At 41.7% G+C, this 70,521-nt stretch overlaps 4 protein-coding genes across 8 annotated transcripts; all 4 read left to right on the top strand.

Annotated features, from left to right (window-relative positions):
* Positions 1–3,814: 3,814 nt before the first annotated feature.
* Positions 3,815–44,777, top strand: LOC122746892 (zinc finger protein 420-like). Of its 5 annotated transcripts, XM_043992972.1 has the most exons (7): positions 3,815–3,895; positions 14,656–14,714; positions 23,604–23,730; positions 36,608–36,699; positions 38,947–39,073; positions 39,699–39,794; positions 42,630–44,777. In XM_043992972.1, exons 1-7 carry the CDS (start codon positions 3,883–3,885, stop codon positions 44,687–44,689), a joined length of 2,574 nt encoding a protein of 857 aa, XP_043848907.1. In that variant the 5' UTR covers positions 3,815–3,882; the 3' UTR covers positions 44,690–44,777. The 5 variants fall into 5 exon arrangements, with proteins under 5 accessions (XP_043848907.1, XP_043848908.1, XP_043848909.1 ...); XM_043992973.1 differs by lacking the exons at positions 36,608–36,699; positions 38,947–39,073; positions 39,699–39,794; positions 42,630–44,777 and adding exons at positions 24,494–24,589; positions 27,551–30,081; XM_043992975.1 differs by lacking the exons at positions 3,815–3,895; positions 14,656–14,714; positions 23,604–23,730 and adding an exon at positions 35,962–36,138.
* LOC122746894 (DNA (cytosine-5)-methyltransferase 3A-like) lies at positions 7,944–8,946 on the top strand. Its single transcript, XM_043992977.1, has 2 exons — positions 7,944–8,025; positions 8,120–8,946. The coding sequence occupies exon 2, from the start codon at positions 8,145–8,147 to the stop codon at positions 8,883–8,885; it is 741 nt and encodes a 246-aa protein (XP_043848912.1). The 5' UTR covers positions 7,944–8,025; positions 8,120–8,144; the 3' UTR covers positions 8,886–8,946.
* A 6,176-nt stretch (positions 44,778–50,953) lies between the features above and the next one.
* On the top strand, positions 50,954–60,923 carry LOC122748324 (zinc finger protein 90-like). The gene is made up of 5 exons (XM_043993984.1): positions 50,954–51,047; positions 54,314–54,372; positions 56,466–56,592; positions 57,875–57,970; positions 58,601–60,923. Exons 1-5 carry the CDS (start codon positions 50,954–50,956, stop codon positions 58,633–58,635), a joined length of 411 nt encoding a protein of 136 aa, XP_043849919.1. The 3' UTR covers positions 58,636–60,923.
* Positions 58,735–59,756, top strand: LOC122748325 (gastrula zinc finger protein XlCGF7.1-like). Its single transcript, XM_043993985.1, has 2 exons — positions 58,735–58,739; positions 59,054–59,756. Exons 1-2 carry the CDS (start codon positions 58,735–58,737, stop codon positions 59,754–59,756), a joined length of 708 nt encoding a protein of 235 aa, XP_043849920.1.
* Positions 60,924–70,521: the final 9,598 nt, after the last annotated feature.

A 70,521-nucleotide genomic window follows, 5' to 3' on the forward strand; every position in this document is an offset into this window, starting at 1 on the left:
TGCTGTAAGGAACTTTAACTTGTAATCTGATAAGTTTTAAGGGTAGGATGAGAGATATGAATGATAATATTTTTCTTTTACAAATGCAGAGTATCAGGCCATAGAAATTAAAATGTTACCATTAGTTATTGTAAATCCACAGTTGATTTGATTTAAACCAAAATATGCCCTAAAAGAAATAATGTAGTCTGAATAAGTGCTCTTCTATCAGGATTATTATGGTAAATTAGGAAGATTTGACATTAAGAAATCTACTAATTGTGTGACCCTAAGACAGTTCTATCTGTTTCAGTTTACCTTTTCTGTAATAAAGCTTACCTCCCAGGGTTGTGAGGATCACATCATTGTAAAGCGCTTAGCGTAGGGTGAGTATTATATAAATGATTTTCTGGGGGGGGGGTTGGCATAGGGGTTCTTAGTGTGGTGAGTAAAACTATATGTAGTCACCTTATTTCTGGGTTTTTTTGTGTTGTTGTTTTTTTTTTTTCCCAGTGAGGCAATTGGGGTTAAGTGACTTACCCAGGGTCACACAGCTAGTAAATGTTAAGTGTCTGAGGCTGGATTTGAACTCAGGTCCTCCTGAATCCAGGTCCAGGGTCACCTTATTTGTGTCCCAAGTTTGGGAAAAATTAGCTGGGATTTCTAATATATTTGTTGCTTATAAATTAGAAGCTTCAGCACCAGTTTTGTGCATTAAGCATTTATTAAAGCATACAAAGTATTAGTAAAGAGAGAACATGTGGAGTTCAGACAGTTCAGAAGCCCTACATACCTAGGATAGAAGAGTCAGAACAAGGCACCCTCACCACCTTGGAGTCTCGGGCCAAAAAGAGGAAGTTCCCCTGCCTGTGAGAGAGAAAGCTACCCCTGGGTTTCAGAAAAGAGGCAGCCCCTACATGCCGTTCTAAACTAATTGTCCAGCATCACCCAAATCCACTTGTTCACTGAATTTGAGGGTGGTCCAGAAAACACACCCCCTGAGGGCCAGGCTTTCAGGTAGGTGTGGTTTCAATCACATCAACTTTAAGTGAGTTAATCAGCAAAGTCAATCCAATCAATCCCAATATTATCCTCTGGAGTGGGGGTCTCTGGGCATCCCAAAATTCATTATTTTCTAACATTAGGAATTCCTCTTTGTAGAATGTCACCTTCTTGCATACAAATCCAATTGGCATGAAATAATGGTTTATTGGGGGAGGGGAGTGCTAGGAAAGAGGTCCCTGAACTTCTCATGGAGAGAGAACATTGTGCTGAGGTGTGGTTCTCTGGGATGCCTTTCTCCCTGAGTGGGAGATGAGAAGATATTTTTGTGGGGCTCTGATGGTGGTGGTCCAGTGGGATCATCATCTGACTGTGAAGGGTTCCCTTGTTGGGGGAGGAACATCCCCCACTGGTGGTGGCTAAGGGAGTTTGGATGAAGGACGTCTCCAGTTCTCTCAGGCCATCTCTCTCCCCCTGGTGCCACAGGGAAGCAGTCACACTTGGTCTTGTCTCCCTGAGGGGTGGATTGACAATTGATGGGTTTTGTTTCAAGTTTAAAAATGTCCTAATGCTTTAAGGTATTATGTTTCTAGATTTTCTTATAGTATATAAACTGATAAACAATGGTATCAACTGTTATGTGAAACTTATATGTGTGTGTCTTTTGGTAAAAATATTTATTTCTTTTTGCAACTAGAAGATATGAGCAGAATGCAAGTATGTAAGATTTTGCTGTTTTCAGTCTCATTGTGTGATTATGTTTTAGGAAAAAGAAGAGAGAGAGATTTAGCTTTTTAAAAGCATTTTATCTAATGAAGGTTTGGTAAATATTCCTTTTTAACATTAGGACAAATTTTAAGCTGTTTCTTAGAAAAAGAAATATATATATATATATATTTTTTTTTTCCAGGATATACTGTGTACATATTCAATGAACACTTGTGTGATTTAGAAGGCCTGCTCTTTTATTTGCAAGCTAAATTGTTGCAAAGACAATTTGATATTGATAATAATTATGTCCAAAGCTGCTGTAATTTGTGAGATTTTATTAATTAATGGAAAAAGCTTTTCTGGGACCCCGAACATTTGAGTTTTATTCTTAGATTTGGTGTGTCCTTGTAACTCTCATGGCATATTTCTATTATAAGAGTAGACAAAATAGAAGTTTGCAATATTGAATCAATTGGCTATTAAATTAATACCAGAGCATCTAAATTACTGCACTAAGCTGTGAGAAAGATCTTGCTGTTTTAATCTGAATTTATTGGTATTAAGCAATAGTTTAATTAGTGTCCTATGAACTATCTTATATCACCTTAATAGGAAATAGGAGTCTTCCTACCTATGAGTATTATTTGGAATTAGACATTGTTCATGGTACAAGACTGGGCATTTTCATCACCTGTTCCATAAGTCTGGAGAGCATTACCCTACAATTCCACTTATACTGACCTCCCTGTCTTCCTCATAATTAAATACCATCTTTTACACTAAAACTTTCCCAATCCCTCTTAATTCTAGTATTTTCCCTCCATTAATTATTTCCTAATTATCCTGCATATATCTTGCTTTGGACATATATTTCTGGATATTGTCTCCCTTATTAGATTGCTCCTAGCTGGGCAGGAACTGTCTCTTGCCTCTTTTTGTAACCCCAAAGCTTCCAACAATGACTAGCACAAAGTAGATTCTTAATAAATGTTTATACATTGATTGGTAAAGGCTGAGGGGACAAGGGACCAGTACTTGATCTGAGCTTTGAAGGAAGTTAGCAGGTTCTAAGAAACAGAGATGTGAAGGGAGGGCCAAGTGCAGGGATCCAGCCTATGTAACAGCACAGCCGCTTGTCTGATTATTACTGTGAGAGACAGCAAGATGTCCAGTATACCTGGGCTGAAGAGTATGGGAAGGCAAGTAATATATGATTCATAAGATTCATAAGAAAAAAAAACACAACAACTTGGAGTGTTCTAATGAATTTGGAACTCAGGATCGGTAGAATCTGCGGTAGCTGGTATTCATATGATGCTTTAAGGTTTGTCCAGCCCTGTACAAACAAGACCTCATTCAATCCTCCACCAGCCTGGGAGGTGGGCGCTATTAGAAATTGACCGTGTGACACGGCCCTGGCACCCAGAAAGGGGAAAGTTTCTAACCCCGCACGGACTGGCCGCTGGGCGTCCGGACAGCGAGCGCATCAGACCTTAGCTGGCCCGCTGGGTGCATGTCTGGGTACCCCGCTCTAGGGAGGATGCTGGAGGAAGGACGGGGCTGGGGAGACCGTGGGAATGGACCGCAAGGTGTTTCCTGGACGCTGGAGGGTTTGGAAAGAACGTGGTGACTGTCTACACGTGCCTCCCCAGCTGTGGTCCCAGAGGGCACAGGGGGCGGGCCGGAGGAGCCCAGTCCGTGGAGAGCCTGCTGTCGGGGGTAGACCCTGTGCAAAGCGCGTCCCGTCTCTCTCCCTGTGTCCGTCGCCTTCCACCTGTTTCTGGCTGCCAGTCAAACTCATTCTCATTTGCAGCCTACACCTGAGACCTCCAGCGACAGTCTCACCCCCCACTCCCCAACCCCCTCCCCCTTCCCCTCCCCGCTAAGATTCAGCCCCAGAGGGCACCGCTAAACCCTCTGGGCGATAACGTCCTGGGAACTCAGTGCCTCCCGCGCCTTGGCGGGCGCAGCGGCAGAAAAGACTCCATTTCCCAGAAGGCATCGGGATCTCAGATCGCGCCTGCGTCTTCTTGTCTGACAACCACCCCCTTACAACCCCCGCCCCCACACACCCCTGCCAGGTGCCAATGGGCTCCAGGGAAGTTTCGGAGCTCGGCATGCGCATGCGTATTTCAAATGGAAGCCGGAAGTTCTCCCCGTTCCTAATCGTGGCTCAGCTCTGCTGCTCAGATGACAGGCGGAGGTTGGTGTGTGGGTTTTTGCGGGGCGTCCGCGGGTGTCCGGGCTTCGCTGCGAACTCCTCTTCGTGGGTGCGTGCTTTGCGAGAGTGCGTCCTCCCCGTGGGGTGTCGCTGACTGGGTGAGTGTAACCTCGGTGGGGCGGAGAATGCGTGTGAGTGGGTGAGAAGCTGGCAGGAGCGCGTGTGCGCATGCTCTGTGACTCGGAGCACTGTGGGTCTCCCGTGGCCCCGTCCCGAGTGTGGTCCGAAGTTTGCATCGCGGGTCTCGGGGAGCAGCCTCCCTGTGCCCCTGGCCTGACCCGGGTGTAAGTCGTGGGGTTCGGATGAGATCCGGGCCCCTCCTTTTCTGGGGAAGAACAGCAGCCCCCCCTCCGGCAGCGCGTGAAGGTTTGCAGGTCTTCCCTGGGGGTGTCATCGCATCGCTTCGCTTCATTCCCCCTGGGTCAGTCCTGGCCGGAGGGGCCAATAGCCACTGTCACTGGCCTGGATCTCCGTACGAGTGTCCGTAAACATCTAACAGTCTACGTAGATATGTGCAGGAGGACCTGGGGGGACGATCCAGGGGCGTCTGGAGTGAGGGAGCCCTGGCTTTTCTCAACCGGGTGACCCTGATCAAGTCACTTAACCGGCGTCTGCTTCCGCGTCCTCATCTTTCCAATGGGACGAATAATAGGAGGTGTGTGAGGCCCCAAGGAAATCTGTACAACCCTTTCTCCCCAAAACTTTCAGGGCTCAATGAGGGTTAAATGTTGTTATACAGGGGCAGCTAGATGGTGCAGTGGATAAAGCACTGACTCTGGATTCAGGAAGTCCTGAGTTCAGATCTGGTCTCAGACACTTGACACTTACTAGCTGTGTGACCCTGGGCAAGTCACTTAACCCCCATTGCCCCTCAAAAACAAAACAAAACAGACAAAAATATTGTTATACAAGCCTAGAAGTATGCAGGCACATATAACATAAAAAAAATTTTAAATGTAATATATAAAGTAAAAACTTAATGATATAAGAAGGTAAGAGCTCCATAGAACACATTATCAAATGAGTGGTAATATAAGGTGGAAGCTGATAGTAGGTATGCTCATTGATTGTTGATGTTTGTCCTTCATTCTAGAAGAGGATGATGACATCAGGGGTGATGTCATCACGTAAAGTAAATTGGATTTAAGTGAGGCAGGACTATGCTGAGTCACCAGCCTCACCCTTCTCCTCCCAAGCTATTTGAGTTCACTGGCAAGATCTACACTAGGAAGACTGGAGATGGCCCCAGGTGCAGTAGGGCATCTTGACCTTTTAAGCTAAGGCCTTTCACAAGTCTTTGAAGCAATGCCTACTCAGTGATTAAGTTTAGGTAAGAAATGAAGCAAAGAATGGGTTCTTTTCATCTCCCAAAAGAGAAAAATACCAATTTGTAAAAAATATTCATAGCAGCTCTTTTTGTGGTAGCTAAGAATTAGATATCAGGGGAACTACCTATCAACTGGGGAGTGGCTAAACAAGCTGTGCTATATGATGGTGATGTAATATTATTGTGCTATAAGAAATGACAAACAGGACGGCTTTAGAAAGACCTGGAAAGACATGTAAACTGATGTACGGTGAAATGAGCAAGAACCAGGATAACATTGTGCAGTGACAGCAATATTATTTGATGAAGAACTGTGAGTGATTTAACTATTCTCAGCAATACAAGACAATCCCAAAAGACAAATGGTGAAGCATACTCTCCACCTCCAAAGAAAGAACTAACTTTGATTGAATACGGACTGAAGTATGCTATTTTTCATTTTCTTTCATTTTTTTCTTTTATTCGAATTTTCTTGTACAAAATGACTAATAGGGTTGTGTCTGGGTTGCGTTTTCAACCATGGAAGTTGAGGATCAGAGATGATAAATCACTGACACAGCACCACCACCTTGTGCAATTTATTATTCAGGATAGCTCAGTATTTAAAGCAAAAAACCACAAAGAAATCAAATAAAGTCTCTGCAAGAATAATTCTAAGAGAATAAGAGTAATTTTTCAACCTTCCAGCCTTGACATGTCATAACTTGTTCCAGGCCTTAACAGGGCAAGGTTAGCACAGCTGAGTCCTTGGACCCTGGGAGACCGGCCAAGCATTGTCTCTGGAAACTCTTGCTGCTTCAGTGACCACGGCCCAAGTATGGGGAGGGGGAACTCAGTCAGAGGGGCGACAGAGAGCCCTCTGGATTCGCCACATCTCCCCCTTTTTGTTTTTGCGCCAGCTTGATGTTATAAATTATCAGCTTAGCCATGGCCATCCCCCTGCGTATTAAGCAGGGTATCACTATGCAAACAAGACACCCAAGAACAATCAATAGGGCAATATCAGAAGCTGTTTTGGAAGGTGAAAAATCATCCCTTAGACTCTTATCTATTTCATTAACAAAACTTTGTAACTCATCAATATTCATAGTAATATTAGAACATCCCCATAAACCACATAAATGATTTTGAATCTTAGTAAAATTATACTTGGTACCATTATAAGGTACAGGAAGCAAACAAAATGCAGAAAACCTATAATCAAAACGTAATTTTGTAAACATAGCCAACACTTCTACTTCTTCATTAATTTCTATATTATCTCTTAATTAAGATATAGCCTTACAAAAATCTCTATTAATCCTGTTTTCCCTCCTACATCATTCCCCCCTTTTCATACACCCTGGGAAAAAGGACAAAGATCAATTCTTCTATATCTACTTCCTGCTGAGTGGGGGCAAAGTAGAGTCCCACAGGGGGTTTATGAATTGAAGGAGATGTAGGAACTAGTGTTAGAAATGCAGGAACCACAACACAAAACATAAATGATTTACAAACAGACCAAGGGGCAACAGGGACCCTAATACAGAATAAATCTAAGAGTTCCATGAAAAACTGGACGAAGCAAGCAGTTATGAACTGTTTCCGCCATCCAGGTAATCTCTGTAAGGCAGCTCAACCTTCAGGGAGGTGTTCATACAGACTCCACCTCAGTCCAGGACCACATTTGCCAGAGAGTTCAAGCACTCTTCCAATTCTTGTAACCCTAATGCAGTAAAACTAGAAATTTATTCCATTACCAAGGTTAAATTTGTAAGCATAGCTTCATGTTCAGGTTACCCCACAAAAGGAATAGTGAGGGCAGCAGTTTTCCGGACCCACCAAAGAAAATGATCCCAGGTTCCTCTTCTGACTTTAATATGAGAAGAGGCAGTAGCATTTTTACTCTAGAATTCAAATAGCCCAAGATAAAATATGGGCTTAAGTAGTTGGTAGTTAACACTAAAGATTTATAATCTCCTCCTTGTTATAGGAAGGGGAAATACCTTTGGGGCACAGTAGGGTGCAAGGGGACCAGGGCTAGGGTGGACCAGTGAATGGACCTGGCAACTAATCTAGCAGCAAGGTCTGCTCTGTGATTCCCTTGTACTACGGAGTTGGTAGCTTGGTGCCCTTGGCAGTACAGAACAGAGATCTGACTGGGCAGATTTATGATAAAACCTGAAATGCATAACTATGTTTCCTAGTTACCACCCTCCCTCTCATCTGAATGGGGAAGAATTTTGCTTTCTTCTAAACCAGAAAAATACCCAGTTAGTTTAACCTTATCATAATACCATGTAAGCATTAGCAGGCATAAGGCAAACCTGACTAAAATACTTTGTTGTTTGACATAAAAAGGGAACACACATTTAATCTGAAAACAATAAGATCTTACATACTTGCATTGTGCTCGTTTCTTCTACTGATGACTTGCTCTGATTACAGAAATCTGCTATAAAAGAAAAAGCACCTGAGTTCGAGTCCGGGCTCAGGCACAGCACTTGCTGGCTGTGTGACCCTGGGCGGGTCGCTTGACCCCAATTGCCCTGCAAAAAAACCCCAAAAAAACCAATTAGAGCCTTACAAAAATGGGGTGGGCTGCCTTGAGAAGGGGTGGACTGTCCTTCCTTGGAGGTCTTTAGGCAGTGGCTGGATTCTTGTTCGGGTATGGGGTAAACAAGACAGCCTCTAAGATCCTTTCCAACAAGGAGATTTGGTGGAGCCGCTTGGATCCCAATCCTACAGACGGACCGCATCTTACCAGGGGCTTGACGCTGGAATTTGTGGATTTGCCAATTTGCATGTGTGTGCTTTTGGTTTTTTCTCTTGAAGTTTAAAATTTTCTTTAAAAAAAAAAAATTACCCAAAGCCAACAAATTCAGCTTGCCCCTCCCCAGCCGGCCTCCTACCTCTCAGCCCACGATGCCCTCCAGTGGTGCCACCACCGTGGACAGCAGCAGCTCCAGCCTGGAGAGGGACGAGGACCACAAGGAGGAAGAAGAGCTGGAGGAGCCGAGGGGCAAGGAGGAGCGACAAGATTCCAGTGCTCCCATGAGGAAGGTGGGACGGCCCGGCCGGAAGCGGAAGCACCCCCTGGTAGAAAACAGCGACACCTCTAAGGATGTTGCCCCAACTTCAAAGTCCCCCTCCATGGCTCAGGATACCAGTCCTGCAGAACTGCTGCCCAATGGAGACGTGGAGAAGCTCAGTGAGCCCCAGCCAGAGGAAGGGAGCCCTGCTGGGCGAAAGGGCGGGACGAGAGCCGAGGGAGAGGCTGAGGCAGAAAGCACCCCGGAGGCTGCCCGAACCCTGGAGAATGGCTGCTGTACCCCCAAGGATGGGCAGGAGGCCCCTGTTGTGGGTGGCAAAGAAGAAAAGGAGGAGACCCACTTTGATTCTGTGAAAATGGAGGGAGCTCGGGGATGGTTACGGGGAGGTCTGGGCTGGGAATCCAGTCTTCGACAGCGGCCCATGCAGAGGCTCACCTTCCAGGCTGGGGATCCCTACTACATCAGTAAACGCAAGAGAGATGAGTGGCTGGCACGATGGAAAAGGGAGTGTAGGAAACTTGCTGTGAGGAAATTCCCTGAAACCAGAGCAGATCAACTCAAGCTTCTCAATTTAGCTTCCTGGGTAGTGCCTCCAGGCACTCAGGGAGTCTAGTGACTTGCTCTATGTGGGGCAGCCCTTGAAAACTCACATCTTCCCGATTCTCTGGAGTCTAACACAGAGTCTTGCTCATAATTGGAGCTTGACAAATTGTTATAATAAATCATTTTTTTGGTTAAAAAAAAAGAAAAGAAAAAGCAGGGACATGATTATAAGGCCAGGATAAAACATCCTTAGCTGTGTTTGATTTCAGGTAAAAGTTACAAGTGACCACCAGTCATACAATAACAGCCAAATTCAGGGATAGCCAGGTGGGGAAACATTTCCTGTTCAGTAGGTACACAATGAGCCAGAAGGAGTTACCTCGGATTGAGTCCGAAATTGTCCTCTCAGCTTTTTCCCAGATACCTCCACCTGTAAGCAGCACATTCCCTCTTGTGGCATTGATTTGTGGCGTTCTCTCCAGTACTTGGATTGCTGGCTTAACCATCCAGACAATTATACCTGAATTCAAAACTCAAAACAACATAAATTACAGTCCCCAAAATATCTTAAATAGCAAACCTCTACTATCATGAAATTGCAATGAGCAAAAAAGATTTACCAGGACACACACACATGTTGCTTGGTTTTTCCTTCCTTCTTCTCAGGTTTAAACTTTATCCTAGTGTAAAGATCAATCATTAGAAATTACTTCTATACAATAAGCAACCTTATAAATCCTCAGCAAAACATTCCTTGTAACCAGCTCTTTTCTGGCAAGTTTGCAAATTAAAAAAAAAAAGTCTAGAAGGTCTTTTTCTATGCAGTCATTTACCAGCTTCCAATGGTTTCCTCTGTGTCTTAAAGGAAACAACTAATGTACCTGTTTTTGTTAAAACCATCAATTGCTTTTCCAATTTTAACACAATTACAAATTTAACACAATTTTAACACATATACATCAATTTAAAAGTAACTTAAAAACTTAGCAGTATTCCAACAATATTTTACTTTTCCAATCAAACTCAATTACTCTTTGGTTTCTTCCAGAATTCACAAACCTTGAAATGACAGGTGAACACTTAAAGTGGCAGTGCACCTTAAATATACTCCCCCTCCTTTTTTTTTTCCTCCAAGATTCTTTGATCAGTCAGTACACAATGGCACAGTTTTCTTTCTATTTGCTTTTGCCAATTATTTAAAATACTCTGAACAGTTTCTTAAGATTTTCTAAACATTCTCTCTCTCACTCACCACTCCCTTGCTGTACAGCCAGCACCTGGTGGGGCGGGGAGGGGTGAGAGAAAGAAAGCAGCGAAAGTCACCCTTGACTTATTTCTTTAAAACTCTTACACATTACAAATAGTTCCTGATTTTTAACCATTCCACTACAAAAGAGTTCAGAGTAGCAGCATTTTCAAACCAGCTTTTACAATGTCCATCTAAGACTATGAATGCCTAGCAAAGAAGTTACATCCCGATTCCAAATTAAAATTCTTAAGTACACACACCAACCTGTAAAGATTTCCAGAAGTCAGAGACTTCCCTTCCCCCTACTTTCAGAGCCTGGCCATCACTCCGAAAGGCTACAGGAGTTCAACCAAAAATTTCCAAGAGATTGTACGACAAAGTTACAACATTTGACAGACATAAATGCACAAGACAACAAGCAGACTAGGAGCTGCATACAGACAAACAAACAGCCACAAGATATTTTCTCCTTTTCCAAATTTGTAAGGATACAACTGAAGGGGCATGCAGAATGTTTTCTCTCTCTGTCCCTTTAAGGTGGGTTGGGCTAAGACCACACCTGAGAAAAATCCTACCTCAGACTTTGGGGTCCCACCCAATGTGACTGAGGCTTCTGAGGCAACAGAGGGGAAAAACACAATGAATACTCCATCATGGGGAACCCAAGAGCTGAATGAGGGGGTTGCTGTGGCCAGACAGTATTGCAATAAAACACTACCTGTTTTCTTTTCCAGGTCAGTGCTATTGGAATTCTCCTTTATCTTAAAGTCATTTGTTTCTTTTTGGCTACATCCAATTTTCTCCTTACTCTCTTTTCCCAATTTGTCAAAATTTCCTGACCCATCCATAACCTCCCCCATCTCCTTGTTCCTCATTCTCATCTTATGACTCTGAACTGCTCCCTTTTTCAGTGGCTTCTTCTAACTGCACGAGGAATTGGGAATCCTCAAGACACAATTTTAGATCATTATATATAGTGGCACAGGAAGGCGGGAGCTCCTGTTTCGATCTTACAATAGCTTCCCCAACCTCTTCCCAGGATTGCATTATAATGTTAGGTCCTTCTGGGAACCATGGTGCCTGTTCATATACTAACTTAATAAATTGCTTTAAGGTCTTTCCATTTACCTTAACCCCTTTTCCTGCAGTTACTAACTGCAGAGTATATGCATCTTTATTGAGGTCTTTTAAACCTCGAGTTACATTTTGTCCTGTTTTGGATCTGAGCCAATATCTTTCAACCGGGCGAAAATTAAATTAACCCAAGCTAGGCGGTGCTCAGAGTTCTTTTGGGTGCTATCCCCCACTCCTGGTTTCTCACCAGATCCTGTAGCACGCACTTTCCTTTTCCCGGGGGTCTCCTAGATGATCCTCTACAACACAGAGCCTCCTACTCTGGGCACAGCTTCAACTGCCCCTCCAGGGTCCAAGTCCCGGTCCCTGTTCAGGCGCCAGTTGTTAGGGTCGAAGGTTCCACGATGGGAGTTGAGGATCAGAGACAATGAGTCATTGACACAGCAGCACCACCTTGTGTGAATAACTGTGTGAGATTTGTTATTCAGGATAGCTCAGTATTTAAAGCAAAAAACCACAAAAAAATCAAATAAAGTCTCTGCAAGAATAATTCTAAGAGAAATTTTTCAACCTTCCAGCCTTGATATGTCATAACTTGTTCCAGGCCTTAACAGGGCAAGGTTAGCACAGCTGAGTCCTCGGACCCTAGGAGACGGACCAAGCATTGTCTCTGGAAACTTTTGCTGCTTCAGTGACCACAGCCCAAGTATGGAGAGGGGGAACTCAGTCAGAGGGGCAACAGAGAGCCTTCTGGGTTTGCCACAGGGTTGTGTTTTACATAATTGCACATGTATAAACTATATCTGATGGCTTACTGCCTCAGGGAGGGAAGGAAGGATAGAATTTGGAACTCAAAACTTTAAATAAAAATTATTATTATTATTAGTGAGGCAATTGGGGTTAAGTGACTTGCCCAGGGTCACACAGCTAGTAAGTGTTAAGTGTCTGAGGCTGGATTTGAACTCAGGTACTCCTGACTCCAGGGCTGGTGCTCTATCCACTGCGCCACCTAGCTGCCCCTATTATTTTTTTAAAAGTCTCTATCTAGTCAAAAAGAAGGCAAATAAATAAAGAGGTGGGGGTGGGGAAGACCCTCAGGGTTTCTGGGCAAAATAGAAACAATTTGCAATTTCAGCCCACTCTGAACCATCCAGAAGTCAAAGAAAGTTATTTGGGTTTAAGCAGTGGTTCTTAGCAGAAATCTAGCATATAACCCCCCAAGACATCATGTGGGGTTTTGGCAAATAAGCATATTCCTTTGTGCAGAGTGCCTGTGGGAAAAGAGATGATTCCCTACATGGAGAAAGGGAGAGAGGAGACAGAGGAGGAGAAAGGAGCTGTGTTGCTCAATTGGAGCTGCCCAGTTGGGTACCCAGCAGGACAGCTGTTACAAAATGTTGTTTGTTGTTTGTCCTTTGTTCTCAAAGAGGACCATGTGACATCCAGGGGTGATGTCATGACTTGCAGTGAATTGGATTTAATTGAGGCAGGACTGTGCAAAGTCACCAACCTCACTCTTGAGCCATCTGGGTCTAGTGAGATGGACTTGCTTGTTCATTAATGGATTGTGAACCCACCAATTAAATCCTGCCAGTTCATCTACTCTCAACACTAGTTCAGGGATTTTGAACCTCTAGTCTGAAAGGGGCTAAAATTCTAGCTATACTGTCTAAAATCTAATGAGTGGTCGCCAATAAATTATAAGCTTTAGCAAGAGTGTTTAAGTGTTTAAATATTTATTAAAGACCATTAGGATCAGAGAGAAAGGTAAAAATCTAACTATTTCTAAGAGACCCCAGCATCCAACCAGCCATGCCGAGGTCAGGAACCAAAAGAGGAAGACCCTCTCCGCCAGTGCCCACTTCCTACTTCGTGTCCTCCTCCCAGAAATGGGAGGCTCCTCAAGTTGATTGGCTGGTAGCTTTGATAGACAGTACCCACGAGCAAACATCACTTCCACATGGCTTGCCCTCAGATGCCTTCTCCTCATGACAGAGCTTTCCTACAGTAGTTCTCCAGCAGGTGGCGACATTCCAATCGTTACAAGTCAATAAACTTTGGGTTTAAAATTTTTTGATGACAATATTTCAATAAAATGGTTTCCATTGTAATTCTAGGTGTTCTGCTTTATGCATTTAAAAACAGGATTCTGAGAAGAATTTTCCCTACAGTCACCAAAGGAGTTCTTGTCACACAGAAGTCATCGTGGAGGGCAGCTCCAGGGGACACTGTGAGAGGCCCCACCTGCCCTTTCCTTCTTTTGGGCCTATATCATCCCCCTATCCTTTTTTTTGTGACCTTTCATAGCCAGGTGAAGCTTTTGTATCCTTTCTCTGAATATTATTCAGAAATGCATAATTGGAAAAAATAAGAAATTTCATTTAGAGTTGGGGCAATCCCTGAACTCTAGGTTAAGAACCCTAGGACTAGAGCAGGGCTTCTTCAACTTTTTCTACTCATGACCCCATTTTGCCTGAGAAATTTTTCTGCTACCCCGGGTATATAAAATAGGTAAACATAACCTTTTAGTGTTGCCAGACTTTCTGCTACTCCCACATTCAATTAGAGAAAGGTCTCCTCAGCTTCAGGGTGACTTGCTCAGTTATTTTTCATTCTTGCCACACTCCTTGTGACCCCATTTAGGATTTTCTTGGCAAAGATACTGGAATGATTTACCATTTTCTTCTCAGTTCATATTACAAGTGGGGAGAATGATGCAAACAGGGGTAAGTGACTTGCCCAGGCTCACACAGGTAGTAAGTGTCCGGGGCCTCATTTGAATGAAGGCCCTCCTGACTCCAGGGCCAGTGTGCCACCTCTGCCCCAATACTGTTGTTTGTGAGAAGCTTGTGTTCTCACAGTCAGGTGATTATTAATTAATGAGGAAGCTAACTTACACAGTGACTAGAGCTCTGGGCTTGAAGTAAACATGACCTGAATGCATTTCCAGCCTCAGTCCTTTGCTAGCTTTGTGACCCTGGGAAAATCACTTCCTTTATGATTGCCTCAGTTTCTTTATCTGTAACATGGGCATGGATAATTGCATCTCCCTCTCAGGGTGGTTGTCAGGTAGAAACAAAATCACATTGTTAAGTGCTTTCCCAACTTTAATGCTGTGTATAAATGCTCATTAGAAGTATGTTCATGGTGATATGACTATTACTCCTTAGATCAGGAGGGTCACATCATGTAACACATAGAGGACACATCTGTGAATCCCCTTCCCTTTGGCCCCAGTTCAGGTCTCAGTACTACCCTTGGGGCCTCCTGTGACCACAGAGATGGGGACAGGGTTTTGGGCCCTAGGGGCCATCTCTTTCATCTTTCCCAGCAGGGCCTTGATCCCTCTGGGGAGCCCTTTGGCCTCTCTTTGTGTAGGCATCCTGGTGGTCACCCCTCTTGGTTGTCTGGCGATTTCCATGCTGCTGAGTCTGCAAGCTACACATCAGGATTGGTCTCCCTCAGGGAACCTTTTCTGCCCTCAGCTCTACTTTCTCAAGACTCTTCCCTTTTTCAGAAAGGAGCCCAGAGCAGGAGGAAGGAATGACCTCTGATCTCCTGTCAGACAGAGACCAGGTGAGTTGGATTTTTTTTCTCTCTCCCAAATACTGGTTCATTTCTTTGAGCAGGTGGGTCACCTTCCCTTCCTTTGGTCTCTGCCCAGCCATGTCCTATTGGGGCACCAGACCCCCAGTTTTTCTCACCCAGAAGAAGGGCCTTTTGTGACAGAAGATGTCAGGTTGGTAGATGGTGAGAATGGGAGTGGACAGTAGATCACCCAGCCCAACCCCCTCTTTTGGTGCAAGAAGAAACTGAGCCCAAGAGATCAAATGCCTTGCCCGGTCTCAGAAGGGGAAGAGCTGGAGTTAGACCCAATATCTCTTCTTTTAAAAGAAATGATTGATAGCCTTTGTTTTTACATCATCTTGATTTCATAATATACACAAGGAGGACCTGATGAGTATGAATTATGAATCCCTTGAAGTGGTCATAACTATTTGAATTTGCACAGTTATCATGAACAATATGTGGAGAGAGAAATCTTTTCCCTTCTTCCCTCTTCCTTCTTTGTCCTATGCCTTAATTATTAAATAATGTTTCATTTCTTTTTTGCCTTGGTTCATCCTTAACTGCCTTTTTTTTTTTTTTTTGGTGAGGCAGTTGGGGTTAAGTGACTTGCCCAGGGTCACACAGCTAGTAAGTGTCAAGGGTCTAAGGCCGGATTTGAACTCAGGTCCTCCTGAATCCAGGGCCAGTGCCTTATCCACTGTGCCACATAGCTGCCCCCCTTAACTACTTTTTAAAGCAACTTGAGCTATTTGTACGTCACTTAATAAAACTTTAAAACTCTTAAGACACCAAAAAAGATAATTATTAGTTGTTTGGTTCTTATTCCAGCTAGCATATTAATCTTAGTAAAATGAGTATAAAAGTATATATTGACACCTTTGATGAATATGCAAAAAGGCAGGAATATTAAACACATTATTTACTGATGACAACACAATAGAAAATATAATCAGTAAAGTGGATTTGGAGAGATTAAACTTAAATGGAGATGAAATAATCTTAAAGAATTGATGGGTCAGGGGGCAGCTAGGTGGTGCAGTGAATAAAGCACTGGCCCTGGATTCAGGAGGACCTGAGTTCAAATGTGGCCTCAGACACTTGACACTTACTAGCTGTGTGACCCTGGGCAAGTCACTTAACCCTCATTGCTCCATCCCCAACCCCCAAAATGAGAATAAGAAGAATTGATGGGTCAGAAAATGAATTATCTAACAGCAGATGATTTTGTCAAAGTAATTAACAAGATGAATACTGTGGGACATAAGAACAACCTGTTAAAGTAGTAGACTCTTCTCAGGGAAAAGCATGCCCAAAAGGAGCAGCAAGGCAATATTATCTTGTGAATTATGTCAGCTCAAGAATGTGAGAAAAATATATGATTCTTTAATTTCCAAAACTGTTCACTAAGCAATCAAGGCCTTCCTAGGGAACGCTTGGATTTTGTAATAGATTAATGAAGAGCCCTGGGTCTAACTTTGGAAAAATAAGGTTTTAGTAAAATATTGACTTAACTGTCATTGTGCTAGTTTCAGATGATTTAAGTAAATAGAGGTGCAAGAAGTGCCAGAGCAGAATAAGAAAGAAACAAGAGTGTTGCAGATTTAAAAGAGATTTCTATTGAAGAGAGAAAGCAAAAATGTTTATGGAGGACTGAGTGAGGAGTGAAGGGCAGAAAAGAAAGTTGTATCTGTTTGCACTTACATTGTGAACAGGCGATTTAAAAGCAAACAGTTTGGAGATTTTGAGGGGAAAACATGATGAGCTTACTGTCACTTTAGAAAGCGGTTTGCAGTTGTACATTTGTCCAGAGGTTTGGGAACCACGCCAGTGCCAAATCTCAAGGTGAAGGGGGAAAAAAATTCCACTTTTGAACAAAAACAACTACTTAACCCTGTCTTGGCTCACAAAGTGAGAAAAGGTCTGTGAGAGTCTAAAAAAAATAATAATTCAAGAAGAAAAATAAAGACATGTGAAGTCTCATGTGATTTTTTTTTTTTTGAGATAAATCTCAGACATAAATAAAGGAGGTAGGGGATTGAGGATTTATCCAGCTCTTTAAGGAAGTAAAAAACAAAGTTATAGAAAGCTTGGAATTGTCACCACCTGATATTTAGAAAAAGAAAAGAAAAGGAAATCTATTAATTTACAAATAATAATATTTTTAAGTGCTGAGTATTAAGCCTTAGACATTAAATTTATTACCATTAATGATTATAAATCTAGATTTGATTTAAGCTAAAATCTGCCCTGAAGGAAATGAGAGTTCTCTCCTTATCAAGATTATTACAGTAAATTAGGACCTAACATGGAAAGATATTTGTTATTTGGCTTTAAGAAATTTATTAGGTGTAAGAAAGTTCTATTTGCCTTAGTTTACTCTTCTATAATAATGGAACCTACCTTCCAATGTTGTGGGGATTATATGGTTGTAAAATGCTTGGTACAGTGTTTAATATAGGAAAAATACTATATGAAAGTCAAGTTTTTAAAATTATTTTTTAAATTAGATGTAATTGCTTCATGCTTGATAACTTTATATGGATTGTTAGATGTGAATGTTGGTAATAGGAATGATTTTCTGTGCAAGGTAATTTGGAAATGTATTCAAGTAAATTAAGGTCACTTGATTAGCAATAGGTTTTATTTCAAGTTTTACATACATAATATTGTTTAGGGAAGTATTTCTAAATTTTCTGATTTGGTAAACAGTTGTATCAGCTATATTGTTACAAAAGCAATTTCTTTTATAATCTAGATGTTATTAGATTAAGAATTATACTGTTACAAAAAAGAAAGAAAAATGCTTTTAGGAAGAAACATTTTGCAAAAAAAGAAACCCTTTGTGTGTATGTTTAAGTAAAAGATATTTTGTGTGATTTTTAGAAGGCCTACTAAATTTTATTTGTAGGCTAATGCATTATAATAATTTGATATTGATAACAGTTATACCCAAATTTACTGTGATTTGTGAGGCCTTATTAATTGAGGGGAACCCTACATATTCTCTTTGAGTTTCATTCTAAGGTTTGGTGTGTCCTGCTTATAACTCCTAATATATTTCTAGACAAAATGGAAGGTTGTTATTGTAATATTGAATTAATTGGTAATTAAATTAATACTAAAGCATCTAAATCACTGTATGTAATAAGCTATAATTGGGTAAGGTCTTACTACTTTGATTTAGACAGTTTTGTTAGTAAGGAGTAGTAGCTTATTAATTATCTTGTGGCAATGGGAAATATAATTTTACCTATGATTGTTATTTAATCTGGAATTAGAATGTGTGTAGAAACACATGCACACTAGTGGAGTCATCTCTAAGGTTTTCTCATTCTTTAAAGGAATGCTGAGGGCACTATCCTATGTTTATGCCGATATGGTTAATAACTGAACCTGTTTTACTAATACCGTTATGTGAAACATTTTCTAGTCTGTTCTCTGTATGTAATTTGGGATTATTTGCACTTATTCCAACTCTTTTATTGTTTGTTATTAAAAATCTTAAAGCCAATCCATTTGTTTAGTGTTAACTTAGGGATGAAAAGCATCTATTTAATATAAGGACAAGTATGGTTAATGCTTGCTATCCAGGATATATGACCATTGAGAAGTGAATTCACTTGAAGTACTGATTGTTGGAATTTGCTGTTATTATTCTGAGTCTGACTCCATGTATGATCATTGAGGCATGGTGCCAGCAATCCTATGAGGTTTTTACAGGCGCGCAATGCAGGTGGAGTTCTTAGGGGAAAGACTGGGAGAACAACTTTTGGCAAAGGCTGAGGTAGGATTCTCCTGACTCAATTTCCCCAATATAACACATGGAATGAAAACTATGCCACCTGGCTGATTTTCAGCCTGGTCCACTTCAGTTGGCTAGCTATACAACTCCTGCCTGGAGTGGACATGAAGTTTGGGGAAGTATTATTCCCTGAGAGCTTTGTCTCTCTTCTTTTATGGCAAATTTCAGTAATCATGTCATGTGATCAGCATGAACACAATATTGGATCTTCATCCATTAGGTTAATACTGTAATATCTGGGTGAGATGCAAGTATAAGATTCAAACTATTTAATCTAGAAATTCTAGTTCTTTTTATATTCTAAACAACTAGAATGTTTGACCCCCCCCCTTTTTTTTTGGTGAGGCAATTGGGGTTAAGTGACTTGCCCAGGGTCACACAGCTAGTAAATTGTCAAGTGTCTAAGGCCGGATTTGAACTCAGGTCCTCTTGACTCCAGGGCCGGTGCTCTATCCATTGCATCACCTAGCTGCCCAACTAGAATGTTTGAAGAAAAGAATTTTAATGTAACCAGTTTTCTCAGAGGGGGTAACTTATAGAATGTTTTATTACACCTATGGAAAGTTTATTATGTAATGTGAAAATAACAGCTGTCTGTGAGCATGTCCTGTGATACAAATATGTTTTATCATAGACAACTTATTTGACATGCACTGTTTTGAAACTAATTTACTTAAGTACCATCCTAAGTCCTTTACTACAATTGAAGTTAACTTGGTAGCTTTTATGTAAGGTCATTTATAGTCATTCTCTTACAAAAGTATTCTGTAACCTAAGTTTTATGTGAAGATTAGATCTTAAACAATTGAGTGAAATTTTTTTTTGGAGAAATAAAGTCAAATGGATATATATGTAATTTGGAAAAATTTAAGAGTTCTGCTTTCTGTGGTATTTTGAAACATTTAGGTTATATGGCTTGAAGGTCGTGGTAACCCTTTGGCTGGTTGGTCATAATGTTTATTAGATACAGAGTTAGATAAAGCAGTAAACAATATAGGATACTCATTCTTTAATGTTCGGATAAACTCTGAGACCTTGATTTTGATACTCCTCTTAGAGCCTTCTTGTTAATAAGATCAAAACCATAAGGTTCGAGGTAGTTTTTACCACATGGACTACTTATTGAAGAAATAGAATTTGAGAGACTGTACAATTTGTATTGAGATCTGTTTTGCAAGAGATTTTAACAAGAACATCTGAGGAATCTAGTAAATCTCCTGAAGAGGAGAGGTACCCTGGAGACCAGACATCTTCCAGACTGCCTCAAGAAAAGGAATTCCAGGGGCCAGACAATTACATGGGACATCTGAGATCCAAGATGAAATTGCTAATTAAATGGACAGTGGGAGTACATTACTGAACTTACAAAGAGGCTTGATATTAGCTAATGCTGTTAACCATGCTTGCTGTTATATTCTTGGTAGATATTGACACTTGTTCCTTGTGCTATAAGAGTGAGATGGCTTGGGAAAATAGAATGGCATTAGATGTGGTACTAGGAGAAAAGGGAGGAGTTTGTGTAATGTTAGGAGGACAATGCTGTACATTTATACCAAATAGTATAGTGCTGAATGGGTCAATTACAAGGGCACTGAGAGGACTTTCTACATTAGCAGAAGAATTGGCAGAAAATTCTGGAGTAGACACATCTTGGACTGAATGGTTAAATACTTGATTTGGAAAATGCAAAGGGGTTATAGTATCTATTTTTACCACTTTTATAACTATATTTGGAATACTTATGGCTATAGGATGTTGCGTTATACTCTTTCTCCAAGGGATGATAAAGAGACTAATTGAAAGTGCCATGACAAAAACCACCCCAGTAGGGCCACCAGGTTATACAATAATAATGAAAGAGAATTAAAATATTGATAAGGATTTAGAACATGAGACAGAAACACTTTTGGAAAAATGGAATGAGAAGAGTTCCATTACTCCCAAATAGAAGAGGAGGGAGTGTGAGATACAAGAATAACCTCTTAAAGTAGTGTACTCTTCTCAGTTAGGGAAAAGCATGCCCATCCATATAAGAAACAGCAAGGGAATACTATCTAATGAATTATGTCAACTCAAGAATGTGAGAAAAGTAAGTTTTTCAGAGTTAGAGGGAGAACTAGTAAAAAAACAGTTTGAACTGACTCTCACCAGTGCTCTAGTAAAACGAGGTAAAAGTTCAACCCTAGTCACTACTGTGCTTGCTTAATAGACTTACTAATATTAACTTCTCCACCCTGCCTAAAATCTCCACCCCATTTTCGATTATGGGTTGCACGAAGACTTATGTGGATCAGAGGGGTAACATATCAAGGAGAATTTAGTTAGAAATCTGCTGGGAAGATTGTGAACCCGATTGTGAACTGACCTACAGTGACTTGGGGGGAGGGATTTAGTGTGTTAAGACTTGGGACTGCACACTCTTTTTTTTTTTTTTTTTAGCGAGGCAATTGGGGTTAAGTGACTTGCCCAGGGTCACACAGCTAGTAAGTGTTAAGTGTCTAAGGCCGGATTTGAACTCAGGTACTCCTGACTCCAGGGCCGGTGCTCTATCCACTGTGCCACCTAGCTGCCCCGGGACTGCAAACTCTTAGCACTTGCATTCATTGATTGTTTTTACTGTGGGTGTCCATTTTCTTGAGAATGCAATAAAAAGCTTTTGTCATATCAAAGTTGCCTCTGAAAGAACTTATTTTGAGAAGGTGGTCTGTACCTGTTTAAGACACCAAAAAAAGATAATTATTAATTAAATGTTTGGTTCTTATTCCAGCTAGTGTGTTGTTCTTAGTAAAGTGAGTACAAAACTCTTTATTGACACATTTAATGAACATGCAAAAAATGCAGGAATATTAAACATGTCATTTACTGATGACAACACAATAGAAAATATTATCAGTAAAGTGGATATGGAGAAAAGATTAAAATTAAATGGAGACGAAATAACAATCTTAAAGAATTGGTAGGTCAGAATATGAATTATCTAAACAGCAGATAGTTTTGTCAAAGTAATTAACAAGATGTTTACTAAAATATGTAGAATGCTGGCAAAGTGTCCCTGGGGAAAATGTATATGCTAAGAAATCTTCATTAAACACAGAAAGAATAGCTTAATAAATTAGTCAGTGTAGTTTTTTAAAATGCAAAAAAAAAAAAAGACAAACTAGAAAGGCAACAAGTAAAAAAAAAACCCAAATGAAAACTGTCACAGAGAAATATTGAAAAACTATTTCAGATGGCAGTTTATTCAGCAAGGCTTGTGACTACCAGAACAAATTGGGTCCAAGACTCTTGGTCAGCGCAGGATCTTGATTTCTACAGTTATCATATAGTTGAAAGATGTCAAAAACAATTCAATCGCCTTTCTTATTGGTGAAGAGCATCAGGACTTTTCTCAAAATCAGACAATAGTAGGTGGTTTGGGGAGAAGGGTGGAAGTAGTCTTGTGATTTCCCTGAATTTGAATAACTTACAAGAAGTTAATACTTAGCAAAATGGTGGATGAGGGCAAAATGGAATTACTAATTTTACTTTCTTGTAATACAACCAATCAAAAGATAGCAGTTTTGAAAATTAAAGCTCTAAAAAAATGGGAGAATCAAGCCACTCAAAATATAAATGTAGAATCATATACATACACACACAAAAACCAGTCTGATAAAAAGAAAATCGAATTGTCAAAATGGGAAAAAAAAAATCCTTACAAAAGAAATTAGAAAATTTGGCCAATTATATGCCAGGACCAAATATGCTACCCTAGTGAAATGGCTAAATATTTATAAAATATTTATCTCCCAGTTTTAGAGCCCTATTTTTAAGAATCCAATATAATAAAGAGAAATTAAACTCAAGATATTCCCCAGAAACAGATAAATTTGCAAGTGAATTTTAGCCAACCTTCAGAAAACATTCAAGTAACCATACAGTCTACGCTTATATAAGTGATTCTGGCCGATGTGTTGATTTGTTTTGCTTTATTATAGTTATTTGTTACAAGGGAGAACTTTTGTTTGGGTAGAAGAAAGTTAGGGATTTTGAGAGGAGGGTTGGGATGGCGATACTAAAAAAATTTTTTTCCCTGTGATAGTACTAGTAATAGGGGCAGCTAGTTGGCACACTGGATAAAGTGCTGGCCCTGGATTCAGGAGGATCTGAGTTCAAATCTGGCCTCAGACACTTGACACTTACTAGCTGTGTGACCCTGGGCAAGTCACTTAACCTTTATTGCCCCACCAAAAAAATTAGTACTAGCAATAATAGTAATAGGCAACACTTCTCCAGCAATTTTGGGTTCACAAGCACTTTATATACATTGTCTTGTTGCTCTCTGAGATAAGTGTCTCTGGGACTTTGAGTGAGCCTTGAACTCTCTTAAACTGATTCTCCACCTGCTGGATGAATTGTCTCCTTCTGGATGAGATACACCTCTGATGCTAGATACCATTAGTGAAGGGTTGTTTACTTAGGGTCAAGAGTTCCCTGAGGAGGCCATGGATAGAGTTCAAAGAATCCATGAACTTGGATCAGAAAAACCCATATCTTTATGTTTCCTGATCACAACATAAAAGTCAGCATTTCCTTCATTTGTTTAAATATGATTCTCAGCTTAAGGCATCCCCAGGATCCTGCAGCAGCCAGCCAGAAGGGTCCATGACAAGAAAAGGTTGAGAAAACCGCTATTAGAAGTGACTTAAGTAATAACATAAAAGTGTCTGTGTATGGGGCAGCTAGGTGGCACAGTGAATAGAGCACCGGCCCTGTAGTCCAGAGGACCTGAGTTCAAATCCGGCCTCAGACACTTGACACTTACTAGCTGTGTGGCCTTGGGCAAGTCACTTAACCCCAGTTGCCTCACCAAACAACACAAAACAAACAAACAAACAACCCCCCCCACCCAAAAAAAGTATCTGTGTGTTCTCCCTTCTAGTCCAAAGTCAGGCATATCCTGTAGTAAATGGCTCCTCCACAAATATGTGATAAAACACAATGAAACCCTCAATGCTGTGAGAACCAGTTCTTCTACATTCTGCTACCTTCATTTCTCTCTTCTTGGTGTGTATAAAGAAAAGGAAGAGCAAGGATCTGTTTTACCATTTCAGGAATCAATAACATTCAAGGATGTGGCTGTGGACTTTACTGAAGAAGAATGGAGGGAGCTGGACCCAGCACAGAGGGACCTGTACAGGGATGTGATGCTGGAGAACTATAAGAACCTGGTTTCCTTGGGTAAGGACAGCTTTCCTCTGTAACTAAAAAGCTATCTGTTGTGGTGTCTGTGTATTAGCATGTGTTTGGGATTCTGGAATGTCTGTAATGCTTAACCCTGTGCTTAACTGCTGGGTTTGGTGTTCAGGAATATTGAGAAAGAGATGTCATATGGGGAGATGCTCAGTCATGCAAAACTAAAGATTTTCTTTTTCCTATTTTTATGGGATACGCTTTTCTTTTTACAATACTTTTGTGTATCCATGATAGTACACCTTCCCATCCTCTTCCCTCACATCAAAGATTCTACCCTAAATTCTCAGAGGAGACAAGTTGAAGACATGAAAGGTTCCCATAATATTGACAAAAAGTTTTTCAAATGAACTAATTTTTCTTCTCAGTCAAATCACCTCTGTGAATCTTCCTGCCAAGCTGTGAAGAACAAAAACACAAAGTGCTTTGTGCTCCACTTTGGAGTTTCTAGCACTCTCCATGGAAGAAATAAGGATGAGGACTGAATTGAAAGAAGTGTTATCTGTGCTAGGTTGGCTTAGCTGTTAGGGCTAGCTTTTCCTAAAGAAGGGAGCTTAATCCTGTCATCAAACCAAAAAGAAATCCCGGTAATGAGTACTAACTGATTTAAAGGTTCCCCCTTTTCAGTGGGCGTGTTGTAGATGGGATCAAGTGTGCTGTGGATTAGGTGGTCTCTGGGGTCCTTTCCAAGTCTGAGAATCAGTGATGGGTCTGTGTTCCTAATGATTTCTGTGTCTTTTCACATGGTCAGGATTGTCAGTTTTTAAACCCCATGTGATATCCCAGCTGGAGCAAGGGGAAGAACTCTGGATATCAGAGACAGAAGTCCCTCAAGTGGTTTGTCCAGGTGCGTAAGTGAAGACCAGGCTGATGAGATTCATTCCAAACAGGAATGGAGCTACTCAGTTGAACACCTTTGAAATGTAAAGAACTCTTCTCAAAGCACCCTGGGTTGCTTGAGAAGAAAAGTGTTTATGTTTTTATGTGCCTTTTTCTTTTGAAAATCTCTTCAAAAGCAAGCTTATTCCCTAGAAGTTTCATATAAGACAAAACTGGTAGCATTGGTGCCTTTTGTGGGAACCTTAGAATCCCTCCCTGAATAATTTTGAGATCTTGTAGTTTGGGGCCTGTTGGGAAGAAATTGACCATCTTCAGTCAGGGAAATGGATAATATGATAGAGTTACTGTCTTAGGAAAGTACATGCCTGTAGTGTGATCTGGAAGAAAGGCTAGACATGGGCAAGATTACTCATGAGGACCCTGGTTTAGTAATTTAGGTGTCAGATGATGAAGTCCTTGATTCTCTTGGGTTTTTTTTGTGGGGCAATGAGGGTTAAGTGACTTGCTCAGTGTCACACAGCTAGTAAGTGCCAAGTGTCTGAGGCCAGATTTGAACTTGGGTCCTCCTGAATCCAGGGCTATTGCTCTATCCACTGCACCACCTAGCTGCCTCGAAGTCCTTGATTCTGACCCCATATTGAGTTCATTTATCTCTGTTCATCCTGTGATATTTTTCCTTCTCTGTGCCACCAAACCTTCCCTTCACACATATCCTGGTTTCCCATTTCTTCTTTAACAAACACCAGTGTGTTAATAACTTCAGGTTATTATTTTTACCTTTTTTCCCCCTGTATTTTAAGTTTTATGAGCCTGGGTTATTTTTTGGGTTTTTTCTCTTTTTGGTAAATAGTATTTTATTTTTTTCCAATTACATACAAAGATAGCTTTCAACATTAATTTTTTATGCAATTTTGTGTTTCAAATTTTTTCCATATCCAGTATAACAAGCAGTTTGATGCAGGTTATACATGTGCAGTCATGTGAAATACATTTCCACATTAGTCATGTTGTGACAGGAGAAACAGAGCAAAAGTGAAAAGCCATGGGAAAAAAAAGGACAAAATGAAAATTGTATGCTTCGATCTGCATTCAGACTCCATAGTTCTTTCTCTGCTTGTTTTGAATAAGCAGAGATATCCAACTCATTCTGTCTAGACTTGTCCATCTGCAGTTGACATTTTCAATTATTATAGTTATTCTATTTTGCCATCTTCTATTTTTGTCTTCTTTTGTATTGTGATGTTAGAAAATGTTGAGGGGCAGCTAGGTGGCACAGTGGATAGAGCACCGGCCCTGGAGTCAGGAGGACCTGAGTTCAAATCCGGCCTCAGACACTTAACACTTACTAGCTGTGTGACCCTGGGCAAGTCACTTAACCCCAATTGCCTCACTAAAAAATTAATTAATTAATTAATTAATTAATTTTTTAAAAAAAGAAAATGTTGACTCAGTCATCTGTTGTACCACCTGTCACCCATACTTGTGAGCCATCAGCCACATTAATGAAAAAATGGAAGGCACCCTCATCAAAAGTGTTGAATAAGAAGGTAAACAAGAAAGGCAAAAATATGGAACATTGAGGCACAACACCAGTACATTTCCTAACAAATTGAGGTCAGTCCATTAACTGAAACAGTGCATGAAGTCACACAGACATCTATGATATCTTTCTGTAAATTCTAAACCATGAGCCTTTATCTTCTCCCCAGTGATAATATGAGACTGTCCATTTCCTTTTGGAAATCAAGGTAAATGCAATGCATGGTGGTTAGACTTTTGGTCTTGGAGTAGGGAAATCAGCTCAAATCTGTAATGATTGGAATGATGCCACCTAATGGAGACTTGCTGTGGGAAAGCTCCACCATGAGGAAAATGCCTCAGAAGCATTGTGGCTTTTCCTTGGTGTCAGAAAATGACGTTTGCTCATGGGTGCTGTCTATCAAGGCTACCAGCCAATCAACTTGAGGAGCCTCCTATTTTCTGGGAGGAGAGAGGAAGGAGGAAAGGGAGCCTGCGGGGAGAGCTCTGAGGCATTTTCCTCATGGTGGAGCTTTCCCACAGCAAGTCTCCAGTAGGTGGCATCATTCCAATCATTACAAATCCCTCTTCCGACATCTAGGAGATGTGTTGTTATGGCCAAGTCTCTACAAACTTCAATTTTCTCATCTTCACGTCGTTAATAATTCCTATAGCACCCACCTTATATGGGAGCTGTTGGGGTCAAATGAAAGAATTTAAGTAAGGTACTTTATAAACTAAGCAATGAAAGAGTACAATTGCATTTACTTTTTTTATACCCTCTAAAAGCCACAGCCGCTAAGTATGCTTATTCCTCACCCAGTCTAGAAATCTTATAAAGAAATTAATTAATCTGTTCTCTCTGTGTGCCTTTCAGATATACTGGCTGTGTGACATTGGGCAAGTCTGTTAACCTCACAGTGCTCTGGGTTCTCCAAGACTCAGTGATTTGTAGAAAAGGGGATGACACACATTAGTAACCATTCCTTTACACATCAGGTCCTGCTGCCAATCAAATCAGAGGTTACATCCTTGTCCAATTGATATCCTAAGAAATTTGCTCATATTTAACCCTTATTGTGTCTTAGGACCCAAGCATTTTTTCTTTCCTTGGATCTCCCAAAATATTTAGTAATAGATTCCAGGATTTTAGCCAAGATTGACATCAGGCTTAATAGTTTATACTTTCCAGAATCTGTTTGTTTCTCTCTTTCAACATTTAAGCATTTTCCCCCACAATTACTGTCTGTTTTTCTCTGCATCTGCAAATGATATGAGTTGCGGAATCTTTTCATATCTCCTCACATGTCTTATGGTAGGTCCCTCTCAACAGTGTTTATTCTTTGACCATCATTGTTGCTCATGAAGAGTTAGAATTAGGAACTTAATAGAAGCAGTTTACTTTGTTACAACACAGAACAGTGAATTGTGATATCTTTTTTTTCCCCAGATTCCATTGCTCTGAAGACAAAGTGTCAAAACTTAGAGTGGCCTCCAAATCAGGTGGTTTTTCTGGGAGAGCTTTCTACGGAGATAGTCACCAAGAACGTTCCCTGTGCTTCAAAATTGGCAGGAGCATGGGAGTGTGATATTAGGACAGAGAACCAGAAAGGTAACTGTAATAGAGAGTCTGAGGAAGTAACAAGAATTCAGAGAAAAACAAATGATGAGTTAAAGGCTCATGAATATAATACATTTGGGAAGAGGTTTAGTCTAGTGTCCCTCATTGTTCCACCACAGAGACTTCCAACAGGAAAAATACTCCAGAAATATGATATACTTGATAAGAGTTTCAATGAGTTTTCAGACCTAAATAAAAACAATAGAATTCCATCTTCTTTTTGTAAGGATCATAAATCCAGGAAGCCTTTCACTTACCACTCAGATCTTATTCAGATTCATAGAATACCTACTGGACAGAGACTATATGAATGTCATGAATGTGGGAAATCCTTCACCAACAACTCAGTCCTTAGAAACTACCTCAGAATCCACACCAGAGAGAAACCTTACAAATGTAATGCACATGGTAAAGCATTTAAGCTGAAACACTCTGCTCATGAACATCAGAAAACTCTTTTCAAGACAAGAGAGAAACCCTACAGATGTAATGAATGTGGAAAAACCTTTAAGCACAGGTGCATACTTACTGAACATCAGAGAATTCATACTGGAGAGAAGCCTTATCATTGTACTGACTGTGGGAAAACATTTACCCACAGGGCATCACTATTTGTGCATCAAAGAATTCATGCTGGAGAAAAACCATATAAATGTACTGACTGTGGGAAAGCCTTTGCCCACCGGGCAACACTTATTGACCATCAGAGAATTCATACCGGAGAGAAGCCCTTTAAATGTACTGAATGTGGGAAAACATTCAACCGTAGGTCATCATTTAGTACTCATCAGAAAATTCATACTGGAGAAAAACCATATAAATGTACTGAATGTGGGAAAGCCTTTGCCCACAAGGCAACATTTAATGAACATCAGATTGTTCATAGTACAGAGAAACCTTACAAATGTAATGAATGTGGGAAAACTTTTAGCCGAAAGAGCTATCTTACTGACCATCAGAGAATTCATAGTGGAGAGAAGATTTTTACATGTACTGAATGTGGGAAATCTTTCAGCCTGAGGCCATCCCTTATTATGCATAGGAAGATTCATACTGGAGAAAAACCATACAAATGTCCTGACTGTGGGAAAGCCTTTATATACAAGGGAGCATTCAATGAACATCAGAAAATTCATAGTGGAGAGAAGCCTTTTAAATGTACTGAATGTGGGAAAGCCTTTACCAGCAGGGTAATACTTAGGCAACACCAGAGGATTCATATTAGAGAGAAACCTTTTATCTGTAATGAATGTGGTAAAAGCTTTACCAGGAAGTCCAGTCTTAATAAACATAAGAGAACTCATATGGGGAAAAGGGTTTATGAACATCCTAAATGTGGGGAAACATTCCGCTATAAGAAATTGCTTACTCTACATGAGAGAAATGATACTGATGAAAAAGATTTAGAATGTAAGGAGTGTGGCAAAATCTTCAAACAGAGGAGCTATCTTACTGTTCATCAAATGATTCATACTGGAGAGAAACCTTTTGAATGTACTCAATGTAAGAAAACTTTCAGCCATAGGGGATCTTTTAGTCGGCATAAAAAAAGTCATGCTGAAGACAAATCTTTTAAATGTACACAATGTGAGAAAGCTTTCAGTCTAAATTCATCTCTTACTCGACATCAGAAAATTCATACTGGAGAGAAGCCTTTTGAATGTACTCAATGTAGGAAAGCCTTTGCCCTCAAGAGATATCTTGTTGTACATCAGAGAATTCATACTGGAGAGAAACCATATAAATGTACTCAGTGTGGAAAAGCTTTCTGCCACCATTCAAATCTTGTTATACATGAGAGAATTCATACTGGAGAGAAACCTTTTAAATGTAGTGATTGTGGGAAAACATTCCGCCAAAGTAGGTCTCTTACTATACATCAGAGAATTCATACTGGAGAGAGGCCTTTTGAATGTGCTCAGTGTGGGAAAGCATATACCCTTAGAGGAAACCTTACTGTGCATCAGAAAATTCATATTAGATAGTAATCCTTGTAAACTTAGGCAAATGCTTTATTGAGTTCAAATCTCTTTCCCCAAAGGGAAAACCATAACATGCAAAGGCCAGCTCCTGAGATCTAAATCTCCTTTCTAAAAGGAAAAGAAACCAGAGAAAGACAATGCCTGTGAACATTAAAAGAAAGGTTTTATTTAGTAAGGAAGGTAATTTAACAGGATCATGGGTACTATCCAGACTCTTGTCAAATAGTACCCTAGATAATAGATTGCAGGGGTTTATATACAATTTAAACAAAGGAAAAATATCAGTTGCTCATGGATAGGGCTAGCTAATATAATAAAAATGACAATTCTACCTAAATTAATTTATGCAATGCCATACCAATCAGACTACCTTAAAATTATTTTATAGAGTTAGAAAAAAATGATAGCAAAATTCATCTGGAAGAATAAAAGGTCAAGAATATCAAGGGAACTAATGAAAAAAAATGCACAGGAAGGTGGGCTAGCTATACCATATCTGAAGTTATATGGTAAAGCAGCAGTCATCAAAACCATTTGGTACTGGTTAAGAAATAAGAGTGGTGGATCAATGGAATAGGTTAGGCACAGGAGACACAGTAGTAAATGACTATAGTTATCTCCTGTTTGATAAAACCAAAGACTCCAGCTTCTGAGATAAGAATTCAGTATTTGACAAAAACTGCTGGGGAAACTGGAAGATAGTATGGCAGAAACTAGGCATAGACCAACATCTTACACTGTATTCCCAAATAAGGTCAAAATGGGTACATGATTTAGACATAAAGGATGATACCATAGGTAAATTAGGAGAGGAAGGAGTAGTTTACCTCTCAGATCTATGGTTAGCAAAACAATTTATATCCAGATGAGATAGAGTATATTATGAAATGCAAAACGGGTGATTCTGATTACATTAAATTTAAAAGGTTTGTACAAACAAAAGAATTGCAGCCAAAATTAGAAGGGAGGCAGAAAGGTGGGAAACAATTTTTACAGCCAGTATTTCTGAAAAGGCCTCATTTCTAAAATATATAGGGAACTAAATCAAATTTGTAAGAATGCAAGTCATTCCCCAATTGAGAAATGGTCAAAGGATATGAACAGGCAGTTTTCTGATGAAGAAATCAAAGCTATCTGTTGCTATATGAAAAAATGCTCTAAATCACTATTGATCAGAGAAATACAAATTAAAACAACTCTGAGGTACCACCTGACACCTATCAGATTATGTAATATGACAAAAAAGAAAAATAATAAATGTTGGAGAAGCTGTGGAAAAATTGGAACACTAATACATTGTTGTTGGAGCTGTAAACTGATCCAACCATTCTGGAGAGCAATTTGGAACTATGCCCAAAGGGATATGGGATTGTTCCTACCCTTTAACCCAGTGGTATCACTGCTAGGTCTGTATCCCAAAGAGATCATAGAAGAGGGAAAAGTACCCACATGTACAAAAATATTTATTAGCAGCTCTCTTTGTGGTGGCAAAAAATTGGAAATCGAGGGAATGCCCATCAATTGGGGAATGGCTGAACAAGTTGTGGTAGATGAATGTAATGGAATATTATCATGCTGTAAGAAACCTTATTGAATTTCTTACAATTTTTCATTTTTGTTTCCTTTTTACCTTTTTATGTTTCTCTTGAGTCTTGTATTTGGAGGTAAAATTTTTCTTCAACTCTGACCTTTTAATGTTTGGGGTTTTTTTAAATGTATTAGTAATCCCAGTGTTTGGCATACATCCTAAAATATAGTTAACAAGGGCTTTAATTTAGATATATTTATTGTATTTGACAAAGAACAAAAAGCAAAAGGGGAATGAGTAGAGATCACTGAATATAAAACAACACAGATCTAAAACACGTATATAAAACAAAATTCATGGGAATGAAGAAGCAACTTTGGAGAAGTTGAGCAGTGAGATGGTTGCTTCCTTCCCTAAGAAGGGGAAGATGGGAATCCTCTTTCCAAGAGGGAAATCAGGGTACCCAACCATTTAGAGTTCACCATTCTTCTAAATGTCCCTTTATGTCTCTCTTTGTCATTCTCTTTTTTCCCAACCACTCACCCCATCCATCATTCTATTAAACCAACATGGCAGCACTCCTACTGGCATAAGTAGCAGCAGAGCTGATGGTTTCAGGTAATTAGGAAGGAAAATCTGGGGCCCAAATGAGGCAGCTAGCTTTTACCTTTATAGTTCCAAGATGGAAGACGTACTCCCCACTTTAGCTGGTACTCAATAGCAAATTGCAACTACTGCCTAGATGTCTTGACTCCTGGTTTCTTTCTTTTACAATTCCTCAGAAAGCTGTTTCAGAAGTTTAAGTTTCCAAAATACTGCTTGAGATTGGTGGTCTCTGGGAAGGCATGTTTGAATGTCTCTCATCTCCATTGTTATTCACGCATTATACAGGCAGCAGCCATCCAAGACATGAATTCTGTTTCCCATGCAAAGCTTCCCCCTTCCTTGACTCCCTTTTTAAGTTCTGAAGAGATTTGGGGGTTGTGGTTTTAATCTGACCATTTCTTTTCCTTCTAATAGTATTGACTGTGACCCTGGGCAAGTCATTTAACCCCAATTGCCTCACTAAAAAATAAAAAAAAACAACAAAACATCAGAGTTCCACCTCATTGCCAGCAGAGACTCATGTAATCTCCCCTGGCCAGCCGATCGACTATCTCACCACGCTGTGAGCTGAGTTAGCTGCAGCTGCAACCAATTCAGAGGCTCCAGAAGTCTTTTTCTCTGACATGTCCTGGGGCTGGATCTGTGTCAGCACAGCTGTGGTGCTGGGCTCCACTCCCACCACAGTACAACAGACTTTCCCTGCCACCCTTCTGTTCTGTCCTTGGCTGGAAAATGATCTCACTCCCTTCCTTTGTGGTTTCTGCTGCTCCAAAGAATTGTCTTATGGCATTATTGGGAGGTTTTTGGTGTGATTGTGTTGGGAGCCTGAGAGCTTACTGCTGTTTCTTTTGTGTGTGTGTGTGAGGGGGGCAGTGGGGGTTAAGTGACTTGCCCAGGGTCACACAGCTAGTATGTGTGAAGTGTCTGAGGCCAGATTTGAACTCAGATCCTCCTGATTCCAGAGCCAGTGCTCTATCTACTGTGTCACCTAGCTGCCCCACGCATGTATTTTTAAAAGCCATATTATTTGTTTCTTGTTGTTACCTGTGTGTGTTAATAAATCACATGGTTATCAACAATGAATTGTCAAATCCTATTAATTTAGGGAGTCATAATTGAAGGTGGAAGTGTAGCCCCTAGGAAAAGTAGGAACTTGAGGTACTTGAAGGATTTGGGGTATAATTTCTAAGGTTCTACTCTTACTGTTAAGCATTCTTGGGGCAGGTAGCCACCACAAATGGGCTTGGGATAGGATCATTCATAGGAAGCTAGAGCACCTTATGATAGCTAAATGCACTATTCATTTCCTTACCTGGTTAAGTGATAGAACATCTCAAGGAAATAGCTTTTCTTTTTATCTACATAAAACAAGGGGAAAGGAGCCAGGAGTAAGTTGGCAAGCTTGCTCCTTAATTGACCTTGTAATATATAACCTGTACTATTCACTGACTGCACTATTTTATATATGTGAGATGTTTTAGTCTTTTTGCTTAGTTTTATGCACTTTTGCTTAAATTTGTAAGGTAGGAGTCTAGTGTACTCCAACCAGCTTTTGTGAGATGAACTGCATTTCTGGATTATCTGGAGCCCAAAACTAAAGGATTTTAAATGTCAGAGGGGTTTGTATTTGATTCTAGGGGGTAGTGGTTTAAGTTAGGGGAGTAAGAAGGTCAGATCTATGCTTTCACAATTGCATACTGACTGCTGTGTGGAGAATGGATAAAGACGAAGTGACAGTGAATATAGAGGGACCAGTTAGGTAATTGGTGATATAGCACTGGAGAACAAAAGAGGGGCTAAGGTTGGTTTTATAGGTCTGTGAGTCATTTATCTGTCTCGAGGTGATCAACCTATGGTAGCTGATGCATCTTGAAGATGGAGTATAAAGAGAGAAATAAGGAAAACAAAATGTTGAATATGCTACTTTAGAAGGTAGGGGATTCTTTAACAGAAAGGGTCTCTTGTAGAGGAAAGCTTGTCTACACTTGCTGCTTATACTTCCTCTCTTGTCATATGCTTTTCATCCCTTTTGATCTGGCTTCCAAGCTCATTCAATTGAAATTGGTCTTGGAAAACTTTCTGATAATTTTTTCTTTTGTTATTGTAAAATCTAGTAGTCATTTGACACTGTTGACGTCCTGGACAGTTCTAGATTTTTGTGATACCAGGTTCTCTTGGCTCTCCTTCTGTCTGACAAGTCCTCAGATGCTACCTCATCACACCCATTCAATGCAGGTGTTTTCCAAGGTTCTGTGCAAAGCCCTCTTCTCTCTACACTCTTTTACTTCATAACCTTATCATTAACCATGAGTTTAACTATGGACTGTACACCCATAAGACATGCATCTATATGCTGGAGGAGGCTAAAAGGGTTAACAGATAACCTAAGATCAATAGTACCTAAAAGGGTTAACAAAGAAAGTAACCAAGAGGATACAAGTCACTACCCATTCCTACTACATATGTATTTAGCCTCAGTTTCTATTCTGAGCTTCAGTTCTTCATCAATTTTTTTGTGTGTGGGGCAATGAGGGTTAAGTGACTTGCCCAGGATCACACAGCTAATAAGTGTCAAGTGTCTGAGGCTGGATTTGAACTCAGGTCCTCCTGAATCCACAGCCAGTACTTTATCCACTGTGCCACCTAGCTGCCCCTTCATCAATTACTTGTTGAGTATTTCAAACTGGATGTCTTGGAGACACCCTAAGCTCAAAATATGTACATTGAACTCATTATCTTAACCTCCCATGCCCTGGAGAAATTCTACTCTCTCCCAGACTTTCCTCTTTCTGTTGAAGGTACCACCATTCTTCCAATCTGTCAGGTTCATAATCTAAGTATTGCTCTGGAGTCCTCACTGCCCCTAACCCAACATCCAGTTAGTTGTCATAGCTTGTCATTTCTACCTTTACCACATCTCTTGCATCTGAACCACTCTTCTCTACTCCCAGAGCTACCAGCTTAGTTCAGGTCCTCCATCCCTCATCTTGATTAGTGCAAAAGCTTGGAAATGACAGGATGGAGCTTACATTCCATTGGATGAAATGCCATGTACACGTGAAAGTAGAAAGCAAAGACAAACAAGGTAAAGGAATGTGTTAATGGGTGTCAGGAGGGGAAGAGATGCACCAGCCCCCAAGGGGATCAGGCTCCCAAAGGAGGTAGCACAGGAACTGAGCTTTGCAGGAAGCTAGGTTCCCTAAAGGGCAGAAGTGTGGAGGCAGGTCCAAGTGCAGGAGTCCAGTCTATGCAAAGGCACAGAGGCTGAATTGCAATGTCATGTGTGAGGGAGAGGAAGAGTACATGAAGGGTAGTAACATGTAGTTAATCATTCTTGAGGCCCTAGGGACTTGCAAACTCAGGATCAGTAGGCTCCGCGGTAGCTGGCATTCATATAATGCTTTCAGGTTTGCCCAGCCCACCACAAACATGACTTCATTCGATCCTCCACCACCCTGGGAGGTGAGTGTTATTAGAAACTGACCGTGGGACATGGCACCCAGAAAGAGGAATGCCTCTAAGCCTGCATGGACTGGCCGCTGGGCGTCCGGACAGCGAGCGCATCAGACCTTAGCTGGCCCGCTGGGTGGGGTACCCGCTCTAGGGAGGATGCTGGAGGAAGGACGGGGCTGGGGGGACCGTGGGAATGGACCGCAAGGTGTCTCCTGGACGCTGGAGGGTTTGGAAAGAACGTGGTGACTGTCTACACGTGCCTCCCCAGCTGTGGTCCCGGGGGCACAGGGGGTGGGCCGGAGGAGCGCTGTCTGTGCGGAGTCTGGGGTCGGGGTAGCTCCTGTGCAAAGCGCGCCGCGTCTCCCTCTGTCCGTCGCCTTCCACCTGTTTCCGTCTGCCAGTCAAACTCATTCTCTTTCTCGGTCACTGGGCTGGACCACATGTGTCAGTCTACACTTGTGACCTCCAGGAACTCTCTCAGCTCCCTCTCCCCTTCCCCGCTAAGATTCAGCTCAGTGGGGCGCCTCCGACCACTCCTGGAAATGGCATCCAGGGGACTCGACTACATTTCCCAGAAGCCATCGGGATCTGAAACCGCGCCTGTGTCTTCCTGGTCTGATGCCCCACACCTTCATTGGCGTGCGCAGGCGCATTTCAAGTGAAAGCCGGAAGTTCTCTCCTGTCCTGCCTAGGTTCGTGGCTCAGCTCTGCTGCTCAGATGAGAGGTGGCGGTTGGTGTGTGGGTTTTTTGCGGGGCGTCCGCGGGTGTCCGGGCTTCGCTGCGAACTCCTCTTCGTGGGTGCGTGCTTTGCGAGAGTGCGTCCTCCCCGTGGGGTGTCGCTGACTGGGTGAGTGTAACCTCGGTGGGGCGGAGAATGCGTGTGAGTGGGTGAGAAGCTGGCAGGAGCGCGTGTGCGCATGCTCTGTGACTCGGAGCACTGTGGGTCTCCCGTGGCCCCGTCCCGAGTGTGGTCCGAAGTTTGCATCGCGGGTCTCGGGGAGCAGCCTCCCTGTGCCCCTGGCCTGACCCGGGTGTAAGTCGTGGGGTTCGGATGAGATCCGGGCCCCTCCTTTTCTGGGGAAGAACAGCAGCCCCCCCTCCGGCAGCGCGTGAAGGTTTGCAGGGCGTCTTCCCTGGGGGTGTCATCGCATCGCTTCATTCCCCCTGGGTCAGTCCTGGCCGGAGGGGCCGATGGCCACTGTCACTGGCCTGAATCTCCGTACGAGTGTCCGTAAACATCTAACTTTTAGGGGATTTCCAGGCTGCAAGCTACACGTCAGGGTTGGTCTCCCTCATGGAACCGTTTTTTCCCTCAGCTCTCCCTTCTCAAGACTCTTCCCTTCCCCAAGAAAGGAGCCCAGAGCAGGAGGAAGGAATGACCTCTGATCTCCTGTCAGACAGAGACCAGGTAAGTTGGATTTTTTTTTTTTTGGTCTCTCCCAAATACTGTTTCTTTTTTTTTGGGGGGGGGGGTGTTAATGAGTGTTAAGTGACTTGCCCAGGGTCACACAGCTAGTACGTGTCAAGTGTCTGAGGCCACATTTGAACTCATGTCCTCCTGAATCCAGAGCCTGTGCTTCATCCACTGAGCCCCATGGTTCATTTGTTTGAGCAGGTGGGTCACCTTCCCTTCCTTTGGTCTCTGCCCAGCCATGTCCTAATGAGGCACCAGAGCCTCAGTTTTTCTTACCCGGAAGAAGGGCCTTTTGTGACAGAGGATATCAGGTCGATAGATTGTGAGAATGGGAGTGGACAGTAGATCACCCAGCCCAACACCCTCTTTTGGTGCAAGAAGAAACTGAGCCCAAGAGATCAAATGTCTTGCTTGGTCTCAGAAGGGGAAGAGCTAGAATTAGACCCCAATTTTCTCTTTTATAAAAATTTAGGGATTGATTGCTTTTGTTTTTACATCATCTTCATTTCATAATATACACAAGGAGGTCCCGATGACTGTGAATTATGAATCCCTTTGATGTAGGAGGTGAAAAAGGGGTTAATAGAAAAACGCAAGACCCAAGCTCTAATTCAGCTATTAGCTCCAAAAGGGAGTTAGATCCCACTTAATGGATAACTTATGTTAGGTTCTCATACCCATAGTGATCAACATCCATAACGGACCAGAATGGGTTAGATCAAAATAACAATAAAAGAAAAAGACAACCTATAGAAATTCTAATGAAAAATGATTATATTTTAAAATTAGCCATGGGAATCAGAAAGAGACATGCGCAGAAAAGGCCAAATTTGTCCCCAGATTCACCTTATGACTTGCAAACCCCCAAAACACACCTCCACTGAAAAAGGTACCTGCCTCGGGGGTTGGCTTAGGACCCCAGGAACTCCAAATTAGGATATGCCCTCCCCTGTACCTCCCCAAGGTGGAGATTATTATAATGAGACTGATAATCAATTTATCCATACTATAAATATAACTGTCTTTCCTTTCCCTATTTGAGAGATACCTTTCCAATACTCTGGTTCTCTCCCTGTGGTCACCCACAGCATTTCAAAAAAACTTGGGAAATTGAGTTACTGAATCTCGTAATTCTTTTGGGATGACTCAAGATCCCAAATTCCAGTCCATATCACCTTGAAGTGATCACACCTATTTGAATTTGCAAGTTATTTTGAACAATATGCAGGGATGGAAATCCTTCTCTGTTCTTCCTTCTTCTTTCTCCTCTCTCCTCTTTTTTATTATTACAAAATGTTTAATTTTTTTTTTGCCTTAACTGCTTTTTTTTTTAAGTGAGGCAATTGGGGTTAAGTGACTTGCCCAGGGTCACACAGCTAGTAAGTGTTAAGTGTCTAAGGCCGGATTTGAACTCAGCTACTCCTGACTCCAGGGCCGGTGTTCTATCCACTGCGCCATCTAGCTGCCCCCCTGATCTATGGCTCTCTGGGATGAGTGTCTCTGGAACTTTGAGCCTTGAACTCTCTTAAATGGATTCTCCAACTGCTGGATGAATTTTCTCTTTCTTGATGAGTAAATACCATCTGATGATATACCTCTGATGCTAGATACTATTAGTGAGGGGTTGTTTACTTAGGGACAACAGTTCCCTAAGGAGTCCGTGGATAGACATCAAAAGAATCTGTGAACTTGGATCAGAAAAACCCATATTTTTATGTTTCCTAATCACAACATGAAAGTCACCATTTCCTTCATTTGTTTAAAGATATGATTCTCAACTTAAGGCATCACCAGGATCCTGCAGCCAGACAGAAGGGTCCATGACAAGAAAAGGTTGAGAAAATCGCTGTTAGAAGTGAACTTAAGGGGCAGCTAGGTGGTGCAGTGGATAGAGCACCGGCCCTGGAGTCAGGAGTACCTGAGTTCAAATTCGGCCTCAGACACTTAACACTTACTAGCTGTGTGACCCTGGGCAAGTCTCTTAACCCCAGTTGTCTCACTAAAAAAAAAAAAAAGAAGAAGTGAGCTTAAGCAATAACATAAAAGTGTCTGTGTGTTCTCCCTTCTAGTCCAAAGTCAGGCATATCCTGTAGTAAATGGCTCCTCCACAAATATGTGATAAAACACAATGAAACCCTCAATGCTGTGAGAACCAGTTCTTCTACATTCTGCTACCTTCATTTCTCTCTTCTTGGTGTGTATAAAGAAAAGGAAGAGCAAGGATCTGTTTTACCATTTCAGGAATCAATAACATTCAAGGATGTGGCTGTGGACTTTACTGAAGAAGAATGGAGGGAGCTGGACCCAGCACAGAGGGACCTATACAGGGATGTGATGCTGGAGAACTATAAGAACCTGGTTTCCTTGGGTAAGGACAGCTTTCCTCTGTAACTAAAAAGCTATCTGTTGTGGTGTCTGTGTATTACCATGTGTTTGGGATTCTGGAATGTCTGTAATGCTTAACCCTGTGCTTAACTGCTGGGTTTGGTGTTCAGGAATATTGAGAAAGAGATGTCATATGGGGAGATGCTCAGTCATGCAAAACTAAAGATTTTCTTTTTCCTATTTTTATGGGATATGCTATTCTTTTTACAACACCTCTGTGGGGGCAGCTAGGTGGCGCAGTGGATAGAGCACCGGCCCTGGAGTCAGGACTAGCTGAGTTCAAATCCGGCCTCAGACACTTAACACTTACTAGCTGTGTGACCCTGGGCAAGTCACTTAACCCCAATTGCCTCACTAAAAAAAACAAACAAACAACACCTTTATGCATCCTTGACAGTACACCTCATCCTCTTCCCTCATCAAAGATTCTACCCTAAACTCTCAGTGAGACAAGTTGAAGACATGAAAGGTTCCCATAATTTTGGCAAAAAGTGTGTTGTAGAGTAGATGGTCTCTGGGGTCCTTTCCAAGTCTGAGAATCAGTGATGGTCAGAATTCTAAACTGGGTCTGTGTTCCTAATAATTTCTATGTCTTTTCACATGATCAGGATTGTCAGTTTTTAAACCCCATGTGATATCCCAGCTGGAGCAAGGGGAAGAACTCTGGATATCAGAGACAGAAGTCCCTCAAGTGGTTTGTCCAGGTGCGTAAGTGAAGGTTGATGAGATTCATTCCAAACAGGAATGGAGCTACTCAGTTGAACACCTTTGAAATGGAAAGAACTCTTCTCAAAGCACTCTAGGTTGCTTGAGAAGAAAAATGTTTGTTTTTTATGTGCCTTTTTCTTTTGAAAATCTCTTCAAAAGCAAGCTTATTCCCTAGAAGTTTCATATAAGGCAAAACTGGTAGCATGGGGCCTTTTGTGGGAGCCTTAGAATCCTTCCCTGAATAATTTTGAGATCTTGTAGTTTGGGGCCTGTTGGGAAGAAATTGGCCATCTTCAGTCAGGGAAATGGATAATATGATAGAGTTACTGTCTTAGGAAAGTACATGCCTGTAGTGTGATCTGGAAGAAAGGCTAGACATGGGCAAGATTACTCATGAGGACCCTGGTTTAGTAATTTAGGTCTGAGATGATGAAGTCCTTGATTCTGATCCCAAATTAAGTTCCCTTATGTCTGTTTGTCCTGTGTTATTTCTCCTTCTCTGTTCCAACCTACCTTCCCTTAGCACATATCCTGATTTCCCATTTGTTCTCTAACATACACTAGTGTGTTAATAACCAGGTTATTGTTTTCATCCTTTGTTTTCCCTGTATTTGAAGTCTTTATGGGCATGGTGGTGTTTTTTCTAAGTAGTATTTTATTTTTTCCACTTAGATGTAAAGAGAGTTTTCAGCATTCATTTTTCATACAATTTTGAGTTTCAATTTTTTTTCTCCCCAAGATAACAAGCAGTTTGATATAGGTTATTCATGTGCAGTCATGTGAAATACATTTCCACATTAGTCATGTTGTGAAAGGAGAAACAGCAAAAGGGAAAAACCAATGGGGAAAAAAAAAGAAAAAAATTAAAATAGTATACTTTGATCTGCATTCAGACTTCATAGTTCTTTCTCTGGTTCTTTTGAATAAGCCAAAATGTACAACTCATTCTAACTAGTCTTCTGCTACAATTGACATTTTCAACCATTTCAGTTATTCTTATTCTATTTTGCCATCATGTATTTTTGTCTTTTTTGTATTGAGATGTTAGAAAATGTTGACTCAGTCATCTGCTGTACCATGTGTCATCCATATTTGTGAGTCATCAGCCACATTGATCAGGGTGCCTTCTGTTTTTTATTAAAAGTGTTGAAAAAGAAGGGGCAGCTAGGTGGCTCAGTGGATAGAGCACCGGCCCTGGAGTCAGGAGTACCTGAGTTCAAATCCGGCCTCAGACACTTAACACTTATTACCTGTGTGACCCTGGGCAAGTCACTTAACCCCAATTGCCTCACCAAAAAAAGAAAAAGAAAAAGAAGGTAAACAAGAAAGGTGAGAATATGGAACATTGAGTCACAACACCAGGACATTTCCTAACAAATTGAGATCAGTCTATTAAACTGAAACACTGCATTAAGTCACACAGACATCTATGGTGTCTTTCTGTAGATTCTAAACTGTGAGCCTTTATCTTCTCCCCAGTGATAATATGAGACTGTCCATTTTCTTTTGGAAATCAAGATATGTGATGCATACAGCATCCTTAGAGAGAAATGCAATGCATAGTGCTTGGAATCTTGGCTTTGGAGTAGGAAAAACCTGGGCTCAAATCCCTGTTGTGACATTTAGGAAATGTGTTGTAATGGCCAAGTCACTCAGTCTCTACATCCCTCAATTTTCTCATCTTCAAGTCATTAATCCTTCCTGTAGCATCCACCTTATGTGGGAGCTGTTGGGGTCAAATGAAAGAATTTGAGTAATGTACTTTAAGCAATGAAAGATTACAATTGCACTTTTTGGTATGCCCTCTAGAAGTGTCAAGTGCTATGTATGTTTATTCCTCATCTAGTCTAGAAATCTTATAAAGAAATGAATTAGTCTGTTCTCTCAGTTTCAAATATACTGGCTATGCGACACTGGGAAGTCAGTTAACCATGGAATGCTCTGGGTTCTCCAAGACTATAATTTTTTTCTTTGTTTTTAATTATAAATATTTTATTATTTTCTAGTTGCATGTAGAGATACTTTTCAACATTTGGTGTTTTTTGTTTGTTTTTGGTTTTTTGGTGGAGCAGTGAGGGTTTAGTGACTTGCCCAGGGTCACACAGCTAGTAAGTGTCAAGTTTCTGAGGCTGGATTTGAAGTCAGGTCCTCCTGAATCCAGGGCTGGTGTTTTATCCACCATGCCATCTAGATGCCCCCTCGACATTTGATTTCTAGTTCCAAATTTTTCTCCCTCCCTTTACTTCCCCCTCCCTAAGACAGCAGGCAATCTGATATAGCTTATATATGTATAATCACATTAAACATACTTCTGCATTCCAAAACTATAATTTGTAGAAAAGGGGATGACACACATTAGCAACCATTCCTTTACAAAGCAGCTCCTTCTGCCACTCAGATCACAGGTTACATCTTTGTCCAATTGATAGCCTAAGAAATTTGCTCACATTTAAACCTAATTGTGTCTTAGGACCCAACCATTTTTGCTTTCCTTGGATCTCCCAAAGTATTTAGCAATAGATTCTGGGATTTTAGCAAAGATTGACCTTAGGCTTAATAATTTAGAATTTCCAGAATCTGCTTGTTTCTCTTTTTCAACATTTAAGCATTTCCCCCAAAGTTACCATCTGCTTTTCTCTGCATCTACAAATGATATGAATTGTGGAATCTTCTCCTGTCTCCTCACTTGTCTTGTTTTCAGGTCCATCTTAATAGTATTTATTCTTTGATCATCATTTGCTCATGAAGAGTTAGAATTAGGAACTTAATAGAAGCAGTTTCCTTTATTATAACAAAGAGAGCAGTGAATTGTGATATCTTTTTTTTTCCAGATTCCATTGCTCTGAAGACAAAGTGTCAAAACTTGGAGTGGCCTCCAAATCAGGTGGTTTTTCTGGGAGAGCCATCTAAGGAGATAGTCACCAAGAATGCTCCCTTTGCTTCCAAATTGGAAAGAGCATGGAAATGTGAGGTCAGGACAGAGAAGCAGAAAGGCAACTATAATAGACAATCCAAGGAAGTAACAAGAATTCAAAGAAAAACTAATGATCAGTTAAAGGTTCATGAATGTAATACATTTGGGAAGAGGTTTAGTCTAGTGTCACTCATTGTTCCACCACAGAGACTTTCAACAGGAAAAATTCTCCAGAAATATGATACACTTGATAAGAGTGTCAACGAATTTTTAGACCTATATAAAAATAGTAGAATTCTCTCTTCTATTTGTAAGTATAATAAATACAGGAAGCCTTTCACTTACCACTCAGATCTTATTCAGATTCATAGAATACCTACTGGACAGAGACTATATGAATGTTGTGAATGTGGGAAATCCTTCACTGACAACTCAGTCCTCAGAATCCATACCAGAGAGAAACCTTACAAATGTAATGAATGTTGGAAAGCATTTAAGCTGAAGCCCTCTGGTTATGAACATCAGAAAACTCATTCCCAGACAATAGAGAAACCCTACAGATGTAATGAATGTGGAAGAACCTTCAAGAACAGGTTCTTACTTACTGAACATCAGAGAATTCATACTGGAGAAAGGCCTTTTAAATGTACTGAATGTGGGAAAACATTCCACCGTAAGTCATCATTTAATAGTCATCGGAAAGTTCATACTGGAGAAAAACCATACAAATGTACTGAATGTGGCAAAGCCTTTGCCCACAAGGGAACGTTAAATGAACATCTGATTATTCATACTGCAGAGAAACCTTACAAATGTAAAGAATGCGGGAAAACTTTTGGACGGAGGGGCTATCTTACTGACCATCAGAGAATTCATAGGGGAGAGAAGATTTATATATGTACTGAATGTGGGAAATCTTTCAGCATGAGGGCATCACTTATTAGGCATAGGAAGATTCATACTGGAGAAAAACAATACAAATGTGCTAACTGTGAGAAAGCGTTTATCTACAAACGAACACTTAATGAACATCAGAGAATTCATAGTGGAGAGAAGCCTTTTGTATGTACTGAATGTGGGAAATCTTTCTGCCTGAGGGCATCCCTTGTTATGCATAAGAAGATTCATACTGGAGGAAAAGTATACAAATGTACTGACTGTGGGAAAGCTTTTATCTACCAGAGAGAACTTAATGAACATCAGAGAATTCATAGTGGAGAGAAGCCTTTTGAATGTACTGAATGTGGTAAAGCCTTTACCAGGAGGGGAACACTTAGCAACCACCAGAAGACTCATATTAAAGAGAAACCTTTTGTCTGTAATGAATGTGGTAAAAGCTTTATCAGGACATCCAGTCTTAATAAACATAAGCGAACTCATATGGGGAAAAGGGTTTATGAACATCCTAAATGTGGGGAAACATTTGGTGATAAGAAATTACTTACTCGACATGAGAGAAATGATACTGATGAAAAAGATTTAGAATGTAAGGAGTGTGGCAAAATCTTCAAGCAGAGGAGCTACCTTAATGTTCATCAGGTCATTCATACTGGAGAGAAATCTTTTAAATGTACACAATGTGGGAAAGCTTTCAGTCTAAGTTCAAACCTTATTCGACATCAGAAAATTCATAGTGGAGAGAAATCTTTTGAATGCACTCAGTGTGGGAAAGCCTTTGCCCTCAAGAGATACCTTGTTGTACATCAGAGAATTCATAGTGGAGAGAAGCCTTTTAAATGTCCTCAGTGTGGGAAAGCTTTCTGCCGGCGTTCAAGGCTTATTATACATGAGGGAATTCATACTGGGGAGAAACCTTTTAAATGTAGTGATTGTGGGAAAACATTCCGCCAAAGTAGGTCTCTTGCTATACATCAGAGAATTCATACTGGAGAGAAGCCTTTTGAATGTGCTCAGTGTGGAAAAGCTTATACCCTTAGAGGAAACCTTACTGTGCATCAGAAAATTCATATTGGATAGAAATCCTTGTAAACTTAGGCAAATGCTCTATTGAGTTCAAATCTGTTTCCCCAAAGGGGAAAACCATAGCATGTAAAGGCCAGCTCTTGATATCTAAATCTCTTTTATTTTTTTTATTTTTGGATTTTATTTTCCCAAATTAAATGTAAATACAAATTTTGACAACAAAAATTTTATTTAAAATTTTTGTGTTCCATATTCTTTTCCTCCCACCCTCCTTCCCCCAAGATCTCAAGCAATTCCATATAAGCTATACATGAGCAGTCATGCAAAACAGTTCCATATTAGCCAGGTTTTGAAAGAAAACAGACAAAAACAAAACACTAACAAAAAAAGGTTATGCTGCAATCTGTATTGAGCACCATTAGTTCTTTTTTTTTAAGCAACAAACATTTATTTTATTTTTTCCAGTTACATGTAAGGGTAGTTTTAAACATTCATTTTCATAAGATTTAGAGTTCCAAATTTTTCTCCCTCCCTCCCTTTCCTCCCCCCTCCATAAGATCACAACCAGGTTATATATGTACAATCAACTTCTCAATCAAGAATTTTCTGATACTTCTCAAGGACCAAGACATGACTAAGGGAAGGAAGGCTTTCCCCTGATTAATTACAATTACAGGGTTCCCCTTTGGGAATTTTCTGATGTTTCCTAAGGATTGGCTGTTGCTGAAGGATTCTCCACATTCATTACATTTATATGGGCCTTCTGCAATGTGAGCTCTTTGCTTAATCTTGCCCTGCCTGAAGGTTTTTACCATGTTCATTACACTTAAATGGTTTTGCTACAGGATGAGAGTTCTTTTTATCAGTTCTTTCTATGGGGGTGCATAGTAAGCTTCCTCATTAGTTGCTTGGGATTGTCTTGGATCATTGCATTGCTGAGAGTAGTTAAGTCATTCACAATTGCTCATTGAACAATACTGCTGTCAGTATGCACAATGTCCTCCCAGCTCTGCTCATTTCACTATACATCAATGTTCATTAGTCTTTCCAGGTTTTTCAGGGATCATCCTGTTTGTCATTTCCTGTAGCACAAGACCATTCCACTACAATCATATAGCACAGCTTTTCCCATCATTCCTCAATTGATGGACATTCCCTTGATTCTCAATTCTTATCTTCCACCAAGAGTTGCTATAAATATTTTTTTGTACAATTTTCCCCCTTTTTCTCTTTTTCATCATTACTGTTGTTAACTATTTCCCTTCCATCCTATTCCCTTCCCCATGATATTTATTCTATTATCCATCTTCTTTCATCCTATCACTCTTCAAAAGGGATTTGCTTCTGTCTGTCCCCTCCCCTACTCTGCCCTTCCTTCTTTTGCCCCTCTCTATCCCCTTCCCTTCCTATTTTCCTGCAGGGTTAGAGAGATTACTCCACCCAATTGAGTGTGTACATTATTCCCTCCTTGAGCCAATTCTAATGAGATTGATGTCTTTGAGCCAATTCTGATGAGTGTTAGGCTCATTTACTGCCCAGATTAAATAGATTACTCCACCCAGTTAGGTGTGTGTGTTAGTTCCTCCTAGTGGCAGCTCTGATGAGTTTAAGGTCTTTGAGCCTTTTCTGATGAGTGTAAAATTCATTTACTGTCCTGCTCCTCTCCCATCTCTTCCTCCACTCCATAAGCCTTTTCTGTTTCTTTCATGTAGGATTTCACCTCTTCCCTTCCCCCTCCCCCAGTGCATTCCTCAATTTAACCCTAAAGATGTCATCACCTAGCTAGGTGACACAGTGGACAAAACATCACCCCTGGCCCCAGGGGCATCCCAGCCAAGACCCGGCCTCAGATACAAGACAGTCGCCCACTGTAGGACCCCAGGCATGTCCCCCAGCTCCAATTTTTTATGGTTCTCTAGGGTCTTGTATTTGGAAGTCAAATTTGCCATTCAGTTCAGGTCTTTTCATCACAAATATCTGAAAGTCTTCTTTTTCATTAAAGTCCCATTTTTTCTGGTGAAAGATTATGCTGAGTTTTGCTGGGTAGGTGAATCTTGGTTGTAATCCCATTTCCTTTGCCCTCTGGAATATCATATTCCATACCCTCTGGTCCTTTAATGTAGAACCTGCTAGATCTTGTGTTATTCTGACTGGGGCTCCACAGTACTTGAATTCTTTCTTTTTGCAGCTTGCAATATTTTCTCCTTGACCTGAGAGCTCTGGAACACCATCAGTTCTTAAAACTCTTTTCTAAAAGGGAAGGAAACCAGAGAAAGACGTGCCTATGAAAATTAAAAGAAAGGTTTTATTTAGTAAGGAAGGTAATTTAACAAGATCATCATGGGTACTATCCAGACTATTGTCAAATAGTACCCTAGATAACAGATTGAAGGGGTTTATGTACAGTTTAAACAAAGGCAGGTAAGGAATTTGAAGGGAAATTTAGGCTTAGAAAGGAATGAATCACTGAGTTGCCTTTCCAAGGGGATGGATAGGGAGGAATTCCAGAGTTCAAGGATGTGGCCTTTCATGCACAAATGAGAAGGCATCCTTGTTTTGATAAGCAGTTCAGTTCAAGGCCTTATTAGATGTCTTCATAAGATCTCTCAAAAAAAACCCAAGACTATGTCTATGTTAAGTATATTGCTAAAGCTAAGGTTGTCTCCAAAAAAGACCATGAACAGTATATGTCCATAGTTTCATATGCTGCAGTCAGATAAGTCTTTGATTGGCTTCAGAGTTACTGATTCCTTACACATCCAACTAGTTTTACTCTTGGTCATGCAAAGGATTGTTGGTCTGTTAGCCAAAAGTAGCCAATTCTCATATATTTGGTTTTGATTATCTGGATAATTATGGGACTCAACTAAATCAAGGTATTCGTTTTCATACCCTTTGTCATGAATGTGAGAAAGCCTTCAGTAATACCCCAATACATCAGAGAATTCATACTGGAGAACAGCCTTTCCAGTGTACTAAATAATGGAAAACCTTCAACCAGATAAGAGGGATTAACATCAGAAATTTCATACAGTAGTGAAATCTTTTGTGTGTCCTGAACGTCAATCATAGGATGTACTTTGCTCTACATGAGGGGATTCATCCTGTAGCAAAACCATTTAAGTGTAACGAACATGGTAAAAACCTTCAGGTGGGGCAAGATTAAGCAAAGAGCTTACATTGCAGAAGGCCCATATAAGTGTAATGAATGTGGAGAATCCTTCAGCAACAGCCCAATCCTTAGGAAACATCAGAAAATTCCCAGAGGGGACCCCTGTAATTGTAATTAATCAGTGGAAAGCCTTCCCTTAGTCATGTCTTGGTCCTTGAGAAGCATCAGAAAATTCTTGATTGAGAGAATCCTTTCAAAATGAATGTGGGAAAGCTTTCAACTGGAGAGCCATCTTATTCCTTTGCTCTTTTTTTCTAGATGGACTGTCATACATTCAGATAGTAAAGGTTGTTTTACCTTCCACTGCTCTGTACCTGAATATTCACCATGTTTGCCCTTCTACTGTGAGGGAAAGTCATATTGTGAATAATCAGTATTTCTATGTGATCTCTCCTTTTGCAGATTTTGACAGCCCCCTTTCTCCAGGACAGGCAGTTTCTGAAGGGCTTGATTGGTGTAAGGAGAACCTTCCCAGCCTCCAAGGCACCTGCTCATTAACCAACCTGGGCTGGGCCCTTTGCTTTTGTTTACCCCTTAAACAGAAACCAGTTTGACTCAGGCTCTCCCCAGGGGGATGATTCTTGTGTCCTTGGTTTTCCTAATCAAAATGTGGGGTGACCTGGTCACCTATAGCAAAGACAATACAGGAGACAACCTATTTTTGAAGTAGTAAACATTATTTATAGTTTTGGGTAGCAAGTTCTATCCCTCCTTCCCTTCCTGCCCCCCTCCCCAAGGCAGCAAGCTATCAGATATGGGTTGTGCGTGTTCGATTATGTACAACATTCCCATAAGAGTCATTTTGTATTATAAAACTTGAATAAAAGAAAGTGAAAAATAGCATGCTTCAGTCTTTGTTTCATCAGTATCAGTTCTTTCTTTGGAGGTGGATAGTATTCTGAGAAAATATTAATAGTGGTTTTTTTCAGGCCCCCCACCCCCCACCCCCAGACACACATACTCTAAGGTTTAACTCAGGAACTCTGGTCTTTCAGAGCCAGCCCAAAGGTACCTTAGAGGTAAGGCTCTTTGGGAGCAGCCTAGAAGCCCATGGATGGACCAATAGTAGAGATTAAAACCACACCTATCTGAAAATGCCTTTGCCCTCAGGGGGGTCTCTTTCACTAGACCCTGAAGTCATTATGCACAGTACAGCTCATTTTAATATGGACCACTCTCAGGTCAAGTCAACCAATAGAATTGAATGCTACCAGCCAATTGACTTTGATCAATGTGTAAGAACCATCTCTATCAGAAGAGGAAAAGAGGCTGAGATCAGGAGGTAATTCCCATGCTTGGTGTAACTTAGGTTAGGGAGGCTGTCCCCTTCTTGAGTGCTCTCCTCTTTAGGGAATATAAAGTTTCTGAACTCTGCTTGGGGCCATGTATTCTTTCTTTTGCAAGAGACACTCTTGAAATAACTATGTTCAGCCTCAGTTTCTATTCTGAGCTCCAGTTAGTCATCAGTTACTTATTGAAAATTTCAAACTGGATGTCTTGGAGACATCTTAAACTCAAAATATGTACATTGAACTCATTATCTTAACCTCCCATGCCCTGGAGAAATTCTACTCTCTCCCAGACTTTCCTCTTTCTGTTGAAGGTACCACCATTCTTCCAATCTGTCAGGTTCATAATCTAAGTATTGCTCTGGAGTCCTCACTGCCCCTAACCCAACATCCAGTTAGTTGTCATAGCTTGTCATTTCTACCTTTACCACATCTCTTGCATCTGAACCACTCTTCTCTACTCCCAGAGCTACCAGCTTAGTTCAGGTCCTCCATCCCTCATCTTGATTAGTGCAAAAGCTTGGAAATGACAGGATGGAGCTTACATTCCATTGGATGAAATGCCACGTACACGTGAAAGTAGAAAGCAAAGACAAACAAGGTAAGGAATTTGTTAATGGGTGCCAGGAGGGGAGGAGATGCACCAGCCCCAAGGGGATCAGGCTCCAAAGGAGGTAGCACAGGAACTAGCTTGCAGGGAGCTAGGTTCCCTAAGGGCAGAAGTGTGGAGGCAGGGTCCAAGTGCAGGGGGTCCAGTCTATGCAAAGCACAGAGGCTGAATTGCAATGTCATGTGTGAGGGAGAGGAAGAGCACACGAAGGGCAGTTGGTCATTCTTGAGGCCCTAGGGACTTGCAAACTCAGGATCAGTAGGCTCCGCGGTAGCTGGCATTCATATAATGCTTTCAGGTTTGCCCAGCCCACCACAAACATGACCTCATTCGATCCTCCACAGCTTGGAGGTGGGTGTTATTAGAAACTGGGGTGGAACTAGGTGGCGCAGTGATAAAGCAGTGGCCCTGCATTCAGGAGGACCCGAGTTCAAATCCGGTCTCGGACACCTGACACTTATTGGCCGTGTGACTGAACAAGTCACTTAACCCCTCATTGCCTCTGAAAAAAAAAAAAAAAAGAAACTAACCGTGGGACATGGCACCCAGAAAGAGGAAAGCCTCTAAGCCTTCATGGACCTGGCCGCTGGGCGTCCGGACAGCGAGCGCATCAGACCTTAGCTGGCCCGCTGGTGCACTTCTGGGTACCCGCCTAGGGAGGATGCTAGAGGGAAGGACAAGGCTGGGGGACCGTGGGGAATGGACCGCAAGGTGTCTCCTGACGCTGGAGGGTTTTGGAAAGAACGTTGGTGACTGTCTACACGTGCCTCCCAGCTGTGGGTCCCGGGGCACCAGGGTGTGGGCCGAGGAGCCCAGTCCGTGGAGAGCCTGGGGTCGGGGGTTAGCCCCTGTGCAAAGCGCCCCGCGTCTCTCTTCCCTGTGTCGTCGCCTTCCACCTGTTTCTGGCTGCCAGTCAAATTCATTCTCATTAGCAGCCTACACCTGCGACCCTCCAGGGACTGTTTCACCCTCCACTCCAAACCCCTCTCCCCCTCCTCCGCTAAGATTCAGACTCCAGAGGGCACCGCTAAACCCTCTGGGCGATAACGTCCTTGGGAACTCAGTGCCTCCCGCGCCTTGGCGGGGGCGCAGCGGCAGAAAAGACTCCATTTCCCAGAAGGCATCGGGATCTCAGATCGCGCCTGCGTCTTCTTGTCTGACAACCCCCCCCCCCCCCTTACAACCTCCGCCCCCACACACCCCTGGCCAGGTGCCAATGGGCTCCAGGGAAGTTTTCGGAGCTCGGCATGCGCATTGCGCATTTCAAATGGAAGCCGGAAGTTCTATCCTGTTCCTGCCTAGGTTCGTGGCTCAGCTCTGCTGCTCAGATGACAGGCGGAGGTTGGTGTTGGGGTTTTTTGCGGGCGTCCGCGGGTGTCCGGGCTTCGCTGCGAGCTCCTCTTCGTGGGGTGCGTGCTCTGCGAGTGTGCGTCCTCCCCGTGGGGGTGTCGCTGACTGGGTGAGTGTAACCTCGTGGGGCGGAGAATGCGTGTGGAGTGGTGAGAAGCTGGCAGGAGCGCGTGTGCGCATGCTCTGTGACTCGGAGCACTGTGGGTCTCCCGTGGCCCCGTCCCGAGTGTGGTCCGAAGTTTGCATCGCGGGTCTCGGGGAGCAGCCTGTGCCCCTGGCCTGACCCGGGTGTAAAGTCGTGGGGTTCGGATGAGATCCGGGGCCCCTCCTTTTCTGGGGAAGAACAGCAGCCCCCCCTCCGGCAGCGCGTGAAGGTTTGCAGGGCGTCTTCCCTGGGTGTCATCGCATCGCTTCATTCCCCCTGGGTCAGTCCTGGCCGGAGGGGCCAATGGCCACTGTCACTGGCCTGGATCTCCGTACGAGTGTCCGTAAACATCTAACAGTCTACGTAGATATGTGCAGGAGGACCTGGGGGGACGATCCAGGGCGTCCTGGAGTGAGGGAGCCCTTGGCTTTCTCAACCGGGTGACCCTGATCAAGTCACTTAACCGGCGTCTGCTTCCGCGTCCTCATCTTTTCCAATGGGACGAATAATAGGAGGTGTGTGAGGCCCCAAGGAAATCTGTACAACCCTTTCCTCCCCAAAACTTTCAGGGCTCAACGAGGGTTAACTATTGTTATACAGACCTAGGAGTACATAAGGGCAGTAGGTGGTACAGTGAATAGAACACGGGCCCTCAAGTTGGAGGACCAGAGTTCCAATCTCTCCTCAGACACTTACAAGCTGTGTGACCCTGTTGATTGCCTAAACATACGGGGCCACTTCCAGTCAATTCTGATATGTATCTTGCCCTAGACCCTGATGGCTCTGGAGGAGAGAGTGAGGTTGCTGACTTTGCACAGCCCTCCTTCCCTTAAATCTAGTTCACTGCAAGTCACAACATCACCTAGATGTCTTGGTCCTCTTTGAGAATGAAGAACAGGGGCAGCTAGGTGGCGCAGTGGATAGAGCACTGCCCTGGATTCAGGAAGACCTGAGTTCAAATCCGGCCTCAGACACTTAACACTTACTAGCTGTGTGACCCAGGGCAAGTCCCTTAACTCCAATTGCCCTGCAAAAAAAAAAAAAAGAAGAAAGAGAACATAGGACAAACAACAGCCTGTATCAAGGGCACATATGACATAAAATATACAATTACAATGGCACATACAGGGAAATATGAACTTTCTGATTATGTGAAGCTAAGTGCGCAGGTAGGATATATTATCATATGAAGCCAAGATATAAGTAGCAAGCTATGAGTAGGTACACTTGTTGATTAATGGCTTGTAGGAAACACTAGTTAAATCCTAAAAGTTCATCTACTCAGTGAAATTGGGTGTACATTTTTTTTTTTAAGTGAGGCAATTGGGGTTAAGTGACTTACCCAGGGTCACACAGCTAGTAAGTGTTAGTGTCTGAGGCCGGGATTGTGAACTCAGGTCCTCCTGAATCCAGGGCTGGTGCTCTATCCACTGTGCCACCTAGCTGCCCCGTAAAATTTTTTGATGACAATATTTCAATAAAATGGTTTCCATTGTAATTCTAGGTGTTCTGTTTTATGCATTTAAAATAGGATTCTAAGAAGAATTTCCACTGCAGTCATCAAAGGGGTCCTTGTCACACAGAAGTGATTGTGGAGGGCAGCTCCAGGGGACATGCTTCTCACACTGTGTGAGGCCCCCCTTCCCTTCCCATCTTTTGGACCTATATCATCCCCCTCTCCTTTTTTTTTTGTGACCTTTCATAGCCGGGTGAAGCTTTTGTATCCTTTCTCTGAATATTATTCAGAAATGCATAATTGGAAGAAATAAGAAATTTCATTTAGAGTTGGGGCAGTCCCTGAACCCTAGATTAAGAACCCTAGGACTAGAGAAGGGCTTCTTCAACTTTTTCTGCTCATGACCCCATTTTGCCTGAGAAATTTTTCTGCTACCCCGGGTATATAAAATAGGTAAACATAACCTTTTAGTGTTGCCAGACTTTCTGTTACTCCCACATTCAATTACAGGACCCATAATTTAAGAAGCTTTGGACTAGAGAAAGGTCCCCTCTGCCTCAGAGTGACTTGGTCAGTTATTTTTCAGTCTTGTCAGACCCTTTGTGACCCCATTTAGGATTTTCTTGGCAAAGATACTGGAATGAATCGCCATTTTCTTCTCAGCTCATATTACAGATGAGGAGAATAAGGCAAACAGGGGTAAGTGACTTGCCCAGGCTCACACATCTAGTAAGTGTCTGAGGCCTCATTTGTTTTGTATGTTTGATTTTGCTTTTTTGTGGGGCAGTGAGGGTTAAGTAACTTGCCTATGATCACACAGCTAGTAAATGTCAAGTGTCTTCAGCCAGATTTGAACTCAGGTCCTCCTGAATCCCAGGGCCAGTGCTTTATCCACTGTGCCACCTAGCTGCCTTCTGAGGCCTCATTTGAATGAAAGCCCTCCTGACTCCAGGGCCAGTGTGCCACCTCTGCCCCAATACTGTTGTTTGTGAGAAGCTTGTGTTCTCACAGTCAGATGATTATTAATTAATGAGGATGCTAACTTACACAGTGACTAGAGCTCTGGCTTGAAGTAAACATGACCTGAATGCATTTTGGACTTCAGTCCTTTTCTAGCGTTGTACCCTGAGAATATCACTTCCCCTCTGATTGTCTGTTTCCTCATCTGTAATATGGGCATGGATAAATGCATCTCCCTCTCAGGTGTTGTCAGGTAGAAACAAAATCACATTGTTAAGGGCTTTCTAAACTTTAAGTCTGTGTGGAAATGCTCATTAGAAGTATGTTCATGTGATATGACTATTACTCCTTAGATCAGAGGGTCACATCATGTAACACATAGGGACACATCTGTGAATCCCCTTCCCTTTGGCTCCAGTTCAGGTCTCAGTACTACCCCTTGGGCCTCCTGTGACCACAGGAGATGGGGACAGGGTTTTGGGCCCTAGGGGCCATCTCTTTCATCTTTCCCAGAAGGGCCTTGATCCCTCTGGGAGCCCTTTGGCCTCTCTTTGTGTAGGCATCCTGGTGTTACCCCTCTTGGTTGTCTGGGATTTCTATTCTGCTGAGTCTACAAGCAACACATCAGCATTGGTCTCCCTCAGGGAACCTTTTCTGCCCTCAGCTCTCCCTTCTCAAGACTCTTCCCTTTTTCAGAAAGGAGCCCAGAGCAGGAGGAAGGAATGACCTCTGATCTCCTGTCAGACAGAGACCAGGTGAGTTGGATTTTTTTTCTCTCTCCCAAATACTAGTTCATTTCTTTGAGCAGGTGGGTCACCTTCCCTTCCTTTGGTCTCTGCCCAACCATGTCCTAATGAGGTACCAGAGCCCCAGTTTTTCTTACCCAGAAGAAGGGCCTTTTGTGACAGAAGATGTCAGGTTGGTAGATGGTGAGAATGGAGTGGACAGTAGATCACCCAGCCCAAACCCCCTCTTTGGTGCAAGAAGAAACTGGAGCCCAAGAGATCAAATGTCTTGCTGGTCTCAGAAGGGGAAGAGCTGGAGTAGACCCCAATTCTCTCTTTAAAAAATCTTGGGCAACTAGATGGCGCAATGGATAGAGCACCGGCCCTGGAGTCAGGAGTACCTGAGTTCAAATCCGGCCTCAGACACGTAACACTTACTAGCTGTGTGACCCTAGGCAAGTCACTTAACCCCAATTGCCTCTCTTAAAAAAAAAAAAATCTTAGGGGTGAGGGGTGGCACAGTGGATAGAGCACTGGCCCTGATTCAGGAGTACCTGAGTTCAAATCTGGCTTCAGGCACTTGACACTTACTAGCTGTGTGACCCTGGGCAAGTCACTTAACCCCTCATTCCCCCCCCCCAAAAAAATCTTCCTCTGTTCTCCCTTCTTTCCTCCTCCTCTCTCTCTTCCTCTCCCCTGGTCCTTATTATTATTACATAATATTTCATTTCTTTTTTGCCTTGGTTCATCCTTAATTGCTTTTTTAAAGCAACTTGAGCTAATCTGTACAGCACTTAATAAAGCTCTTAAAAATTTTAAGACATCTTAGAAAAAGATCATTCATTAAATATTGGGTTGTTATTCCAGCTACCATATTATTCTTTGTAAATGAGTACAAAAATATTTATGGACACATTTAATAGAAAAAAGGTATAAAAGTCAACCTAGAAAGCAAAATGTACTTTTAAAAAATTTAGGGTTGATGCAGGGAAGTGTTGGAGTCAATAAACTAAATAGAAATAATTGGGATCTTCTCTCCACTTTCCCCACCATGTAATTATTTTTTTAAAAATAATAAACATTTTAATTTATAGTTTTGAGTTCCAGTTTTTCTCTCTCTTTCTCCACCATTTAGAAGTAAATACTATAGGGGGCAGCTAGGTGATGTAGTGGATAAAGCACCGGCCCTGGATTCAGGAGGACCTGAGTTCAAATCCAGCCTCAGACATTTGACGTTTAACTAGCTGTGTGATCCTGGGAAAGTCACTTAACCCCCATTGCCCCTCACACAAAAAAAAAAAGAAGAAGTAAACACTTTTGGAAATAGGTTGATTTTCTGGTACTTTGTTGGGCACGTGAAAAAATGAAAGCTAGCCCTGTCACATATCATAAATATCTCAAATAAGATTTATTGAGGGGCACGTGAAATCAGAAATCACTGGGCCATGCGTGTGTAGGAAAGAATATGACTCCTCCTTGCAATCCAGTGCCCCTCAATGTTTCTTGAAAGCAAGATTTTCCCCCTTGTTGTAAGAAGTTTCCTTCAAGTAAATCAATTTTTGGTGAGGACAAGGGGAAAGCAACAAGAGATGGGGTCTTTGAGAAAGCGGGTTTGAAGGACTCCTGCAGCAATAATACTATGCTTACAACTAGGGCAGCTTCTTGGGAAAACTGACTAGGTAGGTATATACCCATGTGTTCATACACTGATGCCTCACGTGTCTGTTTTGATGTTTTTAAAGGACTCTTTCTCTGGGCACAAGGTCACAGCTGCAGAAAGAAAAGCTTCTTTGAAGGAGGGCAGGGCATGGAAATTTACCAAGAAGTGAAGCCTCAGTGAGTGGAGCTCCTGCACTCATCTTTCTGAGTTCAAATGTGCCCTCAGACACTTAGTGGCTGTGTGACCCTTAGCAAGTCAATTCCTCCTTTTGCCTCAGTTTCTTCATCTATAAAATGAGCTGGTAAAGGACATGGGCAAATCACTCCAGTATCTTTTTTCAAGAAAATACCAAATGGGGTCAGGAAGAGCCAGGACTGGAAAACAACAACGAGAAAGCTATACAAGCAAGGGCAAAGAAACAGTGTCTGCCCTTAAGGAGCAATGATCTGTTTTACTGTTTCAGGAATCAATAACATTCAAGGATGTGGCTGTGGACTTTACTGAAGAAGAATGGAGGGAGCTGGACCCAGCACAGAGGGACCTATACAGGGATGTGATGCTGGAGAACTATAAGAACCTGGTTTCCTTGGGTAAGGACAGCTTTCCTCTGTAACTAAAAAGCTATCTGTTGTGGTGTCTGTGTATTAGCATGTGTTTGGGAATTTATGTTTATGGAATATGCATAAAACTTTTAGGGAATAAGCTCTCTTTTGATGACATTTTACATAAACATTACACAATTCATGAGATATCTTATGGGGAGATGCTCAGTCATGCAAAAATAAAGACTTTCTCTTTCCTATTTTTAGGAGGTAAGCTTTTCTTTTTACAATAGCTTTGTGTGTCCATGATAGTACACATTCTCATCCTTTTTTCCCCACATCAAAGATCCTACCCTAAACTCTCAAGTCAGACAAGTTGAAGACATGAAAGGTTCCCGTTCATATCTGGCCTCAGACACTTGACACTAGCTGTGTGACCATGGGCAAGTCACTTAACCCTCATTGCCCCAGAGAAAGAAAGAAAGAAAGAGAGAAAGAAAGAAAGAAAGAAAGAAAGAAAGAAAGAAAGAAAGAGAGAGAGAGAGAGAGAGAGAGAGAGAGAGAGAGAGAGAGGGAGGGAAGGGAGGGAGGGAGGAAGGAAGGAAGGAAGGAAGGAAGGAAGGAAGGAAGGAAGGAAGGAAGGAAGGAAGGAAGGAAGGAAAGAAGGAAGGAAGGAAGAGAAAGATAGGTTCCCATAATCTTGGCAAAAAAGTTTTTCAAATGAACTAATTTTCCTTCTGAGTCAAATCACCTCTGTGAATCATCCTGCCAAACACTCTCTCTCTCCGTGGAAGAAACAAGGATGAGGACTGAATTGAAAGAAGTGATATCTATCTATCTATCTATTATTATTATTATTATTATTATTATTATTATTATTATTATTATTATTATCATTATCATTATTATCTTTATTTTTATTTTTAGTGAGGCAATTGGGGTTAAGTGACTTGCCCAGGGTCACACAGCTAGTAAGTGTTAAGTGTCTGAGGTCAGATTTTAACTCAGGTCCTCCTGACTCCAGGGCCGGTGCTCTATCCACTGCCACCTAGCTGCCCCAAGAAGTGATATCTATGCTAGTTTGGCTTAGCTGTTAGGGCTAGCTTTTCCTAAAGAAGGGAGCTTAATCCCAGTAATCCCAGAAATCCCAGTAATGAGTACTAACTGATTTAAAGGATATCCCTTTTCAATGCATGTATTGTAGATGGGATTGAGTATGCTGTAGATTAGATGGTCTCTGGGGTCCTTTCCAATCTGAGAATCAGTGATGGTCAGAATTCTTTACTGGGTCTGTGTTCCTAATGATTTCTGTGTCTTTTCTCATGATCAGGATTGTCAGTTTTTAAACCCCATGTGATATCCCAGCTGGAGCAAGGGGAAGAACCCTGGATATCAGAGACAGAAGTCCCTCAAGTGGTTTGTCCAGGTGCGTAAGTGAAGGTTGATGAGATTCATTCCAAACAGGAATGGAGCTACTCAGTTGAACACCTTTGAAATGGAAAGAACTCTTCTCAAAGCACCCTGGGTTGGTTGATAAGAAAAGTCTGAGGTTACTAAACACAAGTCATGTCCTTCATTTGCCTTTCTCTTTGTAAAATGTCATCAAAAGAGAGCTTATTCCCTAAAAGTTTTATATAAGCAAAACTGGTAGCATGGGACATATTGTGGGAGCCTTAGAATCCCTTATTGTGTCTTAGGACCCAACCATTTTTCCTTTCCTTGGATGTCCCAAAATATTTAGTAATAGATTCCGGGATTTTAGCCAAGATTGACATCAGGCCTTAATAGTTTGGACTTTTCAGAATCTGCTTGTTTCTCTTTTTCAACATTTAAGCATTTTCCCCCACAATTACCATCAGTTTTTCTTTGCATCTGTAAATGATATGAGTTGCAGAATCTTATCTTATCTCCTCACATGTCTGTTTAGGTCCCTCTTAACAGTGTTTATTCTTTGATCATCATTGTTGCTCATGAAGAGTTAGAATTAGGAAGTAATAGAAGCAGTTTCCTTTATTACTATACAGAACAGTGAATTTTGATATCTTTTTTTCCCCAGATTCCATTGCTCTGAGACAAAGTGTCAAAACTTAGAGTGGCCTCCAAATCAGGTGGTTTTTCTGGGAGAGCCATCTAAGGAGATAGTCACCAAGAATGTTCCCTTTGCTTCAAAACTGGCAGGAGCATGGGAATATGAGGTCAAGATAGAGAAGCAGAAAGGCAACTGTAATAGACAATCTAAGGAAGTAACAAGGATTCAAAGAAAAACTAATGATCAGTTAAAGGTTCATAAATGTAATACATTTGGGAGGTGGTTTAGTCTAGTGTCACTCATTCTTCCACCACAGAGACTTCCAACAGGAAAAATTCTCCAGAAATATGATACACTTGATAAGAGTTTCAATGAATTTTCAGACCTATATAAAAATAGTAGAATTCTCTCTTCTATTTGTAAGTATAATAAATACAGGAAGCCTTTCACTTATCACTCAGATCTTATTCAGTTTCATAGAATACCTACTGGACAGAGACTATATGAATGTTGTGAATGTGGGAAATCCTTCACTGACAACTCAGTCCTCAGAATCCATACCAGAGAGAAACCTTACACATGTAATGAATGTTGCAAGGCATTTAAGCTGAAGCCCCCTGGTTATGAACATCAGAAAACTCATTCCCAGACAATAGAGAAACCCTACAGATGTAATGAATGTGGGAAAACCTTCAAGCAGAGGTACGCACTTAGTGAACATCTGAGAATTCATACTGGAGAGAAGCCTTATAATTGTACTGACTGTGGAAAACGTTCACCCCACAGGACGTCATTATTTGTGCATCAAAGAATTCATGCTGGACAAAAACCATATAAATGTACTGTCTGTGGGAAAGTCTTTGCCCACCGGGCAACACTTACTGACCATCAGAGAATCCATACTGGAGAGAAGCCTTTTAAATGTACTGAATGCGGGAAAACTTTTACCCACAGGTCATCATTTCGTGTCCATCAGAAAAGGCATGCTGGAGAAAAACCATACAAATGTACTGAATGTGGGAAAGCTTTTCTCCAAAAGGCACAGTTTATTGAACATCAAATTGTTCATACTGCAGAGAAACCTTTCAGATGTAATGAATGTGGGAAAAGTTTTAGCCGGAAAAGCTATCTTACTGGCCATCAGAGAATTCATAGTGGGAGAGAAAGATTTTTACATGTCTGAATGTGGGAAATGTTTCAGTCTGAGGCCATCCCTTATTATGCATAGAAAGATTCATACTGCAGAAAAGCCATACAAATGTACTGACTGTGGGAAAGCCTTTACCTACAAGGGAGCATTTAATAACCATCAGAGAAGTCATAGTGGAGAGAAGCCTTTTGAATGTACTCAATGTGGGGAAAGCCTTTGCCTACAAGGGATACCTTGTTGTACATCAGAAAATTCATACTGCAGAGAAATGTTTTAAATGTACTCAATGTGGGAAAGCCTTTGCCTACAAGGGATACCTTGTTGTACATCAGAAAATTCATACTGATGAGAAACCTTTTAAATGTAGTGATTGTGGGAAAACATATCGCCATAGTAGGTCTCTTACTATACATCAGAGAATTCATACTGGTAGAGAAGCCTTTTAAGTGTGGTGATTGTGGAAAAACATTCCGCCAAAGTAGTTCTCTTACTGTACACCAGAGAAATCATACTGGAGAGAAGCCATTTGAATGTAGTGATTGTGGGGAAAACATTCCGCCAAAGTAGGTATCTTACTGTACATAAGAGAATTCATACTGGAGAGAAGCCCTTCCACTGTACTAAATATGGAAAACCTTCAACCAGATAAGAGAGATTAACATCAGAAATTCATACACTAGTGAATTCTTTTTGTGTCCTGAATGTAGGAAAGCTTTCAGTCAAAGGATGCACTTTGCTCCACATGAGGGGATTCATCCTGTAGCAAAACCATTTAAGTGTAATGAAACACAGTAAAAAACCTTCAGGTCCGTGCAATATCATACTCCAAAGCTCACATTGCAGATGGGCATATAAATGTAATGAATGTGGGAAATCCTTCACCAACAGCCCAATCCTTAGGAAACAGCAGTGGAAACCCTGTAATTGTAATTAATCAGGGGAAAGCCTTCTCTTACTCATGGCCTCAGTCTTTGTGAAGCATCATAAAAACTTACAATGAGAGAATCCCTACAAAATGATTCTGGGAAAGCCTTCAACAGGAGGGGCCATCTTATTCCTTTGCTCTTTTTTTTCTAGGTGGACTGTCATACTGTGAGAACATAATTAATAATTAATTTCTTGTGGACTCAGAGACCCAGTTTTAGTTGCTCTCCTCAAAAAAGTTCAATCTTTGAGGAAGTTTTAATATTGTACCAGGGACAGCCCCAGGTCTGCAAAAGAAATGGAGATTGATTCTTTTTGTCTAGCTAAATTGAGCTGATGCATTAAAACACACCTAGACACTTGCCTCTGCCCTTCGGGATGTCCTTTGCATACTTCCCCGATATGTCATCTGTAGAGTACATGTAATTTGCACCACACTCAAGCCGTGTTGATTAATGGAACTGAATGATGCTAACCCATTAGCTTTGATTAATGCATAATGACCCTGCCTCTATCAAAAGAGGTTACAAAGGGGCAGCTAGATGGCGCAGTGGATAGAGGCACCGGCCCTGAGAGTCAGGAGTACCTGAGTTCAAATCCGGCCTCAGACACTTAACACTTACTAGCTGTGTGACCCTGGGCAAGTCACTTACCCCAATTGCCTCACTGAAAAAAAAAAAAAAAAGAGGATACAAAGCCTTGCACACTGGAGGGTTGAGATCTTGGCTCAGGAATGCTGTTGCTGGTGGACTCTCTTCCTCTAAGGCCTTGAGAACCACAAGCTGTCTCTCTGAGAGACAGAATGTGTCTGGTGTTTTCCAGGTGTTTGTGCTAAGTGTCACGTGGTCAGTTCTTTACTAATATATACTGCCCAAACAGGTTACAGTAGTTGTACTATATAAGTAGCAATAATATTAGAAAAACACAGTGGAGCAATAATCATTTTAAAAACTATATTCAGATGATAAAAGTTGTTTTACCTACTACTGCTCTGTACCTAAATATTTCTCCATGTTTGCCCTTCTACTGTGAGGGAAAGTCATATTGTGAATAACCAGTATTTCTATGTGAATCCTCCCTTTGCTGATTTGGACAGCCCCCTTTTCTTCAGGACAGGCAGTTTCTGAAGGGCTCGATGGATTAAGGAGAACTTTCCCAGCCTCCAAGGCTTCTGTTCATTAACCAACCCAGGCTGGGCCCCTTGCTTTGGTTTACCCCTTAAACAGAAGCCAGTTTGAGCTAAGGCTTCCTAGTCAAAATTCGGGGCGACCTGGTCATCTATAGCAAAGACAATACAGGAGACAACTTGATTGCCATGGCCTCTATTTTTTAGCTAGGATTACTAGAGGTCAATGGGTCACATAAAGAACATTCTTTCAGGGGGCAGCTAGGTGGCACAGTGGATAGAGCACCAGCCCTGGAGTCAGGAGGACCTGAGCTTAAATCTGGCCTCAGACACTTAACACTTACTAGCTGTGTGACCTTGGGCAAGTCACTTAACCCTCATTGCCCAACCCCCCGCCAAAAAAAAAAACACAACAAAGAATATTCTTTCAGTTCCAGAGAAGTATGTCATCTGCCACATCTCAAAGCCATCCCATTTCCCCTAGCTGCAAACTTATCCTTTCACCTAGGGATTGATCCTTGTCCTCATTTCTCCCCAATGAAGAAGTAATCAGGAGGAGCTGAGAACTGGTAACCCACCTCCTCATTTAAATGCCCACCAGTGATTGCCCTGCCTTTGCTAAGGGGATGGCCAAATGATGTTTTGTAAGTATTTTTTCAATCATTTCTGACTCTCATGACTCCATTTCTGGTTTTCCTGGGAAAGATGCTGGAGTGGGTTTTTCCATTGCCTTCTCTAGCTTATTTTTACAGATGAGGAAACTGAGACAAAAAGGATTAAGTGACTTTGCAGGGTCATCTATCTAGTGTCTGAGACCTATACATCAGAAGATGTTTTCCTGACTCTAGGCCCAACACTCTATCCACCACACCACCTAGCTCCCCAAATGATGTAGTGTCCAGGCCAGTGAGAAGGAAGACACATGTAGGTTCAAAGGTCCTGTGTACCCTCACTTTGGGTCTTTGGTTATTGAGAGTAGCCACTGACCCAATATACTGATTACTGTTAGCCTAACTAAAAAGTTGTTCACTCCAGGGCTTTTGACACAAATGGAGGAGGCTGAGCATCCCTTTATTATAGGTTCATGGCCTTATTAATAAATGATATCTTGCTTGGAAAATGGCCTTTGTTTATCCTTATGTGAAATACAATCTGGACAACTTCCTGAATTTACATACGTAAGCCTAACTTATATATAGTACTATCCTAGCAGCCCTTTTTTACCTATTTCTTACTTTTTTGAAAAAGTGAAGTATAGCTATTGACAAAATAAAACTCAGATCCCGTTTTTCCAGAGCTAAGGGCCAGCAAGCAAGCTGTACCCTGAGCTGGTCAGAAAACAATCCTTTATAATCATCCTCTAATGATCTCATTCTCTGATCTAGTTAAATATTCACCAGGTATTCTCTTATGTGGGAAACTAGTAACTTGATACAATAGTGGCATTTTCTAAGGGAAAAGCTGCCCACATGAGGAACGCAGGGCAATGTTATCTGGTAAACTATGTCAACTCAGAGAAACATAAGTTTTTCAGGGTTAGAGACAGGAACCAGTTTGAGCTGGCTCTACATGGTGTCATAGTAAAAGTGGGTAAAAGTTCAACCCTAGTCATTACTGTTCTTGCTTAATAAATTTATGAATGTTAACTTTTCCTCTCATGTTTAAAATCTCCACCCCATTTTTGATCATGGGTTGTATGAAAGTGGGGTAACATCATGGAGAATTTAATTAGAACTTTTCCAGAAGATTGTGAACCTGAGCCTAGCAACCTATAGTGACTCAAGGAAGGGGGACATACCAACCAAGTCCAAGCTTAGGATAAATATGGGCTGAGCCCTCTCAGCATTGGCACTCATTGGTTTTACTGTGGGTGCCCATTCTCGTGAGGAATGCAATAAAAAGCTTTTGTCATACCAAAGTTGCCTCTGTAAGAATTTATTTTGAAAAGGTGGTCTGTACCTCTTTCTCAGATCTGTCTCAACACTGAACAAACTTTGGAAGTCTTGCAATGAATCAAACTTGTCACCTGTTGCTCTCTCATTGTCAGGGCTACACCTCACTGGGTAGCCACTAGTGTAAGTATTGAGATCTTCCCACACTACCTCACCCCTCCCCTCTCCCACTTGGGGTGGGGCCCCAGCCCATGTAGCTATAGCTTTTTTTTTTTTAATTTTTATTCTTTTTTTTTTTTAGTGAGGCAATTGGGATTAAGTGATTTACCCAGGGTCACACAGCTAGTAAGTGTTAAGTGTCTGAGGCCGGATTTGAACTCAGGTACTCCTGACTCCAGGGCCGGTGCTCTATTCACTGCACCATCTAGCTGCCTCTGTGTCTATAGCTTCTTGCTTGCAAGCCTGTTTCCTCATTTTGATAATAAAACTTTATTTAATTCCTGACTCTTCTATCTATGGTCTGTTCTGTTTGGGTCTGACCATTCACAGGTGAGAGGCTGGTTCTAATCTGGTTGACACTATTCAAAAATATTCCACTCCTAGGTTTTATAGCAGGAAGTAGAGTATAATTTGGTAAAGTCAGGACTTTACTTGGCTGATGACTAAGGAGCCTTGGCAAATTTAATGCTTCAGGTCAAGGTGACTCAGAAACCTCCAGCCTCAGGTAAGAGTTGGTGGGAGGGGCAGCTAGATGGTGCAGTGGTTAAAAGCACCAGCCCTGGATTCAGGAGTACTTGAGTTCAAATCAGGCCTCAGACACTTGACACTAGCTGTGTGACCCTGGGCAAGTCACTTAACCCCCATTGCCTAAAAAAAAGAAAAAGTTGGTGGGAGTCAGGTGAAAGGATCTCTGGTAACAACCACACAGAAACAGTCACAAAGAATCTAACAGAGCACACACCAGGTGTGCAGGGTCTCTTTATTCCTTTTCAGGTCCCTGGCCTTCCCTAATATATACTGGGTGCAGACATTTAAAATTTTTGATATTATTAATCTCTCAGTTTAAAGTCTTTTCCTTATAAACTTCAGCTGGTTGAGGAATATTTTTGTTGTTTTTGTTTTGCAGGACAATGAGGGGTAAGTGATTTGCCCACGGTTGCACAGCTATTAAGTGTCAAGTGTTTGAGGTTGGATTTGAACTCGGGTTCTCCTGAATATAGGGCCAGTGCTTTATCCACTGCGTGACCTAGCTGCATGAAAGCCACTGTCTTTCTCCACCTTCCCTGTGCCTGAAGCTGAAGTGGGATATGTTTCTACCCAAATTCACACTGGTTTTTCTCATCCCCAGCAGCCTTCTCACACTGCAGATACAGCCATCCCTGAAACCCTCTCTTCTGATTGGCTAGGTTCTGCCTAGAATCATCATTTATGGAGGTGACCAGGATATACATGCTCACTTCTCTCCCTGCTCTACTTTTCATTCTCCTGACTCCTTTACCTTGTGCTTGGGAGCCACCTCATCCTTTCCAGCTCTCTCTTATATATTGTCTTTCTACATTAGAATGTAAGAGGGAGGGGTAGCTAGGTGGTGCAGTGGATAGAGCACCGGCCCTGGATTCAGGAGTACCTGAGTTCAAATCCGGCCTCAGACACTTGACACTTACTAGCTGTGTGACCCTGGGCAAGTCACTTAACCCCAACTGCCTCACCAAAAAAAAAAAGAAAAAGAAAAAGAAAAAAAAGAATGTAAGGGAGTATTCCTAGTAACTTTGTTTTACAATACTCCAAGTTATAGCTCCTCTGCCTCGATTAAAGAGCTCGTTTCTCCTCTATTGACTGTTACATTAGAATGTAAGCTCCTAGAAGAGAGGGATTGTGGTTTGTTTTTTTGTTTTTTAATATATTAGTATTCCCAGTCTTTGGCATACATCTAAAATATAGTTAACATAAGTGCTTTAATGTGGAAATATTTATTGTATTTAACAAGGAAGAAAAAGCAAAAGGGGAATGGGTAGAGATCATAGAATTAAAAACAACACATATAAACAACATTCGTGGGAATGAAGAGGAAGCCACTGTGGAGAAGTTAGGCATTGCGATGGTTGCTTCCTTCCCCAACAAGGGGGCACAGAAGATGGGAATCCTCTTTCCAAGAGGGAAATCAGGGTACCTAACCATTTAGAGTTCCCCATTCTTCTAAGTGTCCCTTTATGTCTCTCTTTGTCATTCTCTTTTTCCCAACCACTCACCCCACCCATCATTCTATTAGACCAACAGGGCAGCACTCCTACTGGCAGAGGTAGCAGCAGAGTTGATGATTTCAGGTACTTAGAAGGGAAAATCTGGGGACCAAATGAGACAACTAGCTTTTACCCTTATAGTTCCAAGATAGAAGATGTACTCCCCACTTTAACTGGTATTCAATACCAAATTGCAACTACTGCCTGGAAGTCTGGACTCCTGGTTTCTTTCTTCCACAAATTCTCAGAAAGCTATCTCAAAAGGGATGGCAGTCTCTGGGAGGGCATCGCTTTAAAATGCCTCTTATCTTCATTGTAATGCAGGCATTATACAAGCAGCAGCCATCCAAGACGTGAATTCTGGTTCCTATGCAACACTTCCCCCTTCCTTGACTTACTTTTTATGTTCTGAAGAGGTTTGGGGGTTGTGTTTCTTTGTTTTTTTAATCTGACCATTTCTTTTAATAACCTCACACTGGCTGAGAGGAGGAGTTAGAGAAAAAGAAGGTATCAGCCCAGCCTGTGAAACTGTTGCATGTATTTTTAAAATTCTTTTCTTTTTTTTCTTTTCATTTGTGTGAGGCAATGAAGGTTAAGTGACGTGCCCAGGGTCACACAGCTAGTAAGTGTCAAGTGTCTGAGGCCGGCTTTGAACTCAAGTCCTCCTGAATCCAGGGCTGGTGCTTTATCCACTGCACCACCTAGCTGCCCCTGCATGTATTTTTAAAAGCCCATTTGATTTGTTTCTTTTGTTATCTGAGTGTGTTAATAAATCACTGAAAGGTAAATCAATATTAGAAGATTATCCAGGTATAGGCCCAGCTCACAAACCTATGTTTGCCCCCTCTATGAACTTCCAGATGTTTTCTGTGAACTCTAGCTATAGTTTCATGTGGGAAATTGCCCCTGTTTTGACCAAGAGTGGGAAGGTGAAGGAGGATACCCTGCTGGGATCTTGGCCAGGTCCCTTCTAGGCATATCTCACTGATTAATTGCCTAAGGTTCCCAGGAACTAGCCATTCCTGGGGACTATAAACAATTCCAGGAGTAGTCCTGGGGGGTTGGCTCCCCTTCAGGAGTATGTCCTGAGAAACTAAATGTTTATTCCAACTTCTCTGGCAGTGATCCTGCGCGAACTCATTTGGTGTCAATCATAAAATTAGCTCATCATACAAGCTGCTATTGGTGGCTTCAAGCCACTTTTGTTGAAGATACTATATAAGTCAAAGTAAGCCCCCACCTCTTCGGAGTCTCACCTGTGGAGAGGACGCTCTGCCTGGGATATTCCCAATCAGGACTCTGGGAGGCTGTACCAGGACCCCCAGCCCATGGACCCAGGAGTTGGTGCTTCCCGATTGGTGATGTATTTTCCCTTTAAATCTTTACATAATGGTAGCTTTTGCTTTAATAGTTACATTATTAGGCTGCTTACTTTATTGCTGCTGCAAAACGAATATTTCTTTTCCTGTACTATAATATTCATTAAATTTAATTTTCTTCACCTGGTGTTGGAGTGTCATTTTTGTAGGAGCAAATCCGAACATTATCTTTAACAATACGATCACATGGTTATTATCAATGAATGGTCAAATCCTATTAATTTAGGGAGTCATAATTGAAGGTGGAAATGTAGACCCTAGGAAAAGTGGGAGCTTAAGGATTTGGGGTATAATTTCTAAGGTCCTACTCTTACTGTTAGGCTTTCTTGGGGGCAGGTAGCCACCACAAATGGGCTTGGCATAGGGTCATTCATAGGAAGCTAAAGAACCTTCTGAAAGCTAAATGCATTACTCATTTCCTTACCTGGTTAAATGCTAGAACAGGTCTCAGGGAAATGGCTTTTTTTGCAGGGCAAGGAGGGTTAAGGGATTTGCCTCGGGTCACATACCTAGTAGGTGTCAAGTGTCTGAGGCTGGATTTGAACTTGGGTCCTCCTGAATCCAGGGCCAGTGCTTTATCTACCTTGCCACCTAGCTGCCCCTTTTCTTTTTTTTTTTTTGTTTTGGTTTGTTTTTGGTTTTTTTTTTTTTTAGTGAGGCAATTGGGGTTAAGTGACTTGCCCAGGGTCACACAGCTAGTAAGTTTTAAGTGTCTGAGGCTGGATTTGAACTCAGATACTCCCGACTCCAGGGCTGGTGCTCTATCCACTGCGCCATCTAGCTGCCCCTGCCCCTTTTCTTTTTATCTATATGGAACAAGGGGGAAATAGGCAGGAGTGAGTTGGCAAGCTTGTGCCTTAACTGACCTAGTACTGTAACCTGTACTGTTCACTGACTGTACTCTCTTACACATGTGAGATGCTTTAGTCCTTTTGCTTCCTGTCATGCCCTTTTTGTTTTGTTTATTTATTTGTTTGTTTTTTGTTTGTTTGTTTTGGTGAGGCAATTGGGGTTAAGTAACTTGCCCAGAGTCACACAGCTAATAAGTGTCAAGTGTCTGAGGCCAGATTTGAACTCAGGTCATCCTGAATCCAGAGCTGGTGCTTTATCCATTTCGCCACCTAACTGCCCCTCCTGTCAAGTCCTTTTGATTCAATGTGTAAACTAGGAGTACAGTGTATTCTAACCAGCTTTTGTGAGATGAACTGCACTTCTGGATTGTCTGGAGCCAAAAACCAAAGGACTTTAAATGCCAATTGTTTGCCGGGACTTGTTGTGACCTGCATGGGGGTGGGGGTGGGGGGCAGCTCACTCAGTGAATTGGAGGCTCACCACTGTGATGTGTAAAAATCTGGGGCAGCTAGATGGCGCAGTGGTTAAAGCACCGGCCCTGGACTCAGGAGTACCTGAGTTCAAATCCGGCCTCAGACACTTGACACTTACTAGCTGTGTGACCGTGGGCAAGTCACTTAACCCCCATTGCCTAAAACCCCCCCCCAAAAAAAATAATAATCTAATGTGAGTGTCCTTACCTGCCCCCCCCCCCCAGTGTGGAGGGAGAACTAGCTAAGGTTTACTTATAAATTAAGCAAGAGGGGGCGGCTAGGTGTGGAAGTGGATAGGGCACTGGCCCTGGATTCAGGAGTACCTGAGTTCAAATCCGGCCTCAGACACTTGACACTTACTGGCTGTGTGACCCTGGGCAAGTCACTTAACCCCCATTGCCCTGCAAAAAATAAATTAATAAATTAATTAAGCAACAGTTTAGGCTTTTAAGCATTTATTAAAGTATATTAGGGGTTAGCAAAGAGAGAGAAAGCCACCTTCATCTAGCTATCCAAGAGAGTGAATTTCTGATTATCAGGAAACCTGGCCACTTTTCTCCTTCTTCTGCCACCAGGAGCTCCTTTCTGAACCAAAGGGACAGTTTCCCAGTTCATTCATTCATTGGAGTGGAAGCTTCTGGTGGGACCAGAGGAGGGCCAGTCCCCACACAGAGCTCCAAGCTAATTGGCTGGTGGCATTGATTGACATGACTTACAGGTGTTCTATGAATAGAGGTTAACTTCTGGATGCTACTCACATGCTTTCTCATGGGGGGGGGGTGTTACCCTGTGTAGGGGCCAAATTTTAATTGGGGAGTGTTAATTAGGAGGCTCAACCCAATATTGGGGCAAGGAAGGAGATTAACAGCCTCTTTCAAAAACAGAACAGGGTTTATTAACAAGAATGAACTTAAAACACAAGTAAGATTAGTAGAATTAAGGACAAGGCTAAAAAAAAAAAGGAATGGGCAAAGGAAGATTATATGACCTGCTATCACACCACCGCCCAGGGCTCAGGAGAACACACAGTTGCATCCCGTCTCTTTCCGGCTCAAATGACAGAATGGTGAATCTCCTCCCTTCTCCTTCCCAGCAAACCCTGGGCTGTCCACACACAGCCCCAAGCTAATTGGCTGACAGTCCTGACTGACAGTCACATGACTGCCCTCACTGGGCTTCCAGTCATTATAATTTTGCCAGTCCCATGTAGGCATCTGCCAGTAGTGATGATGGGAGCTTCCAGTGCCATGGCTATGGCTACAGCCAGTGGGTGGGACACCACACTTGGCACGGTGCCTGTTCTCCAGCCAGGGTTTTAAAAAAATTCTAGCCAAAAGATGGGATCATAAAAACCTCAAATCACAATTAATTCTTTACACCTGGTTCTCACAATGTCTTTCTCAGCAGGGGGTGGCGCCCTGATTCTCACACCAGGAACTTGTGAAATTCAAAAAAAAGGTTTATTAGGAGAGAGGAATATATGGCTTGGGGACAGATCACTATGGAGAACTGACCCTCTGGAGTAAGAGAAGACCAAGTCTTCTGTACCTTTCCAAAACAAAAAAAAAAAAAGAAGAGGGAAGGGCAAGATAAGTGTGAGGGGATCTTTGAATAATGCTGCATCTGTAGGATATGCAGCACCCATCCATATTCTTCATATCATCTTGCAGACCTTGATATTGCTTATCAGCTTCCCAGGGTCATCCTTGGCCACATCTTAGCCCTGAGGTTGGTGACTGAGCTGCTTTTCCCTCAGCCATGGGGGTTGGGATCTTTGGGTTTCTTGGGGTCCCACTGCATTCCCACAGCATCAATCAGAGAAGTTTATATTTGATTCCAGAGAGGAGTGGCTTAAGCAATGGAGTAAGAAGGTCAGATCTGTGCTTTCACAATAGCATACTGACTGTTAAGG

This window comes from Dromiciops gliroides, chromosome 3 (assembly GCF_019393635.1).
Source record: "Dromiciops gliroides isolate mDroGli1 chromosome 3, mDroGli1.pri, whole genome shotgun sequence".
NCBI classification, from domain to species: Eukaryota; Metazoa; Chordata; class Mammalia; order Microbiotheria; family Microbiotheriidae; genus Dromiciops; species Dromiciops gliroides.

What these genes read in the sequence shown, in the direction of transcription:
- LOC122746892 (XM_043992972.1), top strand. An exon ending in TAAGAACCTGGTTTCCTTGG is followed by an intron (nt 23,731 to 36,607) that starts GTAAGGACAGCT and finishes TTTTTCCCTCAG; the next exon opens with CTCTCCCTTCTCAAGACTCT. An exon ending in CCCTCAAGTGGTTTGTCCAG is followed by an intron (nt 39,795 to 42,629) that starts GTGCGTAAGTGA and finishes TTTTTTTTCCAG; the next exon opens with ATTCCATTGCTCTGAAGACA.
- LOC122746894 (XM_043992977.1), top strand. Translation starts at nt 8,145, where the DNA reads ATGCCCTCCAGTGGTGCCACCACCGTGGACAGCAGCAGCTCCAGCCTG.
- LOC122748324 (XM_043993984.1), top strand. Translation starts at nt 50,954, where the DNA reads ATGCGCATTGCGCATTTCAAATGGAAGCCGGAAGTTCTATCCTGTTCC. An exon ending in TAAGAACCTGGTTTCCTTGG is followed by an intron (nt 56,593 to 57,874) that starts GTAAGGACAGCT and finishes TCTCATGATCAG; the next exon opens with GATTGTCAGTTTTTAAACCC. An exon ending in CCCTCAAGTGGTTTGTCCAG is followed by an intron (nt 57,971 to 58,600) that starts GTGCGTAAGTGA and finishes TTTTTTCCCCAG; the next exon opens with ATTCCATTGCTCTGAGACAA.